Source organism: Papio anubis, chromosome 1 (assembly GCF_008728515.1).
Source record: "Papio anubis isolate 15944 chromosome 1, Panubis1.0, whole genome shotgun sequence".
Taxonomy (NCBI): domain Eukaryota; kingdom Metazoa; phylum Chordata; class Mammalia; order Primates; family Cercopithecidae; genus Papio; species Papio anubis.
The window spans coordinates 186683420-186747618 of NC_044976.1; the positions used below are offsets into that span (position 1 = coordinate 186683420).

Sequence of the window (64199 nt, forward strand, 5' to 3'; positions counted from 1 at the left end):
TCACCTAAAAGCAATCATTTTTACAAGCGTTGCACGTTAGCAGAATTTTTATTGATGGTTTGTAGGTCATGAGGGATGGGTTACATTTTCTCACCACACAGCAAACAACCTAACATCTGATACTAGATGTCCCATTTCTTGAACATTCTCCGGGGATTTCTCACTGGCCATGCCTTAATGTGCAACACCACAGCTCCTCTATCCCTGTCTCCCCTGAGAATTCTTCCTACTTCTGGCTGAGAGCATGGTAGTTCTCTCCCCTGCCTTGCATATCTGAAGCCCATCTAGGTGTGCAATGGAACCAAAATCCTTTGGCTCCTTTAGAAGCATCAGCTTTCAAAGACAGCTGCTTTCAATGTTGATCCTTTTTCTTCATTTCGCCAATATAATGACGACTTTAATTCTAATTCATTAGAAAGCAGAGAAAAAGTCTTTCATTTCATTTATAAGCCCACTCTCTGATTTGTAGCATTCTCTGCCCTACTATCCTTTAGGCACTGAGCCTCTAATTACATTCATGGCTAATCAAGTGAACTTTCTACCTCAATCTACCTGCCCAAACAGCATCAGCACACCGCATCCTGTAAGTAATCCAAGACATTACTATGTTATAACTGCTGCAAATGTTTCTGCCACCAAGTGGTCTTAACCTGGGGTCATGGAAACCCTAAGGAAGCTAGGCACAACTTCAGGATGTCTGTGACTCTCCTAAAACTGTAGGCATTTAAGTGCATTTTTTTAAGGACAGGGCTTGTAACTTTAATAAGATATTTACAAGCATCTGCAACCTAATAAGATATTTATAGGCATCTCCAACCCCCTCTCCACCCTAAAAAGGCTTTATCCACTATTGATAGCCAGTGAGCAGGACTGTGTCAAGCTCTGCGTGAACATTACAGCCTAAGGTGGTAATGTAGCCTTAAACCAGGTCACTCTTTAATTGGCAATCTGGGAAAAAGAAGAAATCATTATGAAAAGATCTAAATTTTCAAAAATACCTGCTATGGAAGTTGTGAAAAATCAACAGGACTTAAAGGCAGGGAAAATAAAAATATTACAAAAATGTTAAGACAGATCTTTTAAAAAATGTAATTCAATAAGCTAATGCCCAAGAACTAATGCCTTTTCTCAGACATTGACAGAGTAATTCTGGAATGCAGAGACTTACTCCTGTATTTCACACTCTGAAGAGTCTGGTTTTATAACTTAAAAATATTAACCATAAAAACAAAGATGAACCAGATACAAAGATTTATTGTATCCATTGGAGATGGGCTTAGCTCATATAAAACAATCGACACAAAGGTAAGGACAGATGGAAGCCTAGAGCCAATTAAAACTAAATGGGAAGGAGATTTAAGTCTGAAAACTGGAGATAAGGGCTGGCAATTATCCTGTCATCTAGCCAAACACACAACTGCTACTATTCTGGGTGACTTGATGTACTTTTAATTATCATATCATGCGTTTGAATCTAGCTTTAAAAAAATGACTGTTAAAAAATATTAAGCTCTTTTCCCAATGAATTGGGGGGAGAAATATTCCTTTCTGTCCACATGGTTTCTCTACACAGAGACACAGTGGTGCAGTGCCATTAAAACTGTATCATAAACTACAGAGAAAGAACTCTCACCATCTCCTGATCTGTGTTTACCTGATATTAATTCTCAGTTGAATGTGGAAATGGTTAGTTTTGCCTCATTTACACTGTTGATAGTCTTACACCAGATTACAAGAAAATAGATGAGAAAGAAGGCCCTTAAATGGTAAGTAGCTTAAAAGTCTTAACTAAACTTGCCCAGTGGGATACAGCACTACCTTTATGTTCTGGGCAAGAGGGTCCCTGCCCCAGACCTATGTGTTAGAGGGTCTCCTATTTCTCACATTATACACATATCAACTTACTGAAGATAATATGAACATCTCTGTCACTTGGGATCTGGTGCTCGACTCTGATGCAGAGCAACCCACAACCCTAAACATTCACTCTTGTTTCTAGGAGTCTTTGGGCCTCAGGGAAACATTTTGCATCTCTTGCCCATATCCTTGAAACAGAAGGCAGCTGCATCTGAATGCCATGAAGGTTTGTGGGGTTTGTCCTGCGGTGAACCATAGGGACAGTTTGAGCAGCAGAAGCACTTAGGTGTAAAAGACAGATTAACTTGTCAAATTCTTCCTTTCAGCTTAAATGCAATACTTCTTGCATGGCAAATCATTGTTTCCTAATAGTGCCAGATGTCTATTTTCTTCCTTCTCTTTATATTCTAATTTGAGGTTCCAGAAATATTCACAAATTAACACAGTGTTTGCAACAGATGCAGGTAGAAACTGAGGTGTATTTTGCAATATTAAACAAATCATATTGCCCTTAAATTTGTATGTAGGAGTGATCTATATGCTACTAATATTTTTATTGTCAACTAAACAGATTTTGAATACTAAAACTATAAATTGTTTTATTTCTATACAAACACTTAAAATATATAATTAAATTGTTTAAAGTTAAGTTAAAATTCAGCTTCATACAAAATTTTTATTTAAAGTATTTGCATTCAATACTTCTACTTCCAGGAAGATGGAATAGACATACGTAGACATATCTACGTCTCCCATTAAGTACAACCAAAAACCTTGGAAATTATATGTAAAATGAAGATAAGAAGATACTGAAAAGTACAGTGAGGAAAGCAGACTGGCTAAAGACTCCAAAGCCCAAGGAATAACAGAGCAGTGAGTTCTCTGGATTTCTTTTTGCCTCATATATCTCAGATTTGGAGCTAAACAAAATAACAACCCAGAAGCATCAAAAGGCATGGACCAAAAAAAAAAAAAAAAAACCTACAAAAGGAGCAGTGTAGCATGACAGGAAAATTTTACGTAATAACCATTCCTCTCTCACCAAACACCACAGAAAATAAACAAACAAACAAAAGCCTGTGGCCCACTCCTACCTGTGACAGCAAAGTCCAAGTAGGAACCATTTCTCTACCGTTGAGAGACTGTAATGAAGTGTCTAACACATCTGCTGGAGTGGTGTCAGAGAAGGTCACATAGGCAGCTGAGACTTTCATCTCCACTTGCCAGTAACAAGTTTTCCCAATCCACCTCTCACCATGGTGTCCATGGAGACAACATTGGAAGCCTGAACTTCTACCCTCTCATCCAGAAGTTACCAAGAAGCTCTTTTCCTCTCCTCTGGGGTGGTGCTGGTGAAGGCCACATAAAGAGTCCAAACTTTCATGACTACCGAGCAGTGAAAGAAAGCACCTTTACTGCAGAATCAATGGAGATGACATGGGGAGCCAGAGCTCCAATCCTCACCTCACAGTAATAAGAAGCAGCCCCCTCAGGTGTCAGTTGTCAACAGAGAACAAAGTAAAGAACATGGTCTTTACCTTCACTTTGCAATAATAAGGTGGTGACCCTCACCCCTGTCCCCTGTACAGTGGTACCAAAAAGGCCAACAAAACAAGAAAGTTTAAATAAAATAGAGTCTCAGACCATGATATGAAAATGTTCAGGTTTCTATTGAAAATCTTTCCTCATACCAACAGCCAGGAACATCTCAAACTGACTGAAGAAAGACAATCATCAATAAATGCCAATGCTGAGATGAAATAGATATTAGAATGGTCCTACAAAGATTTCGGAGCAGCTACCCAAATTGAAAAGTAAGAAGTTAAATTATCCTTGTTTGCAGACAATAAGATCTTATATTTGGAAAAACCTAGACTCCACAAGAAAACTATTATAACTGATAAATAAATTCAGTTTGCAAAACCAGGATACAAAATCAACATATAAAAATCAGTAGCATTTCTATATGTCAACAGTGAACAATGTGAAACATAAATTTAAAAAGTAATCCCATTTACAAAAACCACACATAAAATTAAAAACCTAGGAATTAACCAAACAAGTGAAAGATCTCTATAATGAAAACTATAAAACACTGATGAAAGGCCGGACGCGATGGCTCAAGCCTGTAATCCCAGCACTTTGGGAGGCCGAGATGGGCGGATCACGAGGTCAGGAGATCGAGACCATCCTGGCTAACACGGTGAAACCCCGTCTCTACTAAAAAAAAAAAAAATACAAAAAACTAGCCGGGCGAAGTGGCGGGCGCCTGTAGTCCCAGCTACTCGGGAGGCTGAGGCAGGAGAATGGCGTGAACCCGGGAGGCGGAGCTTGCAGTGAGCCGAGATCCGGCCACTGCACTCCAGCCTGAGCGGCAGAGCGAGACTCCGTCTCAAAAAAAAAAAAAAAAAGAAAAAAAAAACACTGATGAAAGAAATTGAACAGGACCCTTCATGGATTGGAAGAATCGATATTGTTAAAATGTTCATACTACCCAAAGCAATCTATAGATTCAATGCAATCCCTATCAAAATACCAAAGACATTCTACAAAGAAATAGAAAAAACAATCTGAAAATGTATATGGAACCAGAAAAGACCCAGAATAGCCAAAATTATACCAAGCCAAAAAAAAAAAAAAAAAAAAAAACTGTGCAAATCACATTACCTGACTTAAAATTATGGTACAGAGCTATAGTAACCAAAACAGTGTGGTACTGGCATAAAAACCAACACATAGACCAATGGAACAGAATAGAGAACCCAGAAACAAATCCACACACCTAGAGTGAACTTATTTTCAACAAAGGAGCCAAGAATATATGCTGTGGAAAAGGCAGTCTCTTCAATAAATGGTGCTGGGAAAACTGGATATCCATATGATCCATATGCAGAAGTTGAAACTAGACCCCTCTCTCTCACCATATACAAAAATCAAATCAAAATGGATTAAAGACTTAAGTTGATGACCTCAAACTATGAAACTACTACAAAATATTGGGGGAAAATCTCCAGGATATTGATCTGGGCAAAAATCTCTTGAGCAATGCTCCATAAACACAGGCAACTAAAGCAAAAATAAACAAATGAGATTGCAACAAGTTAAAAAGCTTCTGCTCAGAAAAGGATACAATCAATAAAGTAAAGAGACAACTCACAGAATTGGAGAAAATATTTGCAAACTACCCATCTGACAAGGGACTAATAACCAGAATACATAAGGAGCTCAAACAACCCTGTAGGGGGAAAAAAAAAATCTAATAATTAGATTTAAAAATGGGCAAAAGATTTGAATAGACATATATCAAAAGAAGACATACAGATGGCAGACAGGCATATAAAAAGGTGCTCAACATCATTGATCACCAGAGAACTGGAAATTAAAACTACAATGAGATATCATCTCACCCATTAAAATGGTTTAGATCCAAAAGTCAGGCAATAACAAATGCCAGTAAGGATGTGGAGGAAAGGGAACTCTTGTATGCAGTTGGTGGGAATCTAAGTTAGTACAACCACTATGGAGAAAGGTTTGGAAGTTCCTCAATAAACTAAAAATTGAGCTACCATTTGATCCAGCAATCTTATTACTGGGTATACACTCAAAAGAAAGGAAATCAGTATATAGAAGAAATATCTCCACTCATGTTTGTTGTAGCACTGTTCACAATATCTAAGATTCAGAAGCAATCTAAATGATCATCAACATAATTTGTATGTATTTTCAAACTTTGATATAGAATTGTAAATTCTTTAGAAGAAAACTTTTCAATAATGTACCTGAAATATAATGTTAACTCTGCCCTGTAACCTGTACATTGATTTTGGTACCTAACAGTTGCTTCTGTGTCTTTCTTCCTCTTCAAATCTGCAAATGACTTGGGGGTTATTATCCATCTGTGTATTATCCATCTTTGCATTTCCAGTACTTTAAATACTGCCTGGCACATATCAGGTAGTTAATAAATATTTGTGGAATGGCTGAATATCCAGCTTAAATGATTCTTCCAGTCTGTTGATTTCCTTGGTCTCCCCTTTTCTCATCCTTCCTCCTATATATTTAATTTCTTACTCTCCTGAAGTCCCTTAGACTTTTTTCACATAACTAATATGGAATTAATATATCATCTTGCAGTCAGCTCTGTGCATACTTGCCTAAGAGTTCCTCACAGGTGAGTAGTGTGCATTTTTTAGGCACTTTCTAGACACATCAAAGGGCGCAAAATTGATTGACAAATGAATTAACAAATGAATGACCATGCAATACCTTATATATTATACAGTATTGATAATTTTTTTGCTTTATTCCAGGACCTTTTATACATATACACACACACACAAAGAAAGAGACAGTAAGACAAATAAAAACCACATAACCCACAAGGAAGAGCCCTGTTTAAGCAAAAGCACAAACTAAAAAGAATGAATAGACGGTTGGAACCACTGCAGAGCTTTTGAGTTTGGGGTTAGTTCCTGCAGATTATTCTTTGGGACTGATAGAAGCGGGGCGGGTGTGAAATCTTCATATCATGCTGCTTAGAGAGAAATCCCAGTATGAGTCCTATTTTTCACATACCGGGAGAAAAAGAGACACAAACATATGTTAAAATCACCAAATGACACATTTTAGTTTTATTCACGGTCCCAGCCTTGACAAATTTACAATCTACTTTCAGCTGTAATCATTCCAAACATTTGCCTTTAATGAAATTTGGCTAGTTCAATGTAATAAGAAAATAATATGTGGGAAAGAGTGTGAGCTTTGCTTCAGATGGGCCTGAATTCAAGCCCTGGGTGGTCCTTTCTAGTTATAGGAAACTGCCATCTCTGAATCTGTTTTCTTAGCTGTAAAATGTAATATTAGAGCATCAACCTGTGGGATGGGTGTGAGAATTAAATAAGATAATGTATGTAAATTGTGAAGCATAATGCCTGGCACATAGTAGGCCAATAAATTTTAACTGTCCCTTTCCCTGTCAAAGGCACCAGTCTCTGGGTTATCAATTCCAAAACACCTTCACATGAAACATTTTTCTCATTTAAACCATATTAGAAACCAAAGTTATAACACCAGGAAAATACTTAAGAAAAGTATGATATGCTTAAAAAATGTTATGTTAGATACCCCACAGGGCTCTCAGTAAATACTTGTTGACTGACAAATGTGTAGTCAGAGCATAAAATCACATAGATAGAAAGAGAGAAAAAGTAATTTGGAATCTGCACAGGATAATGATTACACTTCAATAAGTATTTGATTTTTTTAAAGCAAAAGTAAAGGAAATGGAAAATCATTTTTTAAAAAATCAAGTTTTCTTTTATAGCCACAAGTTTATATAAACACCTATAGGCACAGTACCGAAAATACTGGCACCTTATTGGAAAAAACTGCTGCATTAGAAGCAAAAGTGTTCCAAATATAGAGGGACATGTGTATTCACGACATGTGACCACCTCTTTCCAAATGACACTGAAAGCACCACCCTATGCACCCATGACTAAAGAGCCTGCTAGAACATTTCCTAGAACATCATTGCCCTGAAGACAGGGTTTACCTAACAAATAGTTACTAAGATTCCTGTACCATGCTAGGCTCTGGAACACCATGATGGACAGATCATGATCCTTGCCCTCAATTAGAGAGATAGTCCAATAAATAAATAATTGACAACAGGGAGTGACTAGCTGTTCCGAAGGCATGTATGACAACACATGGTGGCACAAAGAAAAGAGTGGTCTGTTTTACCTGAAGGATTAAGAAATATTTTGCAAACATAGTAACAATTGAGCTGGACCTTCTTAAAAGATAAGAAACTTGCCATGCCAACAGAAGGAAAGGGTAGTCCATGCAGGGAGAACCTCCTGGAAAAGGCTGAAATTATGGGGTAAAATCGGGAAACTGTGGATAGTGCCATAAAATTTGGGACATTTACAAAGCATACATTATGTATGTGTGTATATTGTCTAACATGTATAGTATAAACATATGTTAATATACTTGTGCACTCAACAGCAAATAATTATTCCCATTTTGTTGATGCATGCACCATACCCTTTCCCTCCCTATTCTGTGATTCACCTAATCACTCATCAGATTCACCTTATCATGTTAATTTTAACACCTGAAATGTAACCAGTTATAGATCATTAAATGGCCCTCAGTCATCGATACCTTGTTTTTCACAGGTTCTTAAATTCTTATGGGACAGACTACCCACAATTATGATGACCATGGGAAGGGATGGGAAGGAAGGGGGCTGAAAGATAAAGGGATACAACTTCCCAGTGTATGCATCTCCATGGCCCAAAAAAGCAACCCAATGTCCTAAAAGAATACAGATTTTGGAATTGTTAATAAAATGATAGAGCTACGAGTAGTACGTAAGTCAGCTATGTACACAGTGAAACCTAAGACATAGGTTGTTTATTCCACAAAGCAGAAATAGAAAAATTTCCTCCAAGATTAAAAATAAAGACAGTATATGACAATTTGTGGGGAGACCCAAAACACTCTAGGGTTTTGTGCTACTACAGATTACCTGACGTATGCTGCAGGAATAGCCAGCATGTTATGCATGGGCCTCCACTGTGGAAGACATCACTAGATGATCTCAGTTGTTTCCCCACTGAACCTGAGAGAAGGGGATATGCGAGATCAAAGAAAAGAGTGAAATTATTCATTGTGATCTTAAAAACAGTGCTTTTTAGGTGTCAACCTAGGCCTTGTGGTTGAGTTTAAATTACCACTTCAAAATATCATCTACTCAATTTTATGTCCCACACCTACCACAAAGTGGCTATGTGACCTTTCTCAAGGTCACATAATTTATCTGGGCTTCTAATTCCTCTTCTGTAAAAGGAAGAAATGAACCAGGTAACCTTGAAAGTCAGCTCCCTTTTTGACAGTTTGCCATTCTTTCCTTTTTCCCTTTATATCTAGTTATCTCAAGGCTCCGTCTGTATCAAGAATCAATTGTCTTGGGCAAAAGAAACTCAACTCTACATGAGTGGATTTTTGGCCCAAACAGTATAGTTCAGCTGAAGTGCTCCCTGAGCCTAGAAGGTCTGTGCCTTTGCCCCCAACCTTGGGCAAATGTGTGCTAGATGTACAGCTGCCAAAATACTGACTGCTGCCCCAAAGTGGTAACTTGAAAATCAAGACCTCACTTGTACTCTGTGGTTTCATTTCCTGCCCGGAAATGGAGCTCAGTGTTGCAGATGTGGCCTTAGAAGATAAACACTTCTAAGATAGGTTCTGCATTCAGCATGGTTTCCTTTGCTGGGAGATATTGGTAAATACTCACAGAGCCTCTTCTTTTCATGGGGTCAGACAGAAAGGACCATTTCAATTACCCTCACCTTGGATTCCCTACTTCTGGATGAATGGAATGAGTGTGAAGCACACCCTGGAACGTGAAGGGCACCCTGGTGTTGTGGTGTTGGCTGGGGATTCCCCCAACAGTGGTTTCAGGCTCTGGATGGGGAAAAGAGCTCTTTAAGTGTTCCAGTCAGCAGGCAACAGGTGCAAGGAGCACAGCGGCACTGAGTGCCCCTCCAGGAAGACCACAGGGTTGCCCTGGGCAGAGACCTCCCCCAGCTCAGCAGCACTGGGGATGGCCTTCCAGGAGAGTGAACTCTGTACATTTGTAAGAACACATACAGCAGTGTTTAAAAGCATGAATTATAAAGCCAGAGACCTGAATGCAAGTCCTGCCACTTACAACCTCTAAGATTTGAGTTTTCCAAGCCTCAGTTTCCTCATCCACTAATAGTAGAATCTAATCACAAGAATCATTGTGAGGATTAAATAAGACAATGAATGTAAACCAGCAAGGCATAGTCTCCAGCACACAGTGCTGTGCTGAGCCTTACTGGACCCTGAGACGAAAGGAAAATTCCATAATAATGATCCAATCTTTCTTTAAGATTTTGATATTTTGTTCAGCATGAAATTTTTGCATTTTTAAAAAATATTTTTATTTTTAAAAATATTGCATTAAAATATTACTTATCTTGATTACTGAGGCGGTTTTTTATGCTCCTTAAATTTTGCACACTTGCTAAACAAGTAAGGTAGTAAATGTCAGTTGTTACCATTTTACAATCACCACACAATAACTACATGACACTATTTAGCATTTAATTATCTAATGTCTTGTATTAGCTATTGTTCCAAATTCTTAGGTCTTGTTTTCCCAACTAATTTGTACACTGATTAATGGCAGAAATTATGACATGTATCTTTTATCCCTAAAACTACTGAGTACATAAGAGGCTCAAGTGAGTACTTATCCAGTGATTGCTTATAGCACATGGTAGACAATTTATGACTCTACTGTTCTCTAATTGCTTCATGTGTTTGAAGGTTTTGGTTTATGATCCTTGAGGGCAGGAATGACATCTGGCATTTTTCCTGGGCCATGTCTGACACAAAGCTGGGGGCACAGAATCAAAGAACTGGCAGGGACCTTTTTGTTCATCTAATCCCACCTGCTCATTTTTCAGATAAATCATCTAATGCTCAAAGAGGTTGCATCATGTGGCCAAACCAATCAGTGAATGAGCTGGGGTGAGAAATTAGATCTCCCAGGATCTTTCTCTTCCAGTATTTTGTTAATTTTCTTTGATTTCTCTATGCCCTTGATTATCAAGCACAGGGTTCTGCATGTAGAAAAAAATTTTTTAAATGATGTAGATTATTGATTTTTGGAACTTAGGTAATCTTTGCTTAAAAGGGGTATAGGGAGTCATTGTTTGGAAAAGTGTATGTATATTTACCAACTACCCAAATATCCTGGTTCTGTGTGACAAGGTGGTTAAGAGAACACTGGGTTTGGAGTTGTTAGAGGGTTCTGTGTTCAAGTCCTGGCTTCCCTATTTCCTATTTACGTGACCTTGGATGAAATTAAGTTTTTAATTTAATTTTCCTCATCCAAATCATGAACATGATAACGGTACCTACCACACAGAGTTATGAAAAATTATACAAAATAAAAACATGTAAATAATATAGTAGACTACCTAACACATAGTAAAAGCTCAACAAACATTAGCAAGTATCACTATTCTAAAAGTAAGCCCTAAGAGTTAGGTGGACTACAAGGCAGATGGATAGATTTATATGTATGGTTCAATAATATGTCCACATTTTGGTATTGCTATGTATGGTTCTATAATACGCTCACACCTTTTGATAATGGTTGGGAGTGGAGAGTTAAATTATCAGTCAAGCCAGCACTTACGAATTATGCTATATCTATTTCTTGAAGTCTCATAAATAACTCTTATTAGAGTTATTCTGTGGGATCTCACTGCCTTATAACCAGGGACTCCCAGCCACCTAGCTCCTGAAATTTTTCAGATTTCCCAAAGCACCAAGAGTCCAGGTCAGTAGAGTACAAAGAGGGACCTGCCATAGGCTCAAGAATATCTAACCATAATTTCATTTTTAAATGCCTCTCAAGAGAATATAAACTATGTTAGCAAGGATGCCCACTTAATAAGCAGAAGCCCAGACAAATATAATAAGACGTTTCATGACTTGGAATATTGCCAGTGCAAAGTCAGGGCTATGAACAATGGATTGGGTAACTCAGAGAAACCAATTGCACAAATGAGATCACACCACACCTCACCTGTTTTAATTCTCTTTTGGCCTCAGCACAAAGCAAGAGTCCAAGTCCAAACTTATATGACTCCACAGGAAGATGTAAAGAGCAAGTCTGTGTGAAAAGCATCCTGTTGTTTAAGACTTGGAACTTAGGGAAAAGAAATAGACCTGGATATACCAAATTTCCAAAGACCACAATGTTTTGCACTTTTGCAGCACCTTGATTCCGAAGTCTTCAAATCCTTTTAACCTTATTAATAATAATAATAAATAATTAATAATAATAAATTATTAATAAAATAATAATTAATTATTATTAATAATATCAATTATAATTATTTATTATTAATTCAACCTTCAACCTTCAACATTAACATGTCAATGAAGCAGCTAAGAGCCCATTGGTATCACAAAGCTTTAAAAAGCACTTAGTATTCAAAGCTCTTTGGTAAAGAAAACAAGAGAATATTATAAATAAAACTCGTTTTTCATCCTGAGTCAAACCCTCCAGTGGCAATCTGAATGTTCTCTTAAAATGCAAAGTGTCCCAAAAGCCATGTGGTATCCTAAATTGGATCCTAAAACATCGAAAAAGGATATAAATGGATAAATTGTTTAAATCTAAAAAACGACCATAGTTTAGATCATAGTTTAGTTAACAGTGTTATACCATGCTAATTTCTTAGTTTTGACAAATGTACCATTGGTTACATTGGATGGTAATATTAGGGGAAGCTGAATGAAAGAAAGGTAGACAGGATCTGCACCCATCTTTGCAACTTTTCTATAGATCCACAATTATTCCAAAGTTTAATTAATTGTTTATTTTTAAAATCACACAAAAAAATAGTAAGTTAAGGTTTCTTTGCTGAAGAACTTTTATTTGGTGAGTGGGAGGGATGGCAATTATAATTATTTCTCTCTAGAAAAAAGTATATTAAAAGGACAACTAGCTCCAGCTTTTTACTAGACGTTAAAAAAAAGATGGTGACCAACTTCTTTTCCCCTCAAGATATTATGTTGGGAACGTAAAGAGAATTGGGAATTGGGCTCCCCAGACTGTAAAATGGGGATAGTAATACCTCTCACCAGTGCTACTGTGGAGAATCAAAGAGAGAGTAAACATAGAGCACTCCACACATCTGGAGCTAGGTAAGGGGCCTTTCCCTTTGCTCCTTCTCAGGCCAACCCCACAGACCCTCTTGCCAGCCTCTCAAGGGAGTTTTATAAATCAAAAATAAAATTCTATACCCCTTAGTCATCTGAACAGACCCTCCTCTCAGCCAAGGGCATTCCAAAGTTAATCTGAAAAACTAGTTCAGGCCTTAATGGGAAGGGGGAGCCAGACATACCTCATTATACCCTCCTCCCTTTTGGAATTACTGATAGAGCAAACTCTTTAATTCTGATAAGAAACATTTATAATTTATTCTCTCCGAAGCCTGCTACCTGGAGGCTTCATCTGCATGATAAAACTTTGGTCTCCATAACCCCTTCTCATAACCCAGATATTCCTTTCCACTGATAATAACTTTTTTATTTTATGTTATGTTATGTTATGTTATGTTATTTTATTTTATTTGAGACGGAGTTTTGCTCTTGTTGCCCAGGATGGAGTACAATGGCACAATCTCAGCTCGCTGCAACCTCCACCTCCCAGGTTCAAGAGATTCGCCTGCTTCAGCCTCCTGAGTATCTGGGCGTATACCACCATGTCCAGCTAATGTTTTTTATTTAGTAGAGACGAGGTTTTACCATGTTGGTCAGGCTGGTCTCAAACTCCTGACCTCAGGTGATCCACCCTACTCAGCCTTCCAAAGTGCTGGGATTACAGGCATGAACTACCGCACTTGGCCAATAATAACTGTTTCAACCAATTGACAATCAGAATATCTCTGAATCTGCTTATGATCTGGAAGCCTACTTTCCCCACCCCCATTTCCAGTTGTCCCATCTTTCCAGATCAAATCAAATGTACATCTTATGTATATCAAGGGATGTCTTATGTCTCCATAAAATGTATAAAACCAAGTTGTAGCCCGACCACCTTGGGTGCATGTTCTCAGGATCTCCTGAGGGCTGTGTCACAGGCCATTGGTAAATCATATTTGGCTTGGGATAAATCTCTTCAAATGTTTTACAGAGTTTGACTCTTCATTGACAGCGCTCATAGGTGGGCCCTCTGGGTGCAGCAACTGCTCCTCTGTCTCATCAGGCAGGGTCCCCTGTGTTCCTGACCTCCCAGGGAACTGCTGGATGGCTTAGCCCCTTGACAGTGAGTAGTGGCCTCTCAGTAACACTTCTAGGGACCAGCTTGCACTCTGCTGGCTCCTGCCAAGCCTGCTGGCAGCAGCTCTGTCCTTGCACCACTTTTTAAAGAACAGCCCACCCATCACTCTGCTGAGATAGGGAGACAGAAAAACCTACCACATACTTGCTCATTTACTTTAGTTGAAAGTGAGAAGGAAAACAATGAGCCATGAACTGCGGCTAGGGCCCAGGCCCTGCTCACTGAGTGTTACTTTCTCTGCAGTACTACACAGTGGCTCATTTCCAGAACAACACTTGCTCCCCTTGGCTCGGCACAAACGTTAAGTGCATCCACATTGACTCACTGTCCTTTGCTTCAAGGAAACTCTTAAATTAATTAGGCCTTGTCATTTTGTGACGGTGTAGAGCCCATCTGCTCTTCTTGGCTTTGTCTGGTCTTGTGGATAGAGAATATTTAGTGAAAGTGCCAAGTTTCTTTGTCCTACCTCCATACGGTGTGAATTTTCTTGAATAATCTCTATTCCAAATATTCTGCCTTATTGTTACTAGAAACAATCCAAATGTCCCAAAAATTAAAAATATTTCAGCATGTAAAGTGTGGTCTCCCAGACAGTCTCATCTACCTAATGGTGGCCATATATTCTATACTAGCCCACAGGCATTTTCTAAAATGGTCAAGATACCCATTGGGTCCGTGGGTTCTGTCAAGAACGTTTGTCATTCTTTTTGGCCACTTGGCATCTGAACCCCCTTCCTATGTTTGGGGAGTCCCTCTCCCTATTAGAGCTGATCTCCCTTTACGGAGGCCAGCAATCACAGATATTTGTTTCACCACTTTCCCTTGCAGCTGGAGGGCTGACCATGAGCTAGGCACCACCAATCAAATGCACCTAACCAAGACTTTAAATTGGTAACTAGTGATACATCAAAGCAGGAGTCACTCTGGCAATGGGAACAACTCCATCCAGCTTGCTGATGCATCAGTGGCAGCAGATTCAAGGCTCGTTTCCAGCATCTACTCTCAGTGTGGCATGACGACAAGCTTCGGTATCTGCACCCAGCAGGAGCAGCACTGGGTTTTCACCAGGTCAGTTCTCCACCACAATTTGCATCTTGTTCCTGGCTTCGTAGCCCCTAAGCCAGGCCCCTGGACCTTTCTGGAAATTCTGTGAGCCAGGGCCAGTGTCATAGCTATGCAACCTGTGCCATCATACAGGGCCCCAGGTTCAGCAGGGCCCTGTGCTTGGTTTAATGCTCTGCTATTGCCATCTTGCAATTCTTACAGTTCTTTTAACAAGAGGCCTCACCTTTCCATTTTGCTTGGATCTTGAAAATTATGTAACCAATCCTGCTATGAGCTAGCTAATATGCTTTAGGTCAAGGAGTTCTTAACATCTTATGCTCATGAGCCCTTGGTAGTCTGGTGAAACCTATAAAGCTTAGGAAGAATGTTTTTACATGCACAAAATGAAATATATAGGAAACCAGCTATATTAAAATATAGTTTAAAATTAAAAAAAACAAATATAGCATCGTGTGTGCCTTTTTGTATTAATGCTTTAAAAAAATCTAATGGCAGATTTAACAACTTCTGTTACTGAAAAGTAGTAATGAGCATAAACAATATTGGGAATGTCTGCAACAAGTGAAATATGACTTGAAAATATCTGTGGTGTCCAAAGATGACAAAGTCACAGGTACCTGGTTTGTTGTATACATTCAAAACTTAAGGAAATGTTAAAAACAGTGAAAGACTATTGAGACAAAAAAAAGGATCCATCCAAGTCACAGAGACCCTACATTTTAAGCAAGAAAAGCAAGAGCCCTGATTCAAATACATTTCTTTTCCATTTACATCATCCAAAGCTGTCATTTTCTGACTTACAATCAAGAACCCTGTCAGATACAGGGCACCAGGCACCAGGACCAGCCTAGATATGGCCGGATTCTCTGTGCAAACACAATAGTGATAGTGGGCTCCAGGTGACTCAAAGACATAGCCAACACAGCCCCGCCCTCAGCTGTTAGGATCTTAGAGGGGAGAGTAAGTGTCAGTGATGACACTCCAAGACAATGTCTGGAAAACATGTCATAGGCACTGCATGTGTGGTATGAACCAAGTAATCTAGAAGGCTGAGCAAGTGGAGGTCCCTTCCAACTGGGACAATCAACTATTAATAATGGCAGTACACAATGAGATGGAAAATAAGACACATAGCAATATAACTGTTACTCCAAAGCCCATAGCAAGCTAACAGAATGTTGAATATTTCCCCTGCTCTAATCCAGGATCATTTATTAAGGCCTCAATCACCTCTCAGGTATTTCTTTTTATTTTGGGGGGCAGGGGGAGGGGCTTGCTTTTTTTGTTGCTGTTGTTTGGTTGGTTGGTTGGTTTTGGTTTTTGGGGGGTTTTTTTAGATACAGAGTCTCACTCTGTTCCCCAGGCTGGAGTGCAGTGGCCCGATCTCGGCTCACTATAACCTCCTCCTCCTGGGCTCAAGTAATTCTCCTGCCTCAGCCTCTCAAGTAGCTGGGATTACAGGTGTGCACCACCACACCCAGCCAATTTTTATATTTTTAGTAGAGATGGGGTTTTGCCATGTTGCCTGACTGGTCTCGAATTCCTGACCTCAAATGATCCACCTGCCTTGGCCTCCCAAAGTGCTGGGATTATAGGCGTGAGCCACTGTGCCTGGCCACTTCTCAGGTGTTTCAACATGAGTTTGTTTCTAGCATATTTCATAGAAAATATCAAAATATGCTCCCCCAGGTACTATTTTCTTCTCCCCCTTCTACTGTTCCTTTTGGGAGAGAGGGAGTGAAGAGCCCTCTGGGGCAAAGGAAGCATCTATCTTTTGGACACACTTGAGAAACTCGGGTTTAGCAAAAGTAGACAATAATCCATCCACTTACGCCTTGAACTTCTCAAAGTTGTTTCACATCCATTATCACACTTGTGTTCTAGGCATATGTTGTTATCTCTATTTTATAGACGAGGAAACTGAGGTTCAAAGAAGTTGTGACTTGCTCAAGGTCACAAAGCCAGGTAACAAAACTGGAAGAAAAACTGAGGCCTCTTGCCTGTTAGCTCAGTGCCTTCTCCTCTGGCCATGCCTCCCCTGTGAATACATCATAAGTAAGCGGAAGGCCGCATCTGAAAGGGAAGTACATCCAAGCAGATCCTCTAAAAACCAAGAAACACACACGCCGGTTTCTGGACAGCAGGTGTCAGCTAGGAGAGGAGAGGCTCAAAAAAGAAAACAGATCACCAAATCCTCTGGCCCCTAATGACTCAATTAGATCCCTCGACATAGGATAGAACGCACTTGGCTGGTGACCAGTGCAGTCAGTCCCCTTCCTGCCTGGGAGTTACACTCATAACAACAGCAACAGCAGGAAAAGGGCTTCATGAACATAAAATAAATAAACTTTCTATTTTTAGCAGGGCCGCAGCTGGGAGAGCCTCATTCTTTGCTCTTTAGCTGCAGCACTCTAAGGGAGGCAAGGGTTGAGGGGTTGGGGGATGAGGAAAAGTAGGGGCAGTCGCGCTGGGAACCACATTTTCTGTTGCCAAACTAGTTACATGCAGGCCACAGAAACCAATGTCCAGCCTGGAAGTCTCTGGAGTCTGCAGGTCTGGAAAAACTGGAGAGTGTCAACCCGGAAGCCAGCCCCTGTGACTGGGTTATTTTCTGGCCATATATAGAAATAAATAATATTTTGCCCACATGGTTTTTAGAACCACTGAAAACTGTGTTGCCTAATGACCTTGTTGGAGTGGTGGAAGATAAGCTTGTAGACTTTTTCCCCTCTTCACTTAGGCTCTAGTTGGAACCTGTGTGATTCTCACAGGAACTCAGATCCAGCATTTTCAGACTTGCACTCTGTGTCCAGAATTCCTGATGAGCCTGCAGCAATTTTTCCCTGCCCAGCCCTTGCCAACAGCTGGCAGCATCAGGAGCCCAAGACAGAACACTGTAATGCTGGAAGTGGGGAATAATAGCAGCTGCAGTGTCTTCTTTGTTTGTCTGAAACAGGATTGGATGTTTCAAGAAGGGAGTTCCAAGGCAAAGGAACAGCAGAGAGGTTCTTTCCTAGAATTGGCACAGAGGCTTTAGGAAAAGTGTGCACCTGATCTGTTTTCAGAAGTGCCTCTTAGCCTTGCCCTTGCCATACTCTGAGCCCATGTCACCTTTAATTATGTACTTTCCCCTCTCATGATTTTTGTTTCGTGCATAATTCCAATTATACTTTCCGTCTTTCATGAGGACACAGAACTGCAGACCCCAGAGCCATACTGAGGAAGGCAAGAACTCAATGCTTTGGGCACTCACAAGGAGGTAAGTGCACAAAGAAGAGCACCATGCTCATCCCTGCTCAGAGAAAGCTTCTAAAGCTCCCAGATCTGGCCTTGTGGCCAAGGGTCTTCATTCACTAACAAATGTTGACCAACAGCTTACCATCTGCCAGACACTCCCTGCTCACAAGAGCTTACAGTGCAGTGTGGGAGACAGAGAAACAGGCAACTTCATTACTGCGGGACAGGCTTCATGCTGGGTCAGCACAGAGTCCTGTGGGAATACAAAGAAGAGGCTTCAACCTCCGTCTTGGGGAGTCAAGGAGGTGGTGGCTGAGCTGGGACACAGGCAGGTAGAGATTGGGTAGAGGTGAGAGTTTCTCCTTAAATGTTTCCCATGTAAGGGCAGCTTCCAAATAATAACACAGCAGTGCTAAAATCCATATGAGCTTAACCCAAGCCCCTCAAAGTTAGTTGATTTCTAGTGCCCAACAACATTTACTATGTTACCCAATAATATGTACTAAGCAAAGCAATTGCTGTCAAATCATAAGAAAGAGGAGAGAACTCATAATTTATTTGAATATGAAATTTCCACAGCTAACAATGTAAGTCCTGGAATTTTGGGATTGAAAGAGGTCATATAGACTACTGAATCCTCTCTCCAGGTATGGCAGTCCCCTCCACAGCACCCTTCCAGGCGGTCATCCAGTCTCCGTGTGAATTGCTTCAGTGATGGAGAACTCATCATTGATCAAGGCAGCTAGTGAGTTAGCTAGTTAGTTTTAAAGGCAGGAGCTAGAGTATATGGTGGTCTTTTACTAGGTTGAAGTTTCTGACTTCAGTCTCCCAATCTCTCCCCACTCTAATAAATCCTGCAAAAGGCCACCAGATTAACTGTCTTTGAGATTGGTCAGCCCACTGTTCAAACTTTGCAGTGGCCAAAATTACCTATGTACAAACTCTGATCTATTTCTAAAAGACAAAAATAGCCCATACCAAAATGCTACATTTTGGTTACCAGAATTATGGATGTTTTGCTTTTCTCCATTGTTTTGAGTCTTTCCCTAATTTTCTGCATCAACAGGAAAGAGGTGGGTGGAGAGAAGAGGAGAGAGAGAATGAATCATCAAATAATTAACATTACTTACCAAAAGAGTCCTACCATGTTTATTCCTTCTCCACACCTTTGTTCAGGCTGTGGTCAACTAGAAACCATTCTATCTTTCCCTATCTTCAAATTCTTCCGCACCTCCCACATTCTGGTCAACTCACCTCCACCAGGAAGGTTTTCATGAATGCTCCAGCCCTCACTTCACTTAAATACAAATTACACAGTTTAGTACTTCATTATAAGCAGTTTCTACTACTGCTAATCATTTCAATGGTCAGTTCCACATTAGATTGTAAATTCCTCAGGAACTTCTATATCCTATCGTATCGTATCATAGTGCCTACCCAGCACAGTGCAGAGGTTGTGGCAGGTACTTCATAAATATTTTTCAGTGGACGGATGGATGGATGGATGGATGGATGGATGGATGGATGAAATTCTATGGCTGTATTTATTAGTTCAGTTGGTTAGGGCACAGTTCTAATGCAGTTTCATAGGTCATCTGATACTATGCTTCTCACACTGTGGTGCATACATCCCCAGAGGTGTATGAAAATGTGTGTCAAGTGTATGTGAAGCCACAAGATATTAAATAATGTCTTCCTAAAGCAACAATTTCCTATCTTTTAGGGATACTTCAGTGTGGAATTTGAAGCACTTTTATAGCCATTTTATAGCTTTCCCAAGTGGAAGAATTCCCTCCAAGGCTAATGTCCATACTCTGCATGAGTTCAACAGTCTGAGCTTTGATTCCAGTTACTTTCTGATGACCATTTCGGTATACTACCAAGAGATATTCCTGGAATGTGTCTCTCCAGATACATTCTTGAATTCTGCAAGTAGAGATTTTTGGATTAGAAACCAGACCCCCAGTCATGCAACTATCATGGGCAGCAGCCTCTCCAGGCCCCAGCTCCTCACTGACCTTGCTCCCTTAACAAAGGTTGGATCAAAGTAAATAATCTACGTGAAACATCTCTGAAAACTTACAAAGCTCCAGGTATTATGATTGTCATCATAATGTTATTATTATTGTTATCATCCCAGAATCAGTAATTTAATTCTGCCCCACGGACATCCCATACCCGTCTAGCTGATTAAGGTGAGTAGCAATCAGGCTCTGAATTCAGAAAATTCTGGGTTGAAACTTTAGTTTCACTAGACCAGAGTCCCATTCATTTTTGCAAATCTAATATTTTGCATGGTGCTGGGAACATATCTGTGCTGAATAAAAGTATTTCTCACTACTGTTTATTGAAATATCTGTCTGCCACTTACTGAGCTTTAACAAATTTTTAAATTTTCCAAATCTTAGTTTCCACACCTATTAGATTGATATTATAACAGTACCTCATAGTGTTGTTAGAAATTTAAAGGCAATACATATAAGCAGTTTAGCACAGTGCCTGGCACAGAGAAAGTCAATAGTGATTAAAACACAGAGAGTGAGTGTACTTTTGCAACTTGATAAATGAAGCCTATCCCATTGTTCTGTGATGTTTTTGTCAGCCCTTCCTTTAACCTGTTATGAACAAGCCAGCCTTGGGAGAGGAAGTTCGTTTGTGGCAACTTTGATGTTCTGAGTCACTGAACTAGTTAAGGAAGTAAATTTCAAAGCCATATTACTTTGTGGGCCTTCAGGGCAAGAGGAATGAACAATTTCAGCCCTCATAGAAACTTCTGCCAGAATGAATGCACTGGGCAGGGCAAGCTGGGGTTTCCCAGGAATCTGTTTGACAAAGTGACAAGAAGTGTTCTACCCAGACCATGTAAATGCTACTACATGAAACCCACATGATGGGCTCACTCAACAAACTGATATGTAAACCCATCCCCAAGGGAAGAGCAGATGACAAGGGAAACCACAAAGAGAGGCAAAATGAGAACTCTGTGAGGCTCTCCCTCTGGCCCGAGACCCCAGCCACAAAATGGAATCCAGAGGCCTGTTGTTTACATCTGAACAAAGCTGATGCTGAATCCCAACAAAGGGTCCTGAAGAGTAGCCCTGGCCAGTTTATGACTGCCAGTGATAGTGCTATAAAAATAGCTTTAAAGACACAACTTGGGGCAGGGGGCTGTGAGCCAGAAACAGAAAATGGAAACTGAGCCCTTTCGTGCCCCAGAAGTATAAACAAAGGGCTTTCTAAGCCACCAACCCACCCTGACCCCCATACTGGAAGAGGTGGGGCATGGTGCACTATCTCTAGAACTTATAGGAGTGCTCAAGAAAGCACAAAGTGCACGGAGCAGCGGCGCATGTGTGTGGAGGAAGACAGGTAGATTATTAGAGGAGACATCCAAGAGCTTCCTAAACCTCCTCCAGTGCCAAGATTTGGAGCTACAGCTGTAAAAGTAACATTTTCCCAGGCATCCTGGATGTAGCATTGAAGACATTTTGGATGCCGCATTAAAAAAAATAAGCTCCCAAGGAAAGTATATTGTTAACTCCGGTTTTTGTTTTGTTTTGTTTTAAGCTTTCATAATTAGAGTAACTTATGTCAGAATTAGATAATTTAGGAGGAAGACCTGAACAGAAATCTAATTGCAAGAGCTAAATATGATAACCAGTATGGAAGCAGACAGACACTCAAATCTGTTTAGAAGTTGAAAGTCAAAATAAAGAAGCAAAGCATTTTAAATGGGCTGTAAGGCTCAGGTAAAAAGAACATGGTTTTGCAGACTTAAGGCAAAAGCCACAGAGGCTGAAGAATTAGGGAGGTAGTGTTTGTGCCGCCCATCAGCTCCAATCCAAGCCCTGTGCAGGCCAGGACTCTTTTGACCACAAAGACCCTCAGGTACACACTGTGTAAGGCCCCATTGGGTCACCCTGAACTCCCCACCACATGGAGTATCTCTCTGCTTCCCGCAGCTTTCTTTATGCCTCTGCCATTCACCCTTCTGGAATCCATTTATGTTGCCAGTTTGTACCAACTCTGGGAGATAATTCATTCCATACATTTATTACCTGCTGCATGAAGTAGTATTTCCGCTGACTTGTCCTGAACTTGCCCCACTTGTGGTTCCAAAGCACTGCTATATTTCAGGATCTGATGAACAAATCTGTGCTCATCGTATCCACACCATTTATAGTCTGATCATTTCCTCCTAACAGCCTTCTCCTTGTCAGCAGCCCTGTGACTTCTACTCAGTTCCTCAGAGCATCCAGGTTGCTGTTTGGGGACTTTCCCTATCCCCTTTTTAACCTTCTAGACCCTCTCACAGCGTTGCAGGCAAGAATACACCACAGCTATTGGTAAGAGTAAAATAATGTTCCCAATTTAAAATTTCCCACACCTGAAGAATGTGTCCAATTTTGTGCAGCACTGTCCTGGGTGCAACCACATTATAAAAGACATAGTTTCTAGACTCTGAGTTTGCTAACTCACAGGAAACTGTCTCCAGGCAGCACAGGTGGATCAGTACTGGCCAATACTGCAAGTTAACCTGTCTGAAATAGGGGATTGCCAAGAAAGAAATCCAAATGTAGTCAGTCTTAGCTTCAAAGCAGACTAAGTTCAATACTTAGTACTCCATTGATTTTCACAGTATCTGAGAGGGAGGCAACACCTGTTTTCTGCAACATACTGATGTGAAACCAGAGATCAGGAGGTGCTAAAGCTAGTGAGAAGTGGTCAAAAGGGGGTTCCAATTTCCAGTCTCAGTGCACAGATCTGCTTATTTTGGCTTCTTTTTTTAAAAAAAAAAAGTTAATATTTTATTCCACTCCGTTTAGTGCCCACTAAGCTCTTGACCACCTTCAAATATCCTTACTGAAAACAAGAAAAATAATAAGGATTAAGCAAAACATAATAGCCCTGTTGCTGCCTGGGGCTGTCCATGAGTTCATAGGAGTTGGGATTTTACTGCCAAGAGAATAAAATAGTAGGTGGGTGCTCCAACCTGCTTTTTTATAAGAAATGCATCATTCATCCAGGGTGAAAACATCCTGGCCAGATGCCCACTTCTTTTCTTCTGCATAATTGCATCTTCCAGTAGTGTCAATACAGCAACAGACTTTGCAGCCTTGGCAGTCTAGTGTGAGTAAATCCACCATCCAGCCCACCTATAAGTCCCTGATTTCTCTGACACAGAAGTTGCTGGTTTTCAGCACTAGACTTTTCTCCTTACAAATTGAGATAGCTAGAGATACCATCTTATGGATTGCCCCTGGTTTCCTTTCTACTGTCAGACAACCATGTCCATGAAGCCCTGAGCTCAACTCGATTGCCCCTGTTTTTCTCATTTAGTTTCTTCCTCTTTTCTCTTAAAAGCAACCCTACATACCCATCACCCTGGCCAGAACCAATCTGTAATGTTGCTCTGGACTTCCAGGAAAGTATTTTCTATGGCCTCCCCCGCAATAGGCATCATTCAAGACCTGCACACTATCCCTGCTCATGTGGAATTCCTTCACAGAAGGCAAGTTCCTCCTCTACTAGGTGATATGGTGGTAAAAGGATGCATTGAAGGTGGGGGGTGGTTGGAAACACTTGGATTCAAACTTGGCTCTACCATTTATTAGCTATGTGACCTTGAGGAACTTCCTTAGCTTCCTCTCAACCACAATTTCCTCACCTATACAATGAGGATAATACTACATCTCATAAATGTGTTGTGAAAGGTTGAATAATACACTGTGTATCAAAGTGTCATTACAGATTTGAGCTTCTCCCAGCTTGCAAATCTACTCTTCCTCTGTAAAAAAAAAAAAAAAAAAATTATTTTCCTCTTTTTCTAACCATTTTTGGCATTTCAGGCTGGATGGTGGGTTTTCTCTTTGGCCTTTCAACTCAGAACCACGTGGTTTCTGCTGAATAAACAGAAAGGAATCTCTTGAATCTCAGTTGTGACAGCTAGTTGCGGTAGGCATTTTAATGCCCACTTACAGAAGCCAAAGGACCCCCATACTCAGGCGCAGTGGATTACGGGCAAGTCCCAGCTCAGCACCTGGCACCTGGTACCTGTGTACCCGACAAATACAGTCGAGGGAACAGCATCTCAGGCCCTTGTCAGGGAGGACCTCCCAAGATGACACTGAGGAGGCCCCTGAGATGCTCCACAGCCAGGTCCTGGCATCCCCCTCTTTTCCCACCCACAGTATCCCTGGAGGCACTGAACAAGCCCTGAATCATCAGAGCTTTGTGTCTGCAGTCCCCTATTCAACCGGGAGCAGGTCTTTTCATTTCCTAGCATCCCATGTGCACAGAACTAGAGCCAAGAGATCTGAATAAAAAGTAGATGGAGAGCAGCTGAGGATGAGAGGAAAGAACCCCTGAGAACTTTTTGAAGTCAGCTTTCCCCTCCATCGTTGCTTGTGACAGCTCCTGGAGCGCAGTTTTCATTAACGCCTCCAGGCGTTAAGACTCTTCAGAGACTCTTCTGAGATGACTCTTCTGAGATGTCACCTGCATCCCTTGGAGCAACCGGCGTTGGTTAGAGGGGACTGTCATGCTCATTTGTCCCGATAAGACATCGGAGCCTTCACCCAACCTGCCGCTTGGTATCCCTCTCCAACGCCTCCCACCCCTTCCAGGAAGGCCGCTCTATTCAGGCAGCTGTTTTCCCTGAAGCCGGGTTTGCCCTGAGTTCTATGTCCCGTTCCTGGAACACTGGTGCGCCTGTGAAAGACACTGGGGCTGGCTCCGCAGCGGCTGTGCCCTGAAGGAGGCGTGTTCCGGGGCTGAGGGGGCAAGGACACGTAATGGCGGGGGCGGGGAGTGGGGAGCCACTGGCGGGAAGACAGGGAGGGAGAGCGCGTCTGGGGCGTGTGCGCCCAAGGCCAGAGGCATCCGAGGTGGGCTGGCCCGGGGTGGAAAGCTGGGCCGAGCCCCTGGAGCGGGCGGAACGGCGAGCCAGATTCAGGAAGTTGTGCCTGTGACATCAGGGGCAGGACAAAGTTGGAGCGAAACCTCAACTATGCAAGGCGTCGGCCCGCAGGAGCGCAGGGAACACAGAGGGCGCTGTCCTGGGCGGCAGCGGCAGGTACGCGCGGGGGCGGGGCGGGGCGGGGCGGGCTGCTCCCACGACCTCGGCTGACGCCGGGGCCCTACACGCCAGACCTGGCTAGGAGTGGGAGTGCAGAGGCAACCAAAAAGGAACCCACACCTCGCTCCAGGGCCTGGGGCGCTGTCAGACGGGGCAGCACCCAGGAGATTCCCTGGGCAACCACGCCTGCAGGAAGCCCTTCCGCGGACCGAAAGGTGAGTTTCAGGACTTTCTGTTATGTTTTTTAAAAATACATTTTTAAGCGCCTTCTGTTTGGAAGGGGACGCCCACTCAACTGCTGTCTTTAGAAGGATGAGACCTGCCCCAGAGATACAAGGAATTATTCCTAAGCAGCCTCTTGCGCCTTCACAACTTTAGTTCCGTGTGTTTCCCTCCTTCTTGAGGACTCTCAGGAGTCTTCCCCTCTGCGCCTGGGCTGAGTCCACATGAGCTCCTCGGAGGTCGGCGGTGGAGTTACCTTACTCCAGCTGCTGGTAGGAGCGCTTTGAAGGGGACACATGGATATTCTGTTTTTTACTGAGGAAGGCCAAGGCCTGAGACCCTCTGGAAAGCATCGCGGGCTTAGGTGTTTCTAAACCATTCTAGGTGAAGCCAGATTTTCTCTGGGGCTAAGGAACTAGCCAAAACGAAAATATGGCCTGGAGCCAGGGGCGGAGAGGAAACCTGTTTGCTATTCTGAGAGTTTCCGGGGAGCTTGCTGTGACACAGATTACTTTTTAACTTCTCTGACTCTCAATGGTCCCACTCCCAGACCCCGCATCCCACCCATGAAGGTAGAATGGGGGACATAATAGGACCTGTTTCCTTAACATTATGAAGAGCTTTACGGGGATTCTTCATATGATAATAGAGTTAAGTGAACTATAGATGATAGCTAGTGGGAAGACCAGTCCTGTCTAACCGAAAGGGAAACTGAAGCACAGACAAGCACTCACCCTAATTTAACAGAGAACACTGGCAGCCAGCATGCCATGCTACGTAGTGGGATTGTGCCACCGATTGTGTTGTACGAGGAAGGGAAGGAAAAGACCACTGGAGCATCTTGGAAGCACCTCCCTTCTAAAGCAGTTGCATTTCATTTGCTCAGCTACAGCTCATAAGGACCTGAAGCGAATTTTAAGGTACCCTCATTCTGAAGTTCTGTTAGATAATGGGAGAACCTTGAGTTACAAAGAGCAGGACTTAAATATATCATTGATGTAACCTGTTCCTAACCCTTTTGCAAATGGTTTGCAAGTTCTATCTAAAGACTTCTGCAAGGGTCTTACCAGCCTTTAAGCTGGATGAGTTGCATCAACCACTTAGTGTAATGTGCCTGCCCTTCACCCAGTGCTGGGTTGTAGAGGCAGCTGTACAGGAAAATCTGACCAAGTCTTTCCTTTTGTCTGAAATTCTGCCTCTGTGTCCCCACCCCAGATACAATTTTAGGAAAGAGATATATTGTAAAACAAATGTTTCTTTGGCCTCCATACATTGTCAATATTTAGCCTGTGAAATGAGTATGACTTCTATCCTCTTCCCTAAGACTAAACCCAAGAGAATAATAAACACTCAACAAGCTAAGTTATTGATTTCACCAAAGAGGAAGGTACATCCATTCCATACATTCATTCAACATTTACCAAACCTACTGTGTGCTGGCCAGTATACCAGGTCCTTGGAGTCCAAAGATAATGAGATGATTTCTGCTTTTGAGGAGCTTCTGTCTAGTAAGTGAGACAGATACAGAAATAAACTACAGTTCAGGATAATATACATTATAATAGCAGTAGCCACAGGGCACTGACTAATCCAGGGGAGAGGACAGGAGATTCTTCCCCAGAATTATCTGTGAAGTCCACACCACAGAAGTGATGGATGAGCAGGTCCTGAAAATGACTAGGAGTTCCCAGGGAAAAGGTGTTTTGAACAAAGGAAAGAGGGTATGCAAAGTCAATGGCAGGTAGGGAACAGCGTGTAATAGGAATTACACTGCCAGACTGAGAAGGGTGAACTCCCTCCTATGGGAAGCAATTTTAGTTTTTAAGCAGAGGAAGGATCCAGTCAGATTTGTGTTTGGAGAAAGAATTCTTGGCCAGATGAGGGCTGGCTTAGAGAGATGGGAAGCAGAGATAATTAAGACCTCAGCTAAGACAACAGCAGTGGGAACTGAGGAAAAGAAATGGATTTTAGGAAGTAGAATCAAAAGTACCTGGTGACCAAGTGAATGTGGTAAAGGAGGAATGAGTTGAACAGAGAGTGATTATAAGGTGTTGAGTGGGATAGGCAGGAGAAGGTACCTTGTGGAGCCATTAATAAAAATCATGTAAGGTAGAGAAGGAGTGGACTTGGGAAGCAGATTGTGGAGAAGGCAGTGGTGAACATTTAGACATATTAAAGTTGAATATGCCCAGGAAATGTCCAGATGGAGATATACAGGTCTGGAACGTAGGTGGAGGTGGAAGGCAGCTAAAGAGGCCTGTGGTAGCACCACATTGGTGCTGAAGAGTCTTGTATTTGTCAGTAGTGGCCTATAGATATTATTTTCATATCATATGGTGACTTCCAGATTACTTTCTCCAAACGCTCAAGGCTTTCTCAGGATACCTTGGAAGATAATTCCTAAAATGAAGGAGAGAATTCTGGGTTCATGGCACAGAGACAGTAAAGATGCATTTAATTATCACTCCCCCATGTGAAAAATTAATAGTTAGTTCAGTTGTAAGATCTGTGAAGACCTTTCCAGAACTCACATTCCAAGTCTTTAGTTACCTACCCCTGTGTGGGAGAGTCCTGACTTCATAAAAACCAGAAGGATGACCTGCTTTGACTAATTTCAGACCGTTACAGAGTAGTTCTTTAGGTCTGGCTGCCAATGCTCAGCTTACTATCTTGTGTGACCTGCATGGAAGAAAAAACCTTGAGCTTGGAGCTAGACATTCATGGGTTCAGTTCCTGGCTTAACCACTTATTAGCTGACCTTGAACAAGTTCTTGAATCTCTCAACTTCATTTCCCTTATATTTAAAATGAGGATAATTATTACTCACCAGGGCAATGGTTAGAATCAGAATCAAATTGAAAAAGAAAGTGCATTTAATGTTCTGCATAAATTATAAGACTCTATAAAAATGTGAGGAGTTTTATTATTATTTCTAATCTTGCCTCTTGAAACTACCAAAATTAGATGGACTGTGTAGGTATAGGCTCTGGGCAGCATCTTCATCTCAAAATTGCAGTTTTCTTATTGTATGACATATTTTAAGGCAGCAATTATAAGTCTCCTTCCGTCATATCAATGACATGCATCTACTCTGGCCTCTTTTGTCCTCCTTATCGAAAGTGGTCAGAGCCCAAAGAAGTCAACGCTCCGCTGTTGCTTATGCTGTTTGTGTATTGCATGAGGACTCCTGGGAGTCTATGAAGCTGAAAGCACCAGTATTCCACCTGCTCGGCCTTAGACCCACCCCACTTGCAGTTGAGTCCACATGGAGGGGATGCTTTTTTCTAATTCTCACCAAGGTGCTGGTTTAACCCATTTAATCCAATGGCCCTGAATCTGAGCATCAGTTAATGGTTTGGATATATTTGTGATTTTTCCCTGTCCCGACCAGGGAAGCCTGACTTATTCCAACCCCGTGAAGTTGGAATGTTATGCCAACATCAAAAACCTTCAAGTAAACAGAGTTCTAATAGAGGCTAAACTGTTGATGAAAAAAAGGAAGTAACCACAGATTCAGAGACTTCAAACGGAAAAACACTTCTGAGAGGAGCCAGCCCCACCCCTTCACTTCACAGATGTGCAAACTACAGTTCAGGGAGGGGAAGTGCGAGCCCAGTCACACAGCTGGTTAATGGAAGGACCAGAATCCAAGTTCTATCTGCCTCTGCCCAGGAATACCCAATACCATCCTGGGTCTCTATCCCCTTTTGTATCTCGCACACAAGGACACGGCTAGGCATTCAAATGCCTGCAGAAAGGTAAAATGAAAAGATTGTACCTGAAGTTCGAATCCTCCCCCAGTGGCCTCCGGGGCGAACTAGGAACAGACCCTCAAGGGATGCAGGTAGCTTTCCACTTTTAAGGCAACCTCTGAACCACCCTCGTCTCTTCTGTTTCCTCAGTTTCAATCCTTAAAGTTTTCTCAGAGTTCCCAAAGACCCCTCAAGAAGAGAAACAACACCGGGTGCCTTAATTAACTAAAATCCTTTTAGTGTTTCCTCAAACTTCTCTCTAGAATGAGCTAGAGACCAGTGGATGAGTCAGAATTATACATCCAATATCGATATGTCATTTACCATTCAGTGAGAAGGGTTCCAGGTGAATAATGGGCATTCAGGAGACTCGTCACAGGCACAGTAAGGGAGATAAAGACAGTGGCATGATAGACTTTTTCCCTCCCTGGACAGCAAAAGGAAAACCAAGTGCAAATTCCTTGAAAGACAATCCCCAGGGCCAGAGCCCAGGCCAGGTTTCTGGCTTTTCCCCCACATCAGTCCCAGCCATCTGAACAGAGCATCATCTGGGGACATGAGTGGACATTTAGTGGAGACCAGGAAAGGGCAGCTAAGTTCCCAAACGAACCTCACACAAACACAAGATTTCTTTCTCAGGGGCAACTCCCAAGGGACATGGTGGCATCCAAACTCAATCCCCACCCCTGGGAAGAGACTTTCTCCCACGATTGTGAGCAAGCCTCTCCATGGAGTTTGTCACTAAGAAATAAAACAAAACCTAACCATTGCTGTAGTTGTTCGTCAAAACTGAAGAGATGATTGTATTTTGAAGCCACTGCAGACATGCCCTTGCTCTTGACTATAGCTTCCTCCCAATGGGATGTTTTTCAGTTACATTTTATTCTCCTCAAATACAACCCTAATTTCAAGCTGGATCGTCTTCAGAAAAGCCCTGCAGCATTTTTTTTTTTTTTTTTTAGTTTCCCAGGCAAGTTATAAAAAGAAAATTGGCAGAAGAGAGGAAAGTAATATACAAATAATAACAATAAGGATAGTTGCATGTGATAGTGTGTTTAGTCTTCAAATTGTCCTGACAGGGAAAAGAGCTGTGGGCCACAGGTTCAGAGGTGGTGTAGGGGCAGGGAAAGAGGGGCAGGGTCAGGGAAGGAGGCAGTGGGAACAGGGAAGTCCCATGAGCTTAGTATTATGGAAACAGAATAGTACAGTGGATATGCTGTGTATTAACCTGAATGACATGTGACAGTGGCCACCATAAATAAGAGAAAAGAATGCTGCACTCTGAGTTAAGAGCTTCTTGTTCCTCCCCAACCCAAGTAAGATACTGAGTGTGCATCCATCTGCTCATGGTTTCTAACCTGTGATTCCTCTGCAGCCCCATGGGCCACAGTGCCAGCTTTCAAAAGCCCCTCTGCATGTGATCATCATGTACCAAAACCCTGGCTGTAGCCTGCAAGCTCCAGTCAGCCACTCATGCACACTGGCCTGAAACCACCCAGGAACTAACGCTGGGGTCAAAGTGCCCTTCCCAGTGATTTGGAACCCAGAGTAAACAAATGTCCATCCACACTTTCTTGGCTCCCACAAATTTTCAGTGTGCATGCTAGGCTCTCAGTAACCACTTATTGAATGGTGGTGCTAAGAATTTAAGGCATACATTCCTGCCCACCCCCACCAGAAACATATGTAGTTTCTTCAACATTATGTTAGGGAGATGTGTCAATAACAAAAGAGAATAAGTTACTCTTAAGGCCAGTCCTGCAGACTTAGCTTATCTATGAAACCCCTTTCTTGTAAATGACTGATGGCTTCCACCCTCCCTTCTCTTTCCCCACCTTCCACTGCTGACCTGAAACTTCCCTCCTGCCCAAGGCCCACAATCTGCTGAGTAGCAGTTGCCAGCACAGCACAACAGTGGCCTAGATAAAAGCCTCGCAGCTCATTACATGGGTGACCCACACCATCCCATAATGAAACCTCCACTGGGAAAGGGGAACACACTTGCATACCACCCCACCAGGTGCAGCCTGCTCAGAGCTTTCCTAGTTTCCAAATTAGAAACTCAGATCTTGCCCTGCAAGATACTTGGACCAAAGCCTTCACGAGTACAGGAAGAAAGCAATGCATTACCGGGTGCCTTGCTGATTTCCAAAGACTGTGCTTTTCTTGGTTTTGCATAAGGACATCATTGACCCCTTTGAGGAAAGAGCTGGGTTTTGACTCTTTTCAGTGGGTGGATAGCACAACTTCCCAAAGCTGGCCATGGAAAGAACACCTCATTTCCAGACAGAAGCACTGCAGTCCTCCACACTGTCTGGAACAAGGGAGGAGACACAGTCACAAAGCATGTGTCACAGGGGAAGAAGGTCGGATGCTCCTGACTGACATTTTCCAGGAATAAGATTTTGGTGGTTTATAAAATATTATTCCTTCAAGGTAGGGCCTGAGGGTAAGGGGAAAAGTACTTAAACCACTGGGCATGTGGTCATTCAACACTTGGCATTGGAATTGATGAATAAATACACGCTAAAGAGATCACAGACAACATTTTATATTTCTCAAACAATTAATAAGGGAAACTCTGCCATTCTCTCCCATGTGACATCTATTAGTTTTCCAGAAATTTTATTTCCTCTTGCATTTTTTTAATTGAGGTGAAATTTATGTTACATAAAATTAACCATTTTAAAGTGAATAGCTTAGTGGCATTTAGTACATTCAGAATGTTGTGCAATTGCCCCTCCATCTAGTTTCAAAACATTTTCATCACCCCAAAATAAAACCCCATCCTCATTAAGAAATTTCTTCCTATTGCTCCCTTTTCCCAGCCCCAAGCAACCACCAGTCTGCATGCTACCTCTATGGAGTTGCTTATTCTAGATATTTAATATTAATAGAATCACATAATATGTGACCTTTTGCTACTGGCCTTTTCCACTTAACATGTTTTCAGGGTTGATGTATGTTGTAGCATGTATTGGTACTTCATTCCTTTTTATGGCTGAATCATATTCCATTGTGTGCATATACCATAATAGTTTATCTATTTATTCGTTGACCGACATCTGAGTTGTTTCCACCTTGTGGCTATTGTGAATAGTGTGCTGTGAACAAGGATTTGTTTGAATACCTGTTTTCAGTTCTTTTGGGCATAAACCTAGGAATGGAATTGGTGGATCATATGGTAATTCTTACCTTTACCTTTTTTGAGGAGTTGCGAAACTGCTTTCCTTTCCCCCACACTTTTATCAACATACTTATAAATTCATTTTCCTTTCTTGAAGATAATACACATATTAAGTGGCATACCTTTTCCTGTCTGGTCTCTTATTTGATGCATTTGACCTTATGCTTTAATAAAAGATATTAAATACTGCCTCTCATTGCCCTAGAGATTCGGGAGTATTTGGATGTTCGAGATAGAAAATATTTGGGGGTAAACTAAAGCCCCAGAAAATATTTGGGGGTAAACTAAAGCCCCTTCTTGGTATAACTGAGTAGGAAGCAACAGCTAGCAACAGCAATATTTATGGGGTACTCTATCTGTGCTGGGGATAACATTAAGTGCTTTACCTATTTTCCCTTATTTAACCCTCACGTCAACTCAACAAAATAGGTACTACTACAGGTTGAGTATTTCTTATCCAAAATGCTTGGGACTGGACATGTTTTGGATTTCAGATTTTTTTTTCAGATTTTAGAATATTTTTATTTTACTGGAATTACCAGTTCAGCATCCCTATTCAAAGTCCCAATGTGCATTTCAGTGTCCTATCAGCACTCAAAAACTTTTAGATTTTGGAGCATTTGGGGTTTTGGATTTTCGGATTAGGGATATTCAACCTGTAACATCCCTATTTTATAGAAGAAGAAATTGAGGTCTCCACCAAAAGCTAAGTGCTCTTCCCCAGCTCCTACAAGGGAACTCTGCAGCTGCCACCACTGATGAATAAGAAGCCATTCTGTTTCTCAGGGCATTGCAGTCATTTTGGCAGACAGATAGGTCAAGAGGCAGTTATAACGCAGTGTTACAAAAGCTATGATAGGCATCATGACAGGGACACAGAGGTAGAGCACTTATGCTGGCCCTAAGCTGTAGAATTTTCAAAGGAGATGAAATCTAAGTCTCTTATTTTCTTGATAACCCCGTGGGATCATTGATAATGTTTGACCCTCCCCAGGTACCCTTTGACTTCATTATTCCATCATTGCATTGCCAGTGCACAGTGTCTGGCACACAGTTGCCACTTATTAAACATAGGTTCATAAACGTGTGCTTCCGTAAAAGGAACTCCCAGCCCTGTCACACTGTCATGGAACTCCTATGCCTGGGTCCTATATTTCAAAACTCACAGGCTTTCTCAAAACAGATGTGTCCTGCGATGGGGAAAGGAGATGAGAAAAGGCCTCCAATGGCTTTGGCTGTCCTCTATCTCTGAACAGACACTGTGTGCATGAGAATAAGACAAGGGAAGAGAGAGAAGAAGGGTAGGGAGCGGGGCAGGAGGCCTTCTGGTGGCACTGTGTGAGGTCAGCCCATGCCCAGGGAAGAGACCCTGTAATGTGACATGAGACCCCAGAGAAGAAATGAACTGGGAAACCTCTTCCCTAAACTCTAATTTCTCCTTTTCAATTCAAGGTTTATTATTACTCAAAGATTCATAGCATATGGCTATACATATATTTGCCAATTCATCTCAGCTGGCAGGTACAAGAAGCAGTAACTTCATGGGAAGGTCTAGACTCTGTCCAGTTGGTAATTCTCACTCCTCTCTCCCAGGCACTGTCAGGGTGTATCACTTTTGGTCAGTCATCTGCAACTCCTCTTTGCATAAAGAGAATTTTGAGGACTCCTAAGAGGCCTGGTAGCTTTGCTTTACATGGCAGAAGCTGCCCGGACATGACTCTGGCTGCTTCCATTTTTTCCCATACACAGTTCTCAATCTCTTCTGTGTGTACCTGACACTATACTAGAGGCTGTGGAGAATTTTTAAAAAACAAAACAAAACGCAGGCACAGATTCCACCCTCAAGGACCTACCACCTACCACCTGCCACCCAGGAGCCTGCAAGCACCTTGCTACAAGCCCTGCCCCTCTCATTGAGAGCTGTGAGAAAAGCCCGTTCCTGGGATTAGTCTATCCTGGGATCTCTGCTCGCTAGTGCGGCCATCTCTTCACCCACTGCTCAGGCTGTGGCTGTGCCATTCTGGAATCCCTGAGTCCTGCTTCACCCTTGTTCCACTGGCTCCCCAGATGTCCGACCAACTTACCTGAACCATAAGCTGCTGCTGTGGGCTGCAACCCCAACTGTGAAAGCTCAGCCCATTGCAAGGTCTTCCTGCTCTGCCCAGGCCCGAGTCCTGGCCCCCTCACCCTGCTGGAGGCCTACCCTGCTATCCCACCCCATCACCTGACTCTGCAGGGGCCTACAAGAAGCTTGCATAGGTATGAGAGCTTGGGGTGCCAGAAGTGAATGTGGGCTTCCTGGCCCATGGAGATAGCATAGCCGTCACAGAGATACTCTTCACTCTGGTTCTTTCTCATCCCCCCCAGACCATAACCAGTCAGTCAGTTACTTAATCAAAAAGCGTGTATTGTACATCTAATATGTGCCAACACTGAACACCCTGGGGATACCCAAAGGAGAAAGCTCTGTAATAGCTTAATGTGGAGTGGGAAAGCAGACAGGAGCAGCCTCTGTACTATCAGTGAGCAAGCATTGTCAGGGAGGTGAGGTGGTAGAGAAGGAAAAAAATTTTCAACTATGATATCTCTGTGCTACACATGATTCCAGAAAATGGCCCCGGGGCTAACAAATCCTCCTTTTTCTCGCCTATTTAGAGGGTACTTTGTCTCAGTTTTACAGGCCTGAGCATTCCTCACTCGCTCTGAAATATTGAAACAGTAGTGTCTTTCCACGATGCACACAGGATTCATCCCTGTCGTCCCTTTTGCATACTCGAGCTCCTCAGCTTTGGGTCCCAGCAGAGGTCACAAGCTCAGATGCCTACAGGGTGCCTGACAGGTAAAGCCAACATGTACTGAAGATGTGCTCTGTGCCAGGCACTGTTTCACCCACGTCACACAGAGTATTTAACTCCTCTGGTTCCCACAACAATCCTACGAGAGAGGGTCTATTCTTATCCCCCTTTTATAGTTGAGGAAACTAAGGCACAGAGAGGGAAAGGGACTTTCCATGTTCAGAAGCCAGTGTGTGGTGGGACCAGGCTTTGACCCAGGCTAGTCCATCTGAGAGGGTCACACAAGCTGGGTGAGAGCATAGACTGAGAGCTGCAGATCAAACACAACCTGCTCTCTGGTGGCAGCTGCCTCCTGGGCTTCTGTTGTACAACCTCTGACCATGGGCCGATCTAGGCTTGACTCTTAGGGCAAAATGTCATTTGGTTTCCACAAACTTTGTGCTAAATGTTGGCAGGCTGAGTGTGGGGGAGGAGGCAGGGAAAGAGGGATCCCTTTGAATGTGAGCCAAGTGGAACTGGCTTTGGTTACCCAGGGCCTTGTGACACCCGATTTGAAGTCAGAATTATCGTCAAATGTAAGGATATGCTGTATAAAGAGATAAAATGTAGTTGGGGTAAGGGTGAGGGACAGGGAGGAGGCAAAAAACTCACTATACACTCAAGTTTCCTTAACACAGTAATCTGCCTTCACAGTGAAATGTGAAAACAATTTGAAATTGTAGCCCTGAATGTCCTTTAGCCCAGTATGTCATCAGTCACTCCTGTCCACGGCCCTAACCCCGGACACTCAAGTCATAACATGTTATGAGGTATGGAGGGAGAGAACATCAGGAGCAGCCTCCTCCTAGGGCCAGAACCTTGAAGAATCCCCTTCAGGTGCTGGGCTGGTCCCTGGAATGCCATGGCAATTAAAGCAGTGGCTGCGAGAAGACCCTGGGAGAGGGGGTCAGGTGGAGTGAGCTGTTTTAGCGTTGCGGCCATAACATCGGGAGGTTAGAGGCCTCTAGAGCTGAGTTGGAACATAGGCCACTTTGACTGGATTCTTTCCCTGAGCCAGTTCAGTTTCTTGAGCAGCCTGGAATCACCTTTCTTTCCCATCTATGCACCTTGTAGATGCCAACTCAAATCACACCCTCATCGAAGTCTGCCCTGGATTCCTCATTGGAATTAACGGCTCCCTCCTTGCTGCTTCCATAAGCATTTGTTTGAATTTCCCTTGGGACACTGAACCAGTCATGCCTTATGGTACTTTGCCTGTGCTTGCCCAGTTCCCCAACAAAAAAAAATAAATTCTTTGACTTTATTCCCAAAGTCTCTATCAGAAGAAGAAAAGTTCAATTCTGATTTCCTTACCCAGATAGCTAGCAAGTTTTCTACTTCTCACTAGGCAGCATTATCTGGGAAAGCCTTAGAAGAGAGGGAAGTTCTTCATGCACATAGTAGATGCTCAACAAATGTGAGTTGAATTGAATAATTTGCTGCTGTACAGCAGAGAATGGAAATGGACGTTCTTGGCTTCCTCGGCCACATTGGTGTCAACAACCCAGAATCAGTGAAGGAAGAAAAAGCCAGCAAAGGAAATTCCTCCCTCCAGGAAAAAGCAGGGAGGTCTTTTTACAGTAATAACAGTGAGGTAGTGAGCCCCCCTACGTACACACATACTCTACTCAGTTGACTTTGCAACCAGAAATTACCAAATGAAATCATACCAATTGAAGAACACACAGAGGCCAAGCGCAGCGTCTCACGCCTGTACTCCCAGCACTTTGGGAGGCTGAAGCAGGAGGTTAACTTGAGGCCAGGAGTTCAAGACCAGCCTGGGCAACATAGGAAGACCCTGTCTCTACCAAAATAATAATAATAATAATAATAAATTAGCCAGGTGTGGCGGTGCACGCCTGCAGTCCCAGCTACTTGGGAGGCTGAGGCAGGAGGATTGCCTGAGCCCAGGAATTCAAGGTTACAGTGATCGTGCCACTGCACACTAGCCTGGGTAACAGAGTGAGACCCTGTATCTTTTTAAAAAGTAAAAAATTAAGAACACCAAGAAGTCAGAAACACAGCCAGTCAGGGCTTTCTAACAACATGGGGGTAGTCTCACTTCCAAGTGATGTAATCTTGATATTCAACATGGCACCCCATGAAAACAAAGCTTGATGTCCATTTGAGACCAATGTTCCTTGGAAGTTGAGCCTTAGCTGCTCTCATCTGTTTCTTAGTCCTGACAGCCTCACTGGAGATTAAAAAGTAGCCAGTCTCCGAAAGAGATCTGAGACTCAGGAGCACCCAAGAATACCTGGTATTTGAGCATACTGCCCAGGCTGAAAGAGCTCTCCAAACCCAAAATATTGACATTTCAACTGGCAGACTTTATTTTCCTGGGTATCTCCTTCTAACTGACCAACATGATCTGTATGAACCTAGAAACTAGTGTGGCACAGCAGAAGGAAAACTGGCTATTTAGAGGTAGAGGAATTGGCACATGATCTTTTCTTAGGTATGAGACCTTAGACGAGTCATTTAATTTCAGTGAACCTCAGAGCTTCTTCATCTATAAACATGTTCATTTGTTAATTCAGCACATATTTCCCAAGGGCAAAATATGTCCCAGATGCAGAGGATGCCATGATGGGAATAGATTCCATCTAGAAAGGAAGAACAATGATTAAACAATTATCCTACCACAGATTATGGGTGGTAGCGACAATATAGATATGGCGAAGGGCACAGAGCAGGGGCTCTGACCTGTAATGAGGTCAAGGAAGGTTTCCTCAGGGAAGCAATGTTGAATAGAGGCCAGGAGATGGGGTACAGGGCAGTGGATGGGGGTGGGGTGAGAGACAGCTACGGTTGCATAAGGATCCAAAGCTGGAGGGGAACCCCATATCTCACAGAGTTTGAGAAATGGGAGGCTTTGTAAAATGTGAAGGGGATTGGTTGCCACTGCTTGCTGCCCTCATTGCATTTTAGGAGTTACTTTAGTGCAGAAAGCATCTCATGGGGAAGTGGAAAACTAGAGCCCTGTGTGCCATTGGCCACTAACCAGCTTTACAATTTTGAACAAATTTGGAACAAACTTTTACTGTGAAAAGATTATTCATCTGTGAAATAGGGCAAGAGATCCCTCCCCTCTACAAATTACAGTAGATTGAAGGAAGCAATGTTTTCAGGAGCCTTCAAAAAACTAAACTAAGTTATCAGTGTAGGATATTGATCGGACTTTCACCAATCATAAATAAACCCAAGCCCAGCTGGGTGCCAGTTTGAAGGAGGGAGAACTGATTGCATCCTGTTTTTATCCCTCGCCCCCTATTCCCAAGGGATCAAGAGATAAATAGCCATTTCCTTCTGATTGGTTTGGTGATATTTCATTTCGGTTTATAATTAGATTTTTGTCTAAGGGAGAACGGATGCTATTAATAAAAGTTTTTTTTAATTGTGGTATCTGTGATTACTCTGCCTGACTGGTTAGGGCAGATTGCCAGTGAGCCCATGGCTGGGAGCTTAATCGTGCATAATCCCGAGCTCTGGTAGGGTGTACTTTCCATCACAAGCAAGGTCAGGTAAGAGAATGTGGCCACTGAAACAGTGAGGCTATTAGGTCTCCTCTGCTCACAACTTTCAGGGCCTCCTTGAGGCTGTTGCACCAGCCCCATGTTAGGCTTTCAAAGCCCCCTGTGATCTCACCAAGCTTGCCTGTGCCACCTCAGTTCTCACTCTTCCTTAGAAGGCTTCTTCGCTGCCATCCCCATCTCGAACTCTGTACCTGTTGGCCTCTGTACCTCTGTTCTGGCTTTTCCAACCTATGTAGCTCACCCCAACTCACCCTTTTCCCCCACCAGAATGTCCAGCCCTCCATGTAATCACACAGCCCAGGAGCTGGCACAGCCTCCCTCTCCTCCATGATGTCCCCCGCCCCCTGTCCCCCGCTCTGATAAAACCTAAGCCAGCATTGATCTCTCTCCTTTCTAACAGTATCTGCATTTTGTCACTTTCTGGTATTTAGTTTAGTATTTAGTTACTATTATTTTTGAAACTCAACTTTGCAGGACATTTTCAGTTTACAAAGAACTCTCATATATATTATCATTTGACTTTCACAACCACACTGAATAGTGAGGGCAATTGATGTTATCATCATTGTCTTCCCATCTTAGAAACCAGGAGCCTGAGGCTCATGAAGCTCTATGACTTGCCCTACCACTTGGCTAAGCAGAGCAGGACTTCAGTGCTCTAAGGTTCATGAAGAAACTCTTTTAGGATAAGAACCAGTTGGTACAGTTCTTTTTCCCCCTCCAGCACTATGTCAGTTAACTAGTAAATACTTAACTAATACTTCTTGACCGCGAAATCCACATGCAACTACAGGAAAAATCATTCAAATGGCATATTTTATTGATGCAAACAGTTGTTATTAGTGCTATTAGCCTCTTCATGTATAAAGAACAATATGCTTGCAGCATTATTTTTATTATAGGGACTCAGTAAACAACCTAAGGGAGACTCACACACATTTTATACAAAGCTCTCCCCAGCCTCAGAGGCCAAGCAAAAGGCAGCCACAAATGTAGGTACCATTCCCTCTGCTCACACTGAAGGTGCTGCCCCCTGCCTCCTGGCAATGGATGGAATGTGCTTGTCAGAACTTGCTCAGCAGAGTGGACATGCTGGCTAGCCCTTGGAAATCTGGGGTCATTTGTACACATGGAGGACACAAGTTACCCAGCAGCGGCCTCAGCTCCACTACACAAGTAGGTGAAGGGGCTGGCCTGGTTGTGGAGAGGATTTAGGAGTGGTCTCCATCCAGCCATTCTGGGTTGGAGGCAGGAAGACCTCCCAACATTGGACCAAATTTCCCAAGAATTTCAGGCCACTTTGACTATCTGGCGGAATTGAGGAGTGACTTTTTTTTTTTTTTGCCATACCCCTGCAACTGCTGGGAATAATACCAATTATGACTCTAAATATTTGTACAGTTCCTAACCGCCCAGACACACATTACATGCACTCTGTGCTTTTACCTAAGGACCCTGTGAGCAGGTACTCACTTCCACTTGTTGGTTTAATTTAGAAAGTGTATACATGTGATCAGACATTCAGAATGGTACCAAAGGAATGAGAGAAAAAGCCAGTCTCCCTTCCAGCACTGCCCCCAATTTCCCTCCAAAGGGGCAGTACATGCTATCATTTTCTTGTGTATTCTTCTAGATTTTTCCCCATTTTGGAGATGAAGAAACTGAGACTCAAAGCAGCTGAGTGACCTTCCCAAGGACACACACTGAGTGAGTCATAACTGCTTCTCATTCCTCAATCCATTAGCTTCCTGTGCACTCAAAGTACCCTTGAGCCAAGAATTTGGCTCCTAGGGCAAGTTACGAGAATGTGAATAAGTAAAATCAGATAAAAGTCAAAGCCAGAACAGGGGGCCTAGGCCCCACAGATTCTCCACTGAGAAGCATAACTGCCTACCCCTATGAGGCACTACAAGGACATCCACTTTCTTCTCTGGCTGCTCTAGGCCAACTGCCATCCCTAGGGCATCTTCTGCCTTCTAACTGTCATGTGTAGAGTCTAACATTCAGAATATCTTGCTCTATCAAAGCACTCCCACCTAACATGTTACTTCTTCAAGACCCTGATACTTTGAGGGTTGGTCTGATAAAACATATGTCTGGGCTGCTAAGGGGAGATAAAGCCTAAAGTCTGGTGGGCAGCCTGCAGATAGCTCAGCCCTGAGGCCACACCATGGAGAGCTCAGAGACAAGGGCTGAGTTCCCTGGCCTCTCTGACCATCCCCACCGGCTCCCAGTGGCCTTAAGTACTTTCCAGAGGTTCTCCCACAAAGCCTTGAGGTCACCAGGCATGGATGGAGCAGAGGTGGTGGACGGGAAGGAATGAGGGGATGAGGCTGAGGGAACCCTGTGTCGAGGGGGGTTCCCCCTGCAATATGGGACACCCCCCTGCAATCCCCAGCTTAAGCAGTTTCTTCCATACATACTCCCAATTCAAGAATTCGCAATACCTGCCATCTCCTTTGGGAACGGCATTTCAAGGATGGAGTGGAAAACGTTTGGGCATGCTGAGGGCATCAGGGAAGAGGTGACGGCTGTTCTTAGGGATAACAATATCTGCACGCAGGCAACTAAAGCTGCACGTGATGAGACTAAGCATATGTCATCTGTATCAAAGAAAGAAGGTGCTGAAGCAAAAAAAAAAAAAAAAAGGCACGCTACTTAACCTGACACTGGATGGGTATTCAATAAGTATTTTAGCTCACTCATATATGTTCTCTGCATTCATCAACCATTACTTATCAAAACCATAAAAAAAGAACACCCCCTGCAACATTAGGAATGCAGATTTAAGCCCATGCAGAGAGGAAATAAAGATTTATCCTCAGACACATGAACTCCTCTGCACAGCCCACCCTCTGAGGCAGAAGCTGCAACCCAAAGCCTGGCAAATCTGAAATCCACCACACTGAACATTCCACAGAGGTGGGTTATTTGTAATGAGAATATTTATGCTCACTCCCTCTATGATTTGATCTTTGCATTTTAAGACTTAATATTGCAGTAAGGTAGCTTTTGGCTTTTAATTGCCCAGAAATTTTGTTAACATTAAACGAAGGGACAAAATGGAAAGGAAAATAGAACTATATCTGTATCGCTTTTGAGTTGCATAACTGTATATTTTTGCCACTCCGTTAGTTTTCAGCTGCTCCAGCCTGTAAATGTCTCCCCCACCACCACTAACGAAAAGAAATATGTCAGTCATCCTGTTATTGCCACAAAGTTTGCAGAACTCTTAAGTTCCCATCTCTAATAGTAAAGAGAATTATGCAACTTTTAATTACCACCTGTGTGGCAGGGAGACCCTGAATGACACAAGTGTTTGGTTGTTCTCATGCTTTTTCAAAAAACACCTTTTCCTTCCAAGAGGATATGACGTTTGAACACTTAAGCATCAGTTATTGGAGTCGGCCAGAAGCAGAGGTTTCCCTTTATTTGTGGGACAGAAAAGGCAACGCCCCGCTAAACCACTCCTAACTCACAGATGACCTCAGAGCCTTGGCTCTGGCTCTCCAAAAACAAAACTTCACCTAGACACTTTACCACACCCACAAACATTGGCTCCAAAATCCTTTACCAAACTATTTTGAAAAATGAAAATGAGAACTGTATAACCAAGATAGTTCACTGTAACCATGGCTACAGGTTTCATTAGCACTAATACCAGGATGTGGTCAGATCATGTGTGTGTGTGTATATGTATATAATATATACATACAGATGACGAACAGAAGTGTGAGTGGTATTAGAGTTCCCCTATGAATTCTCCATATTGGAAATGTAGCTTCTAATAACTACAGACTGGGGGGAAGAGAGGGGATAGGAGGGTGGAGGACTGCATCAGTAAGAGAAGCTCAGTTTTCTACTTTGAGCTTTAATTCAGCCTTTTAATATAATCCCCTAAAATACCACTACCTTGCATTGAGATTGCAATTTTCCCTGCTCAGTGTTCTTCCACATGTTTTGTCTGTTCTTCACAATAATCTTGAGAGATATCCAGGTTGAGTGATAACCTCATTTCTCAGATGAGGAAAGGGCTCAGAAAGCTTAACTGATTTTGCCCAAGGTCAAAGGCCTGGAGGACAACTGAACTGGGACTAGGAGAGGGTCCTCTGACTCCTCGCTTAATTGCACCCTTGGGCCAGCTGTTTGTATTGTGCCCAGGGGCGTTTTGATATGCATTAATTCCTCTTGCACATATCCCTCACCCTTATCATTTGTCTGATTAACCACAGATCAGGATCAGTCCATCAAACTGGAGGTTAAATCTGCTATGTGAGGCTTGCCTTTTGTCCTCATTTATATTTTTTAAGCCCCCTGCATGGCTCTTCTCTACATAGATGACAGCACAGAGAACATGTACCATAGTGCCTACTCCTGAGTGAGTTAAATCCAGGGGAGATGAGCTTAAAATGCTTCCAGGGACCAGGTGGGTGAACAGGACTGGGTGAAGCAGGCAGGATGGGGACTGGGGTGTGGGGTCGGGGAATGGAGAGAACACAGGCCCTTTTAAAGCTCCAGCAGATTGTGGCCCTGTGGGAGGTTAGTGTGGCCAAATCTTAGGACCACATTGAGTCCTAAAGATTGAGAATTTGATATGAAACCGAAGGAAGCAGAAAAATAATACAAAGTAAAAGTGCCTGGGGGTTGGATATAGCTCCCAGACTGCCAATGAGTGCTACGCCTATTTAGTGGAGTTTCATGCCTCGGGGCCCCAGCATATATGGGGTGATATATATTATGTGGGATGTTGTATTGCACTTCTATTCAACATGTTTGGTCCTATTAAAACATGAGCTCCTTGAGGTCACGGAAGGCATCGTAATCAAGAGTGCACCCACAGGGTGTGACGCACGTGGCAGGCTTTTACATGCTGATGGATGAATAGTTGGATGAACACCCCATCATCTTGGAAGATCCAGAAATTAAAGTCCTCAGCATTCTGAGAATGGTGGTTACAGCAGGATCTTTGGACTCAGAGAGGACTAGAGTCAGACCTCTTTCTGTGCTTGAGTAGCTCCATGTCTTTGGGCGAATTGCTTAATCTCTCACAGCCTCAGTTTCCTCATCTGTAGAATGGGCATAGGAAAAGCCTACCTCTTGAGTTGTTGAATGGAGACCATGTCTGTAAACCCTTGATTCCACACACAGAGTTGCACACTTAGTAAGAACTCAGCAAATGGTGGCTTTTTGATTCAACAGATCATTCCCCGTTTGTGTGAAAGGTGATAAGACTTTTGCCAACCCTCTGTTTTGAGATTTTTGGCCTCCTGAAGTATTTAAGTCAAAAGAGGACTGTCAAAAGAAAACAAATGAGCATTCTAGCTGAAATGAAGAGGAGAAAATTGATAGTGATGGACAACACAAGGCTCCCTGAGAAGTGCGATCCTGGCGGTCAGGAGGGCTGGGAGAGGGAGAAGCAACTGGGAGTGAATGGAAATAAAGTTAGCAGGAAAGCAGGGGAGAGGCAAAGGTGGCTGCCCTGATTGACTAGGGGCTGATTAACTCATTCTCTACGCCAATTCAGTGAAAAGCTGATCAAACTCTAATTAGAGCAAAATAATTCACAAATGGATGTTTTCACCTTTCACACAATGTGAATAGTATAATAATAAATATAGTGTTTTACAGTTGTCAAGGCAATTTTAAGGCACCCACTGTGTGAAATATACTTACACAACATGCTTCACACACATTATCTCATTTACTCTGCTCAGCAATGCATTCATTCAGTCATCCATTCAGCAAGTACTTACTGCCAGTCCACTTTCTACCAGGCCCTGTGCCAGATACTGAGAGTAAAATGATGTAACACCGTGAATAAAACACCTAGCCCTCTGAGAAAGATGGTAATATCCTTGTTTACAGAAGAATAAATGGAAAAAACACTTAAGTGAATGTTCCCCAGACCCATACCATGTTAGTGGTGGAGACAGGTTTTTTTTTTGGTTTGTTTTTTATTTTAGAGACAAAGGCTCACTCTGTCACCCGGGCTGGAGTGCAGTGGTGCAATCACTGTAACCTCAAACTCCCGGGCTCAAGTGATCCTCCTGCCTCAGCCTCCTGAGTAACTGGAACTATTGGCATGTGCTACCACACTTGGCTAATTTTTTTAATTTTTATTTTTGTAGAGATAGGTTCTTGCTGTGTTGCCCAGGCTGGCAAAATTCTTGACTACAAGTTATCTGGCATATGAGAAGAAAAATTAGGAAATTTCCTTGATCTTGAGGAGGTAAATATGAGGAAGTTGACTTGCTAACAGACTGGAGAAACTGTATTCACTCACATTTAGTACAGCTGGAATTTTCAGGGAATCAGACATAATTTCACATGATTAATCCTAAGGGTAACATGAGGAGAACTAACTATTCTTAGAGTGTATAGTCTGGACCCTTTGGAGAAAGATAATTAGGGATGAAAAGAGAGAAAAGGAAGGAAAGAGGAAAGGGAAAAGAGTAAAGAAGTATAAAGGAACTGGAGATTCCAGACCTTCCATAATAGAAAATCAAAGAAAGTCCACATGAAGCCTTTTTAAAATTCTTTTCATCATTCTTAAATCATTCTCTAATTATTTCCCTGGTATCATCGTTGAGACAAGAGAGGATGTCTTTTACCTCCCCCGTATTTCCTAGCATGTCTTAATTAATACTTGACTGACTGAAAGATTGACTCATTTGAACCCAAAGTGAAATGGAGCTTTTTAATTTTCTTTTCTGCTGAACCTGAAATAGAGCATATAGTAATTAGGAAAGAATCCCTTGTTATCAGAAAGTCCCAGCTACAATGGGCTCTTTGTAACTGAGCAAAAGGAAGGTAGATGATAATTTAGGAGCTGATAAAACCCTCACCCCTGCCCCCACTTTCTACTGCTCTCAGTGATAGGAGATTTTCTTGATCATTATTTCTCCCTCCAGTGAGTTTTCATGGCTGGAAGATCTGGCTGGACAGCACAATCTGCGGGTGGGTAATTATCATCAAAGTCCAGCCACAGTGTGACTGATGGTCACTTTTCTATGCCCTTTGGTGCTTCTACTCTTTCTCCCCAGTGACCTGGTTTACCTGACAGATGATTATTCAAGACCTCATTTTTTTAGAACCCTTGAATTAACTTCACTTATTCATTCATTCATTCATTCATTCAGCTACATGCCAGACTCTGGGCATCCAAACAGAACAGGACAGGCAGGGCCCTGCTCTCATGGAGCTTATATTCTAATGGAGGAAGACAGGCAGTAAACGTGGAAACCAGTGTGACAGCAGCATTGTAAGTGACTGAGAAATTTCAAAGTGAGGAGTATCACCAAGGCAGTAGGGCAGGATGGTGAGATAGGGGTTGGCTGGGGGTTGGGCGACATTAGATTACCATACTCCATTAGAAAAGGCCTCCTGATGAGGTAACGCAGGAGGAAATTTGTATGAAAATGTATTTGAGCTGACACAATCGTTGTGAAGCAATCACGCCAAGATCTGAGGAAAACCATACCAGGCGAAGGGACAAATAGGGTCCTGAGCGAGCTGACAGTCCAGGAGTAGGTGCGTCTAGCCCACAGTGAATGGGAGAGAAGAGAATACCAGATGAGGTCCAGAGGAGGCAGGGGCCAGATGATGGCAGGGCCTGGGGATATGAGAAAGAGTTTAGATGTCATCCTTCTAGTGACAGGAAGCCAGGAGGCGTGAGCAGGGCCTGGGGGCGATATGATCTGGCTCTAGTGGGGAGAACAGGCCGCAGGGAGGGAGGAGCAAAACCAGAGAGATTGGTTAGAAGCTGCTGCAGTAACCCAGGTGAGAGGTAGCAATGGCTTCACCATGGAAATGGTGGGAAGTGAATGGAGTCAGGACACAAAGAGAGAGCAGGTAGGACCAGCTGATGAGGTAGGGGTGGGGAGGCAAAGCTGAGGAGAGAAGCTTAGTCTAAGTGTTGAAGGAATTCATTTATTTGTCCCATGTTGATTAGCACCTATGATGTGATAAACAGCTAGGGTGGTGGGGGTGGTGGAGGAAGGCGAGGCTGCGGTAATAGGAGAGTTGGATCATCAGCGAGTCCTCCTTGCTAAGGAGGTGTGATTATCATACAAGTGGTAAGCAGCCAAGCGAGGGGTGCGCAGGGAGTGCACGTTACATCCAGATTTTAGAAAGACGAATTGAAAGAAGGAAAAACTAGAGGTCATTTGAAGACCTGGACAAATAAGGTAACAATGGGGACAAAGCGGAAGGCACCTTTCTGTGCCTTTCCATACCCACAGGGCCCAAGTCCCCCTCGCTCTAAGCCCTGCTTTACTTACGATGCTCACCATGGTTCAGCCGCACTGGCTGCCCTCTCTCACGGATGTGCCTGCTCTTTCCCACTTCAGAGCTCTCACCCTTAATGTTCCTGCTACCCAAGGTCCTGCCCTTAGCGCTGTGCACACTTGGTCCTCAGCACCCCGAGATCTCAGTTCAGAGTCACCTCTGCAGAGGCCACTCCAATTATTTCCTTTATTGCACTAACATGTATACTTTCTACCTGGAGAAGAGACATAACAAGAAGTGCACAAACAAAATGTCTATCTTATGCATGACTATACCCACGGTACCAGGACAAGAACTGACACATCCTAGAAGCTCATTAAATACATTGGGGGAAGGAAAGAAGGGAAAGTAGGAAAAGACGAAAGGGCAGTTTGGTGTGGGGGTAAGGAAGGAGGCTTCTGTGTCCTACTCCACACAATCTTGGGAGAGCCCTGCAGAGAGGGGAAGGAACTATATCTAAACCCTTATAATTCAGCTCCTGAGTGATGCTTATCCATATTTCCATTCTGAAATGGTCGCCCTGAAAGAGAATGATGAATGAACTAATTTAGTCTACCGCAGGAAAACTAGAGAAAAGAGAAAATGCCTTGTAAAGGAGACCTACATAATCAAAGTCATGACTCCAGAACCATCTCACATTTGAAAAAGACAAATAAAACCATCATTAGCTAAGGAGTCAAGGGATGTTTACTTTGGCCAGCCTATTTGTTTGGGATCAAACAATCAGGACTAACTTTTATTGCCAGGCAAGGCTCTGAGGCACTCTACTTCTACTGACTCATTTCATTCTCACAACATCCTATTATTGTCAATGCCATTCTACAAATGAGAAAACAGAGCCCCAGAGAGAGGTTAACCTGCCTGATGTGATACAGCTAGTGAGTAGGAGAGCCAGAATTTGGACCCAGGATATCTGGTCCCCGAACCACTGCTCAAAAGCACTAAGGTAAACCCCTCTTGGGCCAAAGTTGCCCTATAGAAGAGTTGTTGAACACATTGCACATTTGTTATAAGCAAATCATTCTAGGGATTATATATGCAATGGTAATTAATAATCATTAGCAACTAGCTTTTTTGTCACTTGTATTAGGCAGGATAGGCTAACTGCTATAACAGAAAATCCCCAAATCTCAGTGGCTTCACCCAACAAAAGTTTATTCTAACCCATTTCATTTTTCACTGTGGTCAGCAGGGGTGCTCTGCTCCACGCAGTCATTCAGGAACACCTCCCGTCTCTGCCATCCCCAGGGCTCTTGGAGTCCTCCCCTGGATGCTCTGCATCTGGCCAGCCAATGAGCAAGCAGAGAGAGAACAGGGAGGTCCCATGAGAAGATTTCGGGAGCCACGTTTCCTTGGCTGGAACTCAGTCACATGGCCCCACAGAGACATAAGGGGCTGAGAAGTATGGTCACACTTGTGCTCAGAAAGAGAATATAGTGGGCATCTTGCAAAGCACTGTGTCAATGCTTATTTTTAAGGATGTTTGTAGAAGAGACCTGGCAGAAAGGTAACCTGGGCCTCAGAAGACATTGGTTCTGGCCCTGGCTGTACTAGCCACTAGCTGAGTAATCTCCTGCAAGATGCAGTCTCTTTGGTCCCAGATTTCCCATCAGTAAAGTAAGATAATCAACCAGATGGCCCATTTCAGGAGTCTTCTAATCCAGAATGTTTACACGATAAAGCATCATTTTATTAAATAACCATGGTGCCTTAATCATTTTTCTATTGATGCTCTATTTGTGCTTTTGTTCAAAATTGCAACCATAATTGTAACATCAATTCTGAGGGAAAATTCTATCTATTTTCCTTTAATACTCAATATCTAGTTACGCATCATATATACTCTGGGGGGAAAAAAGAGCTTCCGACTTTGTGTTAGGACTAGTTATTTGAAGCAATTCATTAAATTGGGGAAAATGTAGATACCTGTTTCAGAATGCCTAGAGCTGGGTCTAAGTAGTAAATGTAATATTCTGCAAGCAGATCATTTACTGTGATCAGACCATATTTGTAAAAACAGTACTTACATCTATTTGAGGGCACCTGAGCATGCCAGGTTAGCAAGGTGAGAACCATCAAGCAAATATATATCCAGAACAGCCGAGTTAATAACTACTGACTGAGGTTCCACTTCATGCCCTCGCTGCCAGAGATCCTTGGTTTCTGAAGTGTGTGATATTATCGTAACCACAGGGATTTTGCAAGGCAGTATGGTTTGAGGGCTGGGGCAAGGTTTCGACAGGCAGGGTGGAGAGGCCTGGGGTTGAATAAGATGTTTTAAACTCCCAGGAAAGATGGTGAGGAGTCAGGTAGAGACTGATGATTTTCCTGTTTTGGAAAGAAAAAAGAAAAGAATATCCATATACAGTCCAGACTCAGAGCCCTCATAGGAGACTAGGGTTAGAAGAAGGAAAGTTGGGCACACCCAGGGACACCTCCTCTCGTGTCCCTCTGCCTGAGAGTTCTGCCACCCACATCTGCTGGAAAACACCTGAGCTACGCCATCATCCCACCCTTTCCGGCCACCATCACCCTTGGCCCAGCGGTCAGTTTCCCTGGACAACTGTGATCATTTCCTCCCCCTACACCCTCTCCCATCTGTCCTCTCACACCTCAGAGAGAGTGTTCTTTATGAAATACACATCAATTATGTCCCCTCCTTGCTTTAAACCCTGTGGCTCTCACAGCAAACTCTAGCCCTCCACGTGGCTTACAAGGTCCTGTGGTGTGGGGCTGCCATTCATGGGTCGCGCCATCCACGCTCACCCCACCACTGCTGCTGTCAGCTACACTGTCCCTTCGGGTCGTTTTCAGGGACAGCAATGGGTCTAATTTGTTCATCTAATAAAAAGCACAATACACATATTATTTGCCTATGTTTCTAGACTTTGGAGGGGACACTTTACGGTGTATTAACAATTGAACTCATTTTTTTAAATGTAGAGAACTTCACCTGAAAAGGTACTGGATGATTGAAGAAAAGCCTATCAAGCATATTACTTGGAAATGCTTTAAAATAAGTTTATTTTGTGTTTCAAGATTTTTCAGACACCCTAGCCGTGTGTTTGCTGTTTTTGTCATTCGGATCTTAGCTCAGTCATCCCTCATCAGACCCTTCCTAAGCTCCCTGTTACCCCTTTTGTAGCATCATGGGGTCTCATTCATGGCACTCACCATAATTACACTTTCACACCTGCCTGTATGGTTCTTTGATGAATGTTTGGTTTGGTTCCCACACTAGACTTGGAGCACAGAAAGGACAGGGATCTGGTTTGTTTGTTCTGGATACACAGTTCCCAGCAGGAGTAGGTGCTCAGTAATTAGACACTGCGTGATGCCTGCTCAGACGCTCATCCTGATGGTCATTTCTTTTCATCACCTTCCTTCAACCCTCTCCAGGCAGGACTGCTGGCTGCTTCTGCCATGCTGCTCCCATGTCCCCCCTACACAGAACTTGACCACAGAACTCATCAAACTATACTTCTATTTTTCTTTCTCCCCCTTGTTAGACTGGGCAGTGATCAGGATCTGAATGCACAGGGCTGGTGTTCTGCGATTGTTTACTACGTTGAACGTGACCTCTAGAAAAGCAGTTCTGGCTGAGATCCCCTGACAACACAGAATAAGAAGTAACGTGGAAGGAGGCTCCCCAGGCTGGCCATTGTGCTGCTGTGTGTGGAGGTAAACTTCTTCCCCCCTCTCCTCACCCATGATTCATTCCCTCATTTAGCACATGGCTCCTGTGCTCATAAATGAAGGTCGGCTGCTCAACTTGCTTATGCAATGGGTCTCAAACCTGACAATTGTCCAGAAACACTTGGGCTGCTTGCTACAAACATAAATTCCTGGGCCCATCCTAGACCCGACTGAATCAGGGTCTCCAGGAGCAGGATGCAGGAATCTGTATTTTTAACTGCTTAAATGACTCTTCATAGCCAACAGTCCATCCTGCTGTCACCTGGGATCCTGGGCAGAGGAGCTAAAGCAAGCACAGTGATCAGCGCAACCCAAGGCAGAAAGCTCAATGGAGCCGTCTGAGCAAAGGCCCAAGGGAAGGTCTTTGCTCCCAACTGTCAGTTATAAAATGGCCCCCCACACAAATCCAGGAGTCAGCAGCCGCAGAAGAGGGGCCTCTTAAGGTTCTCATAGAGAACTGAACCTCCCACCTCCCCCTACAAGAAGGGTGACGATTTGTACCATTTGGAGGTCACTCTGGAGTTGGTCTCAGGGATTCTAATTGGGTGCCAATGTGATCCTTATTATTAACCTTTCCGGAAAGTACTTACTGTCTCACAGACACTGTTCTAGAGCTTTACATGTATTGTTTTATCTAACAAACAAGAACAATGAGAGGCTGATGCAGAATAGAATGTCCTGCTCCCTTCTTGGAGAGCACCGGAAAGAACAGTAGTGTCAGGGCCAGCCCTGAACATAGCCTGCAGTAGCTTTTGGCTCTCAGAGATTGAAGCAGACCTCCCTGTGGAATGACCCACGCCTATAACACTTCCAAGGGTCCCAAAGCCTGGGAGGGAGGCTGGGGCCTGTAGATGGCCAGCTGTTCTCCTCCACCTCACCTATGAACTCAGCAATCCTCCAGGTGCCTTCAAATGTTCCCCAAGCAACCCCTCTCCATCCTATTTCTGGATGCCAGAGTCTAGAGCAACAGCTGCAGACCTACAGAACAACCATATCAGGGAGATTACTTGTGAAGACCTTTTCATTTCAGTGAGGTGGGGGCCCATGATTCTTTGACAATAGGGATTGACTTGGAGGTGAGGAAGGAGGAAGAAAAGCCCAGCACTAGAATTAGTCCATTGTTATTTCAAGATAACTCACTTTTTATGGATTATATTTGTGTAAATATTTTACAGTTTACAGAATGCATTAAATATATTGAACCCTTTTGATCCCCACAATGTCATTATGAGGGAAGCTCATTAGCTTCATTTTGTAGCTGAGGTCTGGTAATTCGCCAAGGTCATGCAGGTTGACCCAAGGCACAAAACCAGACCTTCTGGCTCTGGGATCACTGTTTCATTGACACCTCATACGTGGGTGGATAGAGGCTTGTGACAGAGGATATAGAGGTAAATAATATTTGGTTTCAAAGAAATTGAAAGCAACTTTTCCCCTCTTCTCTCTCCTCTCACCCACCCCCATAGCCACAATCAGACAGATGAGGTTGGTTGGCATCTATTGTTGGTCTTACAAAAACAGATGAATTACTTTTTAAACCGTGTCAGTGCTATTCAAAAGCCAACAAAAGGCTAGAATGTACTTCCAGGGGCCGAAGTGTGTCTTCTTTTGCATTCCATGGAAGTTCTCACTTTTAATTCATGCCACTAAGGAGATATTTGATTGTTTTCTGGAAATGCTAATAATGCAAGACTCATAAATACTAATGAAACGCTATAGATTAGCAGAGCTCAGCAAGTAACCTGGGGGGTGCCTAGAAAAGAATTCTTAGATTAAAAAATATAAAGAATACCTTTTAATGGAATTTTCCCCAGACTGGCTTCCCAAATGTTAATGAATACTCTTTGGCTGTATGGAGAGCAGCCTCAAATAAGTCCCTTAGGAATCCAGAAGTGAATTATTGACTTAGCTTTAGCTTGAAAAGAAATCTATTTATTCAAAGGCCATTTTAGGTGCCAAGGGATGGATGAGTTTAAGGCAAAAGTTGGGAGGGGTGGGAGGGCCCGAGACGTTGAGATAAACATATAATTCAAATGCATGCTTCTACTTCAGCCAACTAAGCAATCTAGTTTGGAATTTGCTTATTATACTTGGCTTTTATGACTTGATCTATCAATAGTAATAACTCCCCTGGAATGGTCAAGGCTCCCCGATGTCCGAAACCATATCTTTGTCATTCACTATTGAATCCTCAACACCCAACAGTGCATGCAACATATTAGGTGCTCAGTGAATGTTTGATAAACGGATAAGGAGTTTTAAAGAACCTTCTTAACACATTTTCCAGAGTTCTTCAGATCTTGTTATCTTTTCCTGAAAGGCAGCTCTGATCACAACATTCTCCTGTTGTAAAGCCCCCAAATAAGCGCAAACCCTATGACGGCCTCTCTACCCTGGCCATGCCTACCTCCTAGCGTCCCTTCTCATCCTCTCTTCTCCCACCCTGAGCTCCAGGCTCACCAGAAGACACCCTGTTCTCCTGCTCATGTTCTAGAAGTTTCTCTGCCTGGAATGTTTGAACATCCTTTTCACTTATATTTCTCTGTCAAAATACCACGCATCTTCAAGGTCTTCCCCAAGTGGCTCCACCTTCATGAAAACTGCCCTGATGTTCTCCATGGGCTTGCCCTCCTTCCTCGCTGCTGAATGCAGAGGGGCCTCTGATACCTGTCTGCTCCCTGCAGGAACAGCACGACCCCTGGCACAGAATAGTTGGTGAACATTTGTGGTGGTGGTGTTATCTAACATGAATCAGGAAAGCTGTGAGTAGGATCAAATTAGAGAAAAGCACCCAAAGCCTTTCCACAACAGAGCAGAAAGATCCCAACAGACAGGGTCAAAAACCCACCCAAGACTGAGGTAAAAGCAAAGGTCATGGCAAAGGGAGAAGGAAAATCCAGAAGAGAGATGAGTGGCCTGAGATACAGTGTCACCAGGGCTTAGAAGCATGCTAAGGGCTGCTTTTCTCTACAGAGAACCTGGCAGCTTGATGGTGTGTGGGCAGATCCATGGCATGGGCTGTTCCTAGGCCTCAGAGGGGCTGGGACTTGAGCAGAGCCTTGGACGAGAGGACATGACTCCTCAGGATACTTTCCTCTGTTGCATGTTGAGTTTAAGTTCGGGCAGCCATATGCTTTCTATAAACCTGCACTTGGGCAGGACTTGGTTTTTATTTTGTGTATCTTCATGCATTTGTGAAATATTTAACAATGAGAAATAAGTCTTTTTGCAGTCTTTCCTATAATAGACTGGGATAAGCATTTAAGTCAATCTGGGGAATAGCCAAATATTGTAAGATTCTGTAAATCCTGGGCTGCTTGCCAAAAATGGGTTAATTCCACACAAAGGAATGGGAGGCCACAGAGTAACGCCTGTGAACAGCTCACTCCTTGGGGATCTGGAGCCAAACTCTCCAGAATGAGGGAGACCGGCTCTGGCACTCACTCACTGTGTGGCCTGAGCCTCCATCTCTTCAGCTGCAGGATGGGGGAATCACAGTACCTACTTCATAAGGGTGTCATGAAGATGAATGAGTTAATAGAGTGCCTAGAACAGTGCCTGGTATATAATTAGTGCTAACTAAAAGTTGGCTAAAGTTATTATTGTCATCCTATAGCATTTCTTTAGGCCCCATGGACCAAATGGCTCAGTAGTAGGTGCCAATTTCTACACTTGCAAAAACTATGTAAATAATGTCATGAGAGGGTGGGATTACATGCCGGCAGACCAGGACTGAGGTCAGCTGGGGCTTAGATGGGCACATGGGCACTGGGATCATGAGACATTGATAGAGCATGCTATCCAAGGAATTAGACCTCTGAGGACAATTGCTGGGGCATCAGGTAGAAAACATCACCCAGGAGGGCTGCACATGTATGCAACGAAGCCTGAGCTGATCTTGAATTCCAGGCTCAGCTCCCCAGTGTTCCCATCCATAGGCACAGCACCATCCTGTTTCTCACACAGAAGACTAAATGCAGATGAAAATGATTAGAAAAGTATCAAGTGAAATGCAAGTATAAAGTGACATCATTATCATCTTTTGTTCCTCTGCTTGCCTGGCAGCCTGGGGAGAGTGCTGAACCCATTGTCGAGGTCTGGGTGGGTCTGGGTGGGCTTGTGTGGCCTGGGTGCGTCTCCATGGCCTCAGACATGTCACCCCACTGCTCTGGACCTCAGATTCTTCATACTTAAGTGAAAGAGTTGGTTGGGATGATCTCTAGAGTGTCCATCCTGAAAATCAACCACTTCTTAATATTTGGGTCCTGGGGAATGTCTTACACCAACAGGCCTCTTAAATTTCCTTGAATCATGCCTGTCCTTGAAGTCTTGTTTGTACACAGGAACTTGTAATTCCAGAACTGAAGGCAGCCTCTTAAGACCTTATACTTGAGAGCTGAGCTTTAAGATATATGTGGAGGGGTGATCAGGGAAGAGGGGCAGCTCTGTACAAGCAACCAGGAGAATGGCCCCAGCTATATGCTGAGTTCAGAACAGGAGCAGGGAGGCACCCAGGAACCTCACCCTGGTTTCTAAGCACCATCACTAAGCAGCCTGCAAGGACTCCTTTCCCATGGAGAAGAAAGAGCAGGAGACTTTGGAGTATTTGGTCGAGGAATAGAAAACAGAGACAAGGGTAATGAGGGAGAGGAAGGTAGAAAGTGGAAAGGCAGCAAACGGTCACCTCTGGTTCTCTCAGCCTTGGAAGGAGAGGACTTTTCAGGCACAGGAATGGGATGTAAGGAGGGGAGGAGACATGGAGTAGGGAAGAGATCATGAGGGGACAGCAAGGAAAGCAGGCATGGGGCAGGATGAGGAGTGATGACCTCTTAGCCCAGAGGAGACCCAAGTCCCCTACTACAAACAGCAAGACGTAGACATCTCACCTTGTGCTTAAAGCTTCAATAAGCTTTGAAAATGGCAAGTTATGTTAATAACAGGTTACATACAGATCTGTCCCATGGGGAGTGTGTGTTCAACATCTGTCAGTTGAGCTGCAGTGGAAAAAAGATTGAGAACTGCTGTTGCAGAAGGGTTCAGGGAAGCAACCCCTCATCAGAACACTGAACACACACATTGATTCATTTATTCCACAACTGCTGAGAACTTCCTACGTGCCAGACCTGATATACTATTCATTTTTATATCCTAATATAATGTGTGTACATAGCAAGAATTAGTTGATGCTTATTGATTACATGCATGCATTTATCTTGTTTATTGAGTCTCAATGCAAGTTTACTGAACCCTGGAAATCTTCAATTCCTTCCCCTTTCCTAAGCCTAAAATCTATGAAACTATTAAAATTGCAGACCAGTCCCTCTGCATTTCTCTTCAGTTGTCTGTTTTAATCCTTCAGGTGCTGTCAGTGGCATGCCCAAACCCAAAACTGGAAGAGGAATAAATTACAAGTGGTCAAGGTTGCATCCTTTTGAGCCCAGGACCTGCTAGTAAGCCGAGAGGGTTCTCTGGCCCTAATCTAGCCAAGCACCATGGAGAGAATCAGCGCCTTCTTCAGCTCTATCTGGGACACCATCTTGACCAAACACCAAGAAGGCATCTATAACACCATCTGCCTGGGAGTCCTCCTGGGCCTGCCACTCTTGGTGATCATCACACTCCTCTTCATGTGTTGCCATTGCTGCTGGAGCCCACCAGGCAAGAGGGGCCAGCAGCCAGAGAAGAACAAGAAGAAAAAGAAGAAGAAGAAGAAGGATGAAGAAGACCTCTGGATCTCTGCTCAACCCAAACTTCTCCAGATGGAGAAGAGACCATCACTGCCTGTTTAGTTAGGCAGGAAGCAGAGGTGTTTCCTTTCTGGGGCTAAGCCTCCTTCTGACCACACACAGACATTTCAGGAACCCCTGAAATGATGCACTTTGTCCACAGAGTAACTACTCAACCAAGGAACAAACCTCAGACTAAGTGTCCCGGTGGAGGGCAGTCCTAGGGACCACGTGGACAATTCTTGGATACTGTCTTGGCAGCTATGTGTCCAATAGCAATGCTCCTTACTGCAGACCCAGGCATGCCTCCCACCTGTCTCTGGCATACCCCATATGCAAAAGCACAAAGAACATTTATCCATACATCTTGATATGGTTTCCAAGTGTGTGCACATGCACATAACACACACACACACACACACACACAAATTCAGGCAACAGGTACATGGGCAAGTATATTCTGCTCATCAAATGGTCATTGGCTATGTACTTTGTTCAGGGAAGTACATTATCTATAATCACAAAAATGTCTCACGGGAAAGCCTTGCCAGATTCAGACACATATATACAAATTCATAACCAGCAAGGCCCCCATACACCATCTATTCCATAAGCCACTCAGGTTAGATATGCATGCTTTCCTATTTCTATCTCTACACACAAATTTTACTGGAAGTACTCATAATTGGACATTCCAGCAAACTGCTACAGTCCCCACCCCTGTATGTCTTGATACAGACACACCAAGTTTATGTGCCTCTGACGCCTCACCTGTGCCAAGATATTTAAAGCGTCATGGTTCAAAATTCATTGAAAGCTCTTTTCTTGTAACTCATGACAAGGTCCGTCCTCATTGCCACTGAGAGGTGTTTAATGTGGTCCAAGACCTCTCTTTGAAACATGACCCCCCGAAACCACTCAGCAAAGTGCCTTTCTCCACAAACAGCTCTTGGTAGTAACTGCTAGAAAGCTATGGAAGCCCACTCATTTATGTCAGTGGACTGCAATTGGTTACCTGTGCAATGTATGTTTTACAGATGGAAAGGGTAAGGAGATGCTACACCTGAGCTAGGTATCTCCTATATAACCAAAGTTTCCAGCAGGGAAGGAACTAGACAATCATCAGGACAGTCTCACAGAAGGCAACACTGGAAGTGATGTCATAAGATTGTAATGCGTGCATGGTATGGCACAGGCGGGATGCAGAGGTAATGGAGTTTAAATGAAAGTAGGATAAAGCTAAAAGAGGTTTATTTATGTTTATCTTGAAGCTCAGGCAAGTGCCTTGCACACAGTAGGTACTTATAACTGTTTGTGGTTACTGTTGGATATGTGATGTTGTTAAGGGTAAGCTTGTAATACCTCACCAATTCTCCCCAAGTGATCTTCTCTTCTAAGTGAGCCCACTAATTGCTGCAATGGATGAAATTGGGTGTTTAATGCTGCAGGTGGGTACATGTAGGTGACACGTGTGCCCTGAGGTATGTGAGGACATGTATATTAGATCCACAGTGAGCTGAGGAGGGCTTTCCCCACCAGAGAGAGGTTGGGAAGCAGAGTTAATCCACTTATAGGATGAACTGGTTGGTATTTTGATTGTATTGTGACTGTATTGCAAAGATGGACAATTCACTCCTTGGGAGCAAGTTGTGCTCTAGAAGTTTATTTGCAAATATGCTGGGAAGCTCTCTTGAAGTATTTTCCCAAGGAAGCTATTCTACACAGTGGCAAAATTGCTATCTAATTAATAATGTAGCTAAACTATGATATTTATAGTAGCAAAAAACTAAATTCTATAAGATTGCATTAAAGGAAAGATATATTCTATTTGCTCATTTGGGCTGCCTGGTACTCACCTGCCCTCCAGGTGTACTTTAGGCCTGTGGAGGGTGGGCATTTAGTGGTGACCCTTGCACCAGGGTTTTCTAACAGATGACCCCTGTGAATCATCATTCAAACCTGCATATATTTTACAGCCAGTCGCATTTGCCCTCTCACCGTATATGGCCGTAAACTGCCTGAGCGCTCAGGCCTCCCACTCATCAACCCCTTTGACCAGAGAACGAAGCACTCTGGTTCTCTATCCCCTTGTCATATAGAGAGTTTTTCATGGAGCCTCTGGCTGTGCCCTTCACATAACAGAATGACTTGCCATCTGCCTGCACCAAACCCAGGGATGTGGGAGATGTCTCCCCACATCTCCCACTGCTCACCAGGACAAGCTGCCCTTCGTGTCTCCACCTCTCAGTCCCCCTAAAATGGATGGCTGGGGAGACGTGGAGGCTGACAGCTGAGACGTGGTGTCAGATATGATCTAGGAGGGCGGATCACCGGGATCCGGGACCATACAAGTAACATGGTTTCCATGGCAACTGCTTGCTCCTTTGAATTAAGACAGCAGTCAGTTGTCATTGCCATGACAAGGCCTCTATCTCCAGGCACAGTGTCCCTGCTGTCTTCTAATCCAATGGACTTGCTGTCACGCCAGGCATGAAACACCCAGGACCTCACTTCTCAGTCACTTCCACAGCCTATGACTCAGAAGAGCCAAACCCAGAATGGGGCCTCTCTTTTCCTCACCACAGCCTCCCCTGACAACATTTCGTGGTGTAGCTAGAGGAGTCCCAGCGCAGGATTGGCCTTAAAAGTTTTGTTAAATAAACAGGTGCATGAAAGGAGCCTAAAGCCTTTCGTTGGTGTCCGCTCTCTTCTTTCCACTTCCTTCTCATCTTTTTCTCTGTGTTTTATGTTTCTCTGATTCCCTCTTCTGCCTGCACCAGGCCAGCCCCAGCCCTTTATTCCTCTCCATTTTCACTCTTTCCAGCCTCTGTCCCTGAACTGCCACTGGCAACCCACGGGACCTCAGAACCAGAGACTGCTTGACTCATCTGGGGAGGTTAAGTTCACGGGGGACAAAAAAAGGATTCCTAAAGAAGAGGCTTCCTAGACCAGCACAGGCTGGAGAAAGAGATCCCCTAGGCCTGGACTTCTCCAGCCGGCAGCCAGAGGCGGCCTTTCCCCATTGCTCGATGGATTCCATGTTTTTATTTCTCGGGGGGGGGAGCAGGGAGGGAGAAAGGTAGAAAAATGGCAGTCACCTTTCCAAGAAAAATATAAATGGTCCAAGCTGTATAGTATTTGTCAGTATTTTTTTTTCTATAAAATTCAAACACACACAAAAGAAAAATTTATTTAAATAAAATACTTTGAAAATGAAAAGTCTTGATGGAGTCAGACGGTTACTTTCTCAACATTAGGTATTACCCCCACTCAGACATCACTCAGCAATGATCGATGCAGGGACTCTTTCTGTGACATAAATGTCCCAGCCCTCCCCGGTCACTGCCTTCACCATGGTAGAGTCATAGGTCTGAGGGCCAGGAATGTGGCTGTCTCACCCTTGCTTGCAAAACAGATGGCCTTGGAGACCAGACTCCCCGAGAGGTGCCAGCTACAGGAAAAATACACTGATGTTCCTTGGCAACATTTAGAGAACTTTCCGTCAATGAGGTCCATCAATGGCTTCTTAAAGGAAAAGGGGGGAAATAGCAAAAACCTAAGGAAAAATGGATCTTTCAGTTAAATCCAGTGTTGGGAAGGAAGGGATCAAAAACCTCTATAGTAGCCACTAGGGCAAAAAATGTGTGTGTATCTGTGTGTGTGTGTATGTGTGTGTACATTGTCCAATATGGTTCAGTATGGTATCACTAGCCACAGGTGACTTTAAATTCATTGAAATGAAATGAAGGTACACTAGCTCAGCTACGTCTGCCATATTTTTTTTTTTTCTGAGATGGAGTCTTGCTCTGTCACCCAGGCTGGAATACAGTAGTATGATCTCAGCTCACTGCAACTTCCACCTCCTGAGTTCAAGCAATTCTCATGTGTCAGCCAACTGAGTAGCTGGGATGACAGGCATGTGACACCATGTCCAGCTAATTTTTTTTGTATTTTAGTAGAGATGGGGTTTCACCATACTGGCCAGGCTGGTCTTGAACTCCTGGCCTCAAGTGATCCGCCTGCCTCAGCCTCCCAAAGTGCTGGGATTATAGGCATGGGCAACTGCGCTTGGCCATGCCAGCCACAACTCAAGTGCTCAGTAGCCACACGTGGCTAGCGGCTGCCATCCTGGACAGCATAGGTCTATGACCTTGTTGGGGGCAGGGTCAAACACCTGGGAAAAACACCCATGCTGATGGGATTTCAAGGAGGGCTTAGGAAGGAAGACCTAGAGCACAGGTGGACTCTTTGCCTTATCTCCCCCAAAGCAGATTATATCTGTAGTTCCAGATGAGTTCATTCCTGGGCTCTCTTCCCTATCACCACACAGTCATGACAACCAGAGAACAGAGACTCCTCATTCAGCTCCCTGTTCATCCACCCAAGACATTGCTAAACTTTCCAGTGCAGAGGAGGAACTGATGCTCAGAAACCATCTGGGAGGGAAGCAGCTGCTGCACACCTGAGGGGATGCTGGTGCTCAATGCCCGCAGCCCCACCCGCCCTGGCTCCATCCTGGCCTTGGGATATAATATGGATTTGGACGATGCCATCACGCCATTAGCATTCTCAGCTCACCACAGCACTCTGCGCTGGCCCCTTGCCCTTTGACCTTAGTAATATTTCCTAATTCAAAGTCACAGGTTTACAAGACTGAAAAAAAAAATCCCTTCAACCTGCTTTCTGTCTGTCATAGACTCAAAGGGGTGTTTTCAAACACCTGTGTGCGCAACGCCACACTGTATTTATTCAGGAATGGCTGTGACTGTGTACCTCCAGCCCTCTTTTGAGGCTGCTCATCCGATTAACATTTCTGACTGTTTACTATATGCCAAGCACGCTAGGTGCCAGTGATACTAAGTTGTCCTAGAGGGGCTCAGAACCTGGTAGGGCGGCACAGACAAGCAAGCAGACCATCACAAGACAGTGTGGCCATTCCTTCCTTAGAAGGAAGCTCCCAGGCTGGCTTCAGGACAGGCCAGGGGAGATCGCCAAGGAGGTGTCTAGAGACTTGACAGGAAGAAACTGAGAAAGAAGGGCCCCAGGTGCACAGTCTACAAAGTGCAAGTGCACCCTGGAGTAGTGATGCAGGCAGACAGGCGGACCCTTCAGAAGCCATCGGGGCTCTCTGGAGGCCATAGGTGCGATGGGCTAGGACTCAGGACTAGGGTTGTCCCAACCCTGATGCTAACTCCATCTCTCACTAGTTATGTAATTGGGACCCATGGCTTAATCTCTCTGTAAGACTTACCTGCTAAATAAAGCTAATGAGAGTAACTACCTCATAGAGAGCATTACATGATCGTGTGTATAAAACATTTAGCACAGCACCTGGCTTATATTAAGTGCCCAATAAATGTTACTTATTATTATTAAGGATTGAAGGAAAATCATGAGACAGCTGTGTCCTAGGAGTCAAAGGAAAAGAAATTTCCAAGAAGAAAGCAACAGTCCATAGAGTCAAATGATACAGGTAAATCGAATGAGATAGGGATTGAAAATAATTTGCATTTTCTATTCCCCATGCTGTGATGTGTTCCTTAATTTCACCACATACTGCACTATCTACAGGATTACCAATACTGCATGGATTAAGGTCTCCTGATTTGCAGTATGTGACAGGCGAGGCTGCCTAATTATCTGTGCCGCCTCTGCCCACAACCAAGTCGCCCTAGCGTGACAGTGCCACCTGGTGGCCAGATCAGGAGAAAGCGTGAGTCAACATCTTACCTTAGAAGTGTTTCCTGTAGAACATCCATCTAGCTAGTTCACCTGTTCTCAAATTAAATGTGCAAAAGAGTCACGGGGCTTTATGTGAAATTCACAAATCTGTCAGGGTCTGGAATGCACTCTACGCGTCCTCTGCTCCCGTCTTCCATGGAGGGCTAGTGCGCCTCCGGCGTCCTCTGCTCCCGACTTCCATGGAAGGCTGGTGCGCACTCCAGGCATTCTCTGCTCCTGACTTCCATGGAGGGCTGGTGCACACTCCACGCATCCCCTGCTGCCGTCTTCCATAGAGGGCTAGTGCGCCCTCCAGGCTTCCTCTGCTCCTGACTTCCACTACAGGCTCAGTCAATGTCATCTCCAGAGGAAACTCTTGCTGCAATGTACACAGATTTTCACTAACCTTTATGAACCTTTCTCTTTTACTCCTCCCTTTCTCTTTCTTCCATTTGCAACCCATAATAATCCTGTTGGTGACTGTTCATAGCAAATATGCTTTAGAGCTGCTAAAGAGACATCTCCATCAAAAGGAAAAAAGAGAAAAAGATTTAAATGAAAATATGAAGACTGAAAATCCAAGCCCACTATTCTACCATTCCAGAGTGCCTTCATACATAAAAACCACTTTCATTATTTCACCTGATTCTCACTTTATAAGTGAAGAAAACGAGGCCCAGAGAAGGTAAGCCAGTTTACCCAAAACTGGAATAGAAACACACGCCTTCAGACTCCTACTCCAGTGCTCCTTCTGCATACCAGGCATCGAGATCCAGGCCAATCTGATCCTGGTTCTTCAAAGACTGTTGAACTTGTAGACGCATCTCCCTTAAGTTGGAAACTTACAGAACACAATCAAGGGCCTGCCCATAAGCCTTGAAAGTGCCTATATGTCTCCTTTATATGTCACACAGCAAGCCTCATCTGCCTCCTTCTCCTTCTCTAATTAAACCTAACTTTCTTCACTCACCAAAATGAAGAACTGTTTCCATTCCATTTTGTTTTTTTCTTTTATTTAAATTACAGTACTGCAATACTATTCTTTTCTATTTTTCATTATACATACACAGCAACTCATCTATGTTGTAGAGTAAACAGAGTTTTATGGGCTAACCTGAGAACCTACCTTCTTTATATAGTATTAGAATTGGAACTCAAATCATTTCACCCACAGAAACAGCCAACTGACAGAAGGAACTGGAGAAGTGAATTCATTTGCAAATTAGGAGCTGCCTGAAATCCCTCCCAGGGGTGCTCCCCTTCACCTTTCATCAGGCTGACCACCTCCATCCGCCTTTCCTCCCCAGCTCCCCAGCAGCCCACTACGCCAGGTCTGGGGATACAGTCCAATCTCACCAGGCAATCTCCTCAAGGTTGTTCGCAATTATTTTTTGCGCATTAGTCCAGCTTGCTGGACCCTGCCTAAGAAACCACCAAGTGCAGGCCCAATACTAACCTGGACCTCACCGACTGACTCACCAGATAGCACCACCCAGGAAAAGAGAAAAGTGGGGACTTAGCCCCCAGAACTCCTCTTTATAGGAGAGAGAAGTGGCGCTGAAATGAGAGGCTCCCGACAGGACAACACTGCCATCTCCTGGCCATGCTGAATATAGCAAGCCTCTTGCACTAAGCTGCACAATACCGTCCCAACGGTATTGATCAGCTTCGTATTGACATGAACTCCCTCCTGATCCCCTCCACCACCCTAGCGATGAGCTTGAGGTAATGACTTATAATTTTTTTTTTTTTTTGAGACGGAGTTTCGCTCTCGTTGCCCAGACTGGAGTGCAATGGCTCAATCTCGGCTCACTGCAACCTCTGCCTCCTGGGTTCCAGCATTCTCCTGCATCAGCCTCCCGAGTAGCTGGGATTAGTGGAGGGCCTTTTCCATCAGCTGGCTGAATTCCACCAAGAGTTTCTCGCTGTTATACTTGTTTTTCCTTCTGCCACGCCATCCCTTCGTCTGCATGTTCCCTGTCCACATCTCTTCACACACCACACCTGGCCTTTTTCCTTCCGTGATCACAATTTCTGGAGGCATTTTCTATCTTTCTCCTCAGCTCCTTCAGCATTTCCTGGCTTTAATCATCTTGAAATCCC

General features: G+C 43.6%; 1 protein-coding gene across 8 annotated transcripts; it reads left to right on the forward strand.

Moving 5' to 3' along the window:
- Positions 1 to 24699: 24699 nt before the first annotated feature.
- On the forward strand, positions 24700 to 59507 carry KIAA0040 (KIAA0040 ortholog). 8 transcript variants are annotated; one of them, XM_009194815.4, is made up of 4 exons: positions 24700 to 25351; positions 40301 to 40374; positions 50463 to 50634; positions 56009 to 59507. In XM_009194815.4, exon 4 carries the CDS (start codon positions 56142 to 56144, stop codon positions 56436 to 56438), a length of 297 nt encoding a protein of 98 aa, XP_009193079.1. In that variant the 5' UTR covers positions 24700 to 25351; positions 40301 to 40374; positions 50463 to 50634; positions 56009 to 56141; the 3' UTR covers positions 56439 to 59507. The 8 variants fall into 8 exon arrangements, with proteins under 8 accessions (XP_009193079.1, XP_009193089.1, XP_031514273.1 ...); XM_009194825.4 differs by having other exon boundaries at positions 24700 to 25133; XM_031658413.1 differs by lacking the exon at positions 50463 to 50634 and having other exon boundaries at positions 24700 to 25133.
- The last annotated feature ends 4692 nt before the right edge of the window (positions 59508 to 64199 follow it).

What these genes read in the sequence shown, in the direction of transcription:
- KIAA0040 (XM_009194815.4), top strand. Translation starts at nt 56,142, where the DNA reads ATGGAGAGAATCAGCGCCTTCTTCAGCTCTATCTGGGACACCATCTTG.